The sequence below is a fragment of the Phalangium opilio genome, unplaced genomic scaffold, assembly GCF_054372755.1.
Source record: "Phalangium opilio isolate 3A_F unplaced genomic scaffold, DU_Popi_V2 ptg000082l_1, whole genome shotgun sequence".
NCBI lineage: Eukaryota > Metazoa > Arthropoda > Arachnida > Opiliones > Phalangiidae > Phalangium > Phalangium opilio.
Genome location: NW_028324189.1, coordinates 21,065,110 through 21,137,198, shown reverse-complemented (window position 1 = coordinate 21,137,198; position 72,089 = coordinate 21,065,110). Strand labels below are relative to the sequence as shown.

The 72,089-nt window shown below is 35.9% G+C and overlaps 1 pseudogene; it reads left to right on the top strand.

The window, feature by feature from the left end:
• Nucleotides 1-20,836: 20,836 nt before the first annotated feature.
• LOC149653768 (uncharacterized) lies at nt 20,837-21,457 on the top strand (annotated as a pseudogene).
• Nucleotides 21,458-72,089: the final 50,632 nt, after the last annotated feature.

The following is a 72,089-nucleotide window of genomic DNA, read 5'->3' as shown; positions in this document are numbered from 1 at the left end:
AAATGTACATAAACGTACCTAAACGTACATAAACGTACTTAAATGTACATAAACGTACCTAAATGTACATAAACGTACCTTAATGTACCTAAATGTACATAAATGTACCTAAATGTACATAAACGTACCTAAATGTACCTAAATGAGCATAAATGTACCTTAATGTACATAAATGTACCTAAATGTACCTAAATGAACATAAATGTACATTGATGTACCTAAATGTGCATACATGTACATAAATGTACCTAAATGTACCTAAATTTGCGTAAATGTACCTAAATGTACATAAATGCACCTAAATGTGCATAAATGTACCTAAATGTACTTAAATGTACCTAAATGTACATAAATGTACCTAAATGTACATTAATGTACCTAAATGTACATAAACGTACATTAATGTACCTAAATGTACATAAACGTACCTAAATGTAACTAAATGTACATAAATGTACCTAAATGTACATAAATGTACATAAATGTACCTTAATGTACATAAACGTACCTAAATGTACATAAACGTACCTAAATGTACATAAACGTACCTAAATGTAATCAACGTACCTAAATGTACCTAAATGTGCATAAATGTACCTAAATGAACCTAAATGTACCTAAATGAACATAAATGAACTCAAATGTACATAAATGTACCTAAATGTGCATACATGTACATAAATGTACCTTTATGTACATAAATGTACCTAAATGTGCATAAATGTACCTAAATGTACCTAAATGTACATAAAAGTAGCTAAATGTGCATAATGTACATAAATGTGCATAAATGTACCTAAGTGTACATAAATGTACCTAAATGTACATAAATGTGCCTAATTGTACCTAAATGTACCTAAATGTGCATGCATGTACATAAATGTACCTAAATGCACATAAATGTACATAAATATACATAAACGTACCTAAATGTACATAAATGTAAATGTACCTAAGTGTGCATAAATGTACCTAAGTGTGCATAAATGTACCTAAGTGTGCATAAATGTACCTAAATGTACATACATGTACCTAAATGTACCTAAATGTACATAAATGTACCTAAATGTACATAAATGTACCAAAATGTACATAAACGTACCTAAACGTACATTAACGTACCTAAATGTACATAAACGTACCTAAATGTACATAAACGTACCTAAATGTACCTAAATGTACATAAATGTACCTAAATGTACATAAACGTACCTAAATGTACCTAAATGAGCATAAATGTACCTAATTGTACATAAATGTACATAAACGTACCTAAATGTACATAAACGTACCTAAATGTACCTAAATGTACATTAATGTACCTAAATGTACATAAACGTACCTAATCGTACATAAACGTACCTAAATGTACATAAACGTACCTAAATGTACCTAAATGTGCATAAATGTACCTAAATGTACCTTAATGTACATAAATGTACCTAAATGTACCTAAATGTACCTAAATGAACATAAATGAACTCAAATGTACATAAATGTACCTAAATGTGCATACATGTACATAAATGTACCTAAATGTACATAAATGTACCTAAATGTGCATAAATGTACCTAAATGTACCTAAATGTACCTAAATGTGCATAAATGTACATAAATGTGCCTAAATGTGCATAAATGTACCTAAGTGTACATAAATGTGCCTAATTGTACCTAAATGTGCATAAATGCACCTAAATGTGCCTAAGTGTGCATAAATGTACGTAAGTGTGCATAAATGTACCTAAGTGTGCATAAATGTACCTAAGTGTGCATAAATGTACCTAAATGTACCTAAATGTACATAAATGTACCTAAATGTACATAAATGTACCTAAATGTACATAAATGTACCTAAATGTACATAAATGTACCTAAATGTACATAAACGTACCTAAACGTACATAAACGTACTTAAATGTACATAAACGTACCTAAATGTACATAAACGTACCTTAATGTACCTAAATGTACATAAATGTACCTAAATGTACATAAACGTACCTAAATGTACCTAAATGAGCATAAATGTACCTTAATGTACATAAATGTACCTAAATGTACCTAAATGAACATAAATGAACATAAATGTACATTGATGTACCTAAATGTGCATACATGTACATAAATGTACCTAAATGTACCTAAATTTGCGTAAATGTACCTAAATGTACATAAATGCACCTAAATGTGCATAAATGTACCTAAATGTACTTAAATGTACCTAAATGTACTTAAATGTACCTAAATGTACATTAATGTACCTAAATGTACATAAACGTACATTAATGTACCTAAATGTACATAAACGTACCTAAATGTAACTAAATGTACATAAACGTACCTAAATGTACCTAAATGTACATAAATGTACCTAAATGTACATAAACGTACCTTAATGTACATAAACGTACCTAAATGTACATAAACGTACCTAAATGTACATAAACGTACCTAAATGTACCTAAATGTGCATAAATGTACCTAAATGAACCTAAATGTACCTAAATGAACATAAATGAACTCAAATGTACATAAATGTACCTAAATGTGCATACATGTACATAAATGTACCTTTATGTACATAAATGTACCTAAATGTGCATAAATGTACCTAAATGTACCTAAATGTACATAAAAGTAGCTAAATGTGCATAATGTACATAAATGTGCATAAATGTACCTAAGTGTACATAAATGTACCTAAATGTACATAAATGTGCCTAATTGTACCTAAATGTACCTAAATGTGCATGCATGTACATAAATGTACCTAAATGCACATAAATGTACATAAATATACATAAACGTACCTAAATGTACATAAATGTAAATGTACCTAAGTGTGCATAAATGTACCTAAGTGTGCATAAATGTACCTAAGTGTGCATAAATGTACCTAAATGTACATAAATGTACCTAAATGTACCTAAATGTACATAAATGTACCTAAGTGTACATAAATGTACCTAAATGTACATAAATGTGCCTAATTGTACCTAAATGTACCTAAATGTGCATGCATGTACATAAATGTACCTAAATGCACATAAATGTACATAAATATACATAAACGTACCTAAATGTACATAAATGTAAATGTACCTAAGTGTGCATAAATGTACCTAAGTGTGCATAAATGTACCTAAGTGTGCATAAATGTACCTAAATGTACATAAATGTACCTAAATGTACCTAAATGTACATAAATGTACCTAAATGTACATAAATGTACCTAAATGTACATAAATGTACCTAAATGTGCATAAATGTACCTAAATGTACCTAAATGTACATAAATGTACCTAAATGTGCATAATGTACATAAATGTGCATAAATGTACCTAAGAGTACATAAATGTACCTAAATGTACATAAATGTGCCTAATTGTACCTAAATGTACCTAAATGTGCATGCATGTACATAAATGTACCTAAATGCACATAAATGTACATAAGTGTACATAAATATACATAAACGTACCTAAATGTACATAAATGTAAATGTACCTAAGTGTGCATAAATGTACCTAAGTGTGCATAAATGTACCTAAGTGTGCATAAATGTACCTAAATGTACATAAATGTACCTAAATGTACCTAAATGTACATAAATGTACCAAAATGTACATAAACGTACCTAAACGTACATTAACGTACCTAAATGTACATAAACGTACCTAAATGTACCTAAATGTACATAAATGTACCTAAATGTACATAAACGTACCTAAATGTACCTAAATGAGCATAAATGTACCTAAATGTACATAAATGTACATAAACGTACCTAAATGTACATAAACGTACCTAAATGTACCTAAATGTACATTAATGTACCTAAATGTACATAAACGTACCTAATCGTACATAAACGTACCTAAATGTACATAAACGTACCTAAATGTACCTAAATGTGCATAAATGTACCTAAATGTACCTTAATGTACATAAATGTACCTAAATGTACCTAAATGAACATAAATGAACTCAAATGTACATAAATGTACCTAAATGTGCATACATGTACATAAATGTACCTAAATGTACCTAAATGTACCTAAATGTACATAAATGTACCTAAATGTACATAAATGTACCTAAATGTACATAAATGTACCTAAATGTACATAAACGTACCTAAACGTACATAAACGTACTTAAATGTACATAAACGTACCTAAATGTACATAAACGTACCTTAATGTACCTAAATGTACATAAATGTACCTAAATGTACATAAACATACCTAAATGTACCTAAATGAGCATAAATGTACCTTAATGTACATAAATGTACCTAAATGTACCTAAATGAACATAAATGTACATAAATGTACATAAATGTACCTAAATGTGCATACATGTACATAAATGTACCTAAATGTACCTAAATTTGCGTAAATGTACATAAATGCACCTAAATGTGCATAAATGTACCTAAATGTACTTAAATGTACCTAAATGAACATAAATGAACATAAATGTACATAAATGTACCTAAATGTGCATACATGTACATAAATGTACCTAAATGTACATAAGTGTACCTAAATGTGCATAAATGTACCAAAATGTACCTAAGTGTACATAAATGTACCTAAATGTACATAAATGTACATAAATGTGCCTAATTGTACCTAAATGTGCATAAATGCACCTAAATGTGCCTAAATATACATGAATGTACCTAAATGTTCCTAAATTTGCATCAATGTACCTAAATGTACATAAACGTACCTAAATGTACATAAACGTACCTAAATGTACATAAACGTACCTAAATGTACATAAACGTACCTAAATGTACCTAAATGTACATTAATGTACATAAACGTACCTAAATGTACATAAACGTACCTAAATGTACATAAATGTACCTAATCGTACATAAACGTACTTAAATGTACATAAACGTACCTAAATGTACATAAACGTACCTAAATGTACCTAAATGTACATAAAAGTACCTAAATGTACATAAACTTACCTAAATGTACCTAAATGAGCATAAATGTACCTAAATGTACATAAATGTACCTAAATGTACCTAAATGAACATAAATGAACATAAATGTACATAAATGTACCTAAATGAGCATACATGTACATAAATGTACCTAAATGTACATAAGTGTACCTAAATGTGCGTAAATGTACCAAAATGTACCTAAGTGTACATAAATGTACCTAAATGTACATAAATGTGCCTAATTGTACCTAAATGTGCATAAATGCACCTAAATGTGCCTAAGTGTGCATAAATGTACGTAAGTGTGCATAAATGTACCTAAGTGTGCATAAATGTACCTAAGTGTGCATAAATGTACCTAAATGTACCTAAATGTACCTAAATGTACATAAATGTACCTAAATGTACATAAATGTACCTAAATGTACATAAATGTACCTAAATGTACATAAATGTACCTAAATGTACATAAACGTACCTAAACGTACATAAACGTACTTAAATGTACATAAACGTACCTAAATGTACCTAAATGTACATAAATGTACCTAAATGTACATAAACGTACCTTAATGTACATAAACGTACCTAAATGTACATAAACGTACCTAAATGTACATAAACGTACCTAAATGTACCTAAATGTGCATAAATGTACCTAAATGAACCTAAATGTACCTAAATGAACATAAATGAACTCAAATGTACATAAATGTACCTAAATGTGCATACATGTACATAAATGTACCTTTATGTACATAAATGTACCTAAATGTGCATAAATGTACCTAAATGTACCTAAATGTACATAAAAGTAGCTAAATGTGCATAATGTACATAAATGTGCATAAATGTACCTAAGTGTACATAAATGTACCTAAATGTACATAAATGTGCCTAATTGTACCTAAATGTACCTAAATGTGCATGCATGTACATAAATGTACCTAAATGCACATAAATGTACATAAATATACATAAACGTACCTAAATGTACATAAATGTAAATGTACCTAAGTGTGCATAAATGTACCTAAGTGTGCATAAATGTACCTAAGTGTGCATAAATGTACCTAAATGTACATAAATGTACCTAAATGTACCTAAATGTACATAAATGTACCTAAGTGTACATAAATGTACCTAAATGTACATAAATGTGCCTAATTGTACCTAAATGTACCTAAATGTGCATGCATGTACATAAATGTACCTAAATGCACATAAATGTACATAAATATACATAAACGTACCTAAATGTACATAAATGTAAATGTACCTAAGTGTGCATAAATGTACCTAAGTGTGCATAAATGTACCTAAGTGTGCATAAATGTACCTAAATGTACATAAATGTACCTAAATGTACCTAAATGTACATAAATGTACCTAAATGTACATAAATGTACCTAAATGTACATAAATGTACCTAAATGTGCATAAATGTACCTAAATGTACCTAAATGTACATAAATGTACCTAAATGTGCATAATGTACATAAATGTGCATAAATGTACCTAAGAGTACATAAATGTACCTAAATGTACATAAATGTGCCTAATTGTACCTAAATGTACCTAAATGTGCATGCATGTACATAAATGTACCTAAATGCACATAAATGTACATAAGTGTACATAAATATACATAAACGTACCTAAATGTACATAAATGTAAATGTACCTAAGTGTGCATAAATGTACCTAAGTGTGCATAAATGTACCTAAGTGTGCATAAATGTACCTAAATGTACATAAATGTACCTAAATGTACCTAAATGTACATAAATGTACCAAAATGTACATAAACGTACCTAAACGTACATTAACGTACCTAAATGTACATAAACGTACCTAAATGTACCTAAATGTACATAAATGTACCTAAATGTACATAAACGTACCTAAATGTACCTAAATGAGCATAAATGTACCTAAATGTACATAAATGTACATAAACGTACCTAAATGTACATAAACGTACCTAAATGTACCTAAATGTACATTAATGTACCTAAATGTACATAAACGTACCTAATCGTACATAAACGTACCTAAATGTACATAAACGTACCTAAATGTACCTAAATGTGCATAAATGTACCTAAATGTACCTTAATGTACATAAATGTACCTAAATGTACCTAAATGAACATAAATGAACTCAAATGTACATAAATGTACCTAAATGTGCATACATGTACATAAATGTACCTAAATGTACCTAAATGTACCTAAATGTACATAAATGTACCTAAATGTACATAAATGTACCTAAATGTACATAAATGTACCTAAATGTACATAAACGTACCTAAACGTACATAAACGTACTTAAATGTACATAAACGTACCTAAATGTACATAAACGTACCTTAATGTACCTAAATGTACATAAATGTACCTAAATGTACATAAACATACCTAAATGTACCTAAATGAGCATAAATGTACCTTAATGTACATAAATGTACCTAAATGTACCTAAATGAACATAAATGTACATAAATGTACATAAATGTACCTAAATGTGCATACATGTACATAAATGTACCTAAATGTACCTAAATTTGCGTAAATGTACATAAATGCACCTAAATGTGCATAAATGTACCTAAATGTACTTAAATGTACCTAAATGAACATAAATGAACATAAATGTACATAAATGTACCTAAATGTGCATAAATGTACATAAATGTACCTAAATGTACATAAGTGTACCTAAATGTGCATAAATGTACCAAAATGTACCTAAGTGTACATAAATGTACCTAAATGTACATAAATGTACATAAATGTGCCTAATTGTACCTAAATGTGCATAAATGCACCTAAATGTGCCTAAATATACATGAATGTACATAAACGTACCTAAATGTACATAAACGTACCTAAATGTACATAAACGTACCTAAATGTACCTAAATGTACATTAATGTACATAAACGTACCTAAATGTACATAAACGTACCTAAATGTACATAAATGTACCTAATCGTACATAAACGTACTTAAATGTACATAAACGTACCTAAATGTACATAAACGTACCTAAATGTACCTAAATGTACATAAAAGTACCTAAATGTACATAAACTTACCTAAATGTACCTAAATGAGCATAAATGTACCTAAATGTACATAAATGTACCTAAATGTACCTAAATGAACATAAATGAACATAAATGTACATAAATGTACCTAAATGAGCATACATGTACATAAATGTACCTAAATGTACATAAGTGTACCTAAATGTGCGTAAATGTACCAAAATGTACCTAAGTGTACATAAATGTACCTAAATGTACATAAATGTGCCTAATTGTACCTAAATGTGCATAAATGCACCTAAATGTGCCTAAGTGTGCATAAATGTACGTAAGTGTGCATAAATGTACCTAAGTGTGCATAAATGTACCTAAGTGTGCATAAATGTACCTAAATGTACCTAAATGTACCTAAATGTACATAAATGTACCTAAATGTACATAAATGTACCTAAATGTACATAAATGTACCTAAATGTACATAAATGTACCTAAATGTACATAAACGTACCTAAACGTACATAAACGTACTTAAATGTACATAAACGTACCTAAATGTACATAAACGTACCTTAATGTACCTAAATGTACATAAATGTACCTAAATGTACATAAACGTACCTAAATGTACCTAAATGAGCATAAATGTACCTTAATGTACATAAATGTACCTAAATGTACCTAAATGAACATAAATGAACATAAATGTACATTGATGTACCTAAATGTGCATACATGTACATAAATGTACCTAAATGTACCTAAATTTGCGTAAATGTACCTAAATGTACATAAATGCACCTAAATGTGCATAAATGTACCTAAATGTACTTAAATGTACCTAAATGTACATAAATGTACCTAAATGTACATTAATGTACCTAAATGTACATAAACGTACATTAATGTACCTAAATGTACATAAACGTACCTAAATGTAACTAAATGTACATAAACGTACCTAAATGTACCTAAATGTACATAAATGTACCTTAATGTACATAAACGTACCTAAATGTACATAAACGTACCTAAATGTACATAAACGTACCTAAATGTAATAAACGTACCTAAATGTACCTAAATGTGCATAAATGTACCTAAATGAACCTAAATGTACCTAAATGAACATAAATGAACTCAAATGTACATAAATGTACCTAAATGTGCATACATGTACATAAATGTACCTTTATGTACATAAATGTACCTAAATGTGCATAAATGTACCTAAATGTACCTAAATGTACATAAAAGTAGCTAAATGTGCATAATGTACATAAATGTGCATAAATGTACCTAAGTGTACATAAATGTACCTAAATGTACATAAATGTGCCTAATTGTACCTAAATGTACCTAAATGTGCATGCATGTACATAAATGTACCTAAATGCACATAAATGTACATAAATATACATAAACGTACCTAAATGTACATAAATGTAAATGTACCTAAGTGTGCATAAATGTACCTAAGTGTGCATAAATGTACCTAAGTGTGCATAAATGTACCTAATGTACATAAATGTACCTAAATGTACCTAAATGTACATAAATGTACCTAAATGTACATAAATGTACCAAAATGTACATAAACGTACCTAAACGTACATTAACGTACCTAAATGTACATAAACGTACCTAAATGTACATAAACGTACCTAAATGTACCTAAATGTACATAAATGTACCTAAATGTACATAAACGTACCTAAATGTACCTAAATGAGCATAAATGTACCTAAATGTACATAAATGTACATAAACGTACCTAAATGTACATAAACGTACCTAAATGTACCTAAATGTACATTAATGTACCTAAATGTACATAAACGTACCTAATCGTACATAAACGTACCTAAATGTACATAAACGTACCTAAATGTACCTAAATGTGCATAAATGTACCTAAATGTACCTTAATGTACATAAATGTACCTAAATGTACCTAAATGAACATAAATGAACTCAAATGTACATAAATGTACCTAAATGTGCATACATGTACATAAATGTACCTAAATGTACATAAATGTACCTAAATGTGCATAAATGTACCTAAATGTACCTAAATGTACCTAAATGTGCATAAATGTACATAAATGTGCCTAAATGTGCATAAATGTACCTAAGTGTACATAAATGTACCTCAATGTACCTAAATGTACATAAATGTACCTAAATGTGCATACATGTACATAAATGTACCTAAATGTACATAAATATACATAAACGTACCTAAATGTACAGAAAAGTAAATGTGCCTAAGTGTGCATAAATGTACCTAAGTGTGCATAAATGTACCTAAATGTACATAAATGTACCTAAATGTACATAAATGTACCTAAATGTACATAAATGTACCTAAATGTACATAAACGTACCTAAACGTACATAAACGTACCTAAATGTACATAAACGTACCTAAATGTACCTAAATGTGCATAAATGTACCTAAATGTACATAAACGTACCTAAATGTACCTAAATGTACATAAACGTACCTAAATGTACCTAAATGTACATAAATGTACCTTAATGTACATAAAAGTACCTAAATGTACATAAACGTACCTAAATGTACATAAACGTACCTAAATGTACATAAATGTACCTAATTGTACATAAACGTACTTAAATGTACATAAACGTACCTAAATGTACATAAACGTACCTAAATGTACCTAAATGTACATAAAAGTACCTAAATGTACATAAACTTACCTAAATGTACCTAAATGAGCATAAATGTACCTAAATGTACATAAATGTACCTAAATGTACCTAAATGAACATAAATGAACATAAATGTACATAAATGTACCTAAATGAGCATACATGTACATAAATGTACCTAAATGTACATAAGTGTACCTAAATGTGCATAAATGTACCAAAATGTACCTAAGTGTACATAAATGTACCTAAATGTACATAAATGTGCCTAATTGTACCTAAATGTGCATAAATGCACCTAAATGTGCCTAAGTGTGCATAAATGTACGTAAGTGTGCATAAATGTACCTAAGTGTGCATAAATGTACCTAAGTGTGCATAAATGTACCTAAATGTACCTAAATGTACATAAATGTACCTAAATGTACATAAATGTACCTAAATGTACATAAATGTACCTAAATGTACATAAACGTACCTAAACGTACATAAACGTACTTAAATGTACATAAACGTACCTAAATGTACATAAACGTACCTTAATGTACCTAAATGTACATAAATGTACCTAAATGTACATAAACGTACCTAAATGTACCTAAATGAGCATAAATGTACCTTAATGTACATAAATGTACCTAAATGTACCTAAATGAACATAAATGAACATAAATGTACATTGATGTACCTAAATGTGCATACATGTACATAAATGTACCTAAATGTACCTAAATTTGCGTAAATGTACCTAAATGTACATAAATGCACCTAAATGTGCATAAATGTACCTAAATGTACTTAAATGTACCTAAATGTACATAAATGTACCTAAATGTACATTAATGTACCTAAATGTACATAAACGTACATTAATGTACCTAAATGTACATAAACGTACCTAAATGTACCTAAATGTACATAAATGTACCTTAATGTACATAAACGTACCTAAATGTACATAAACGTACCTAAATGTACATAAACGTACCTAAATGTAATAAACGTACCTAAATGTACCTAAATGTGCATAAATGTACCTAAATGTACATAAATGTAAATGTACCTAAGTGTACATAAATGAACCTAAATGTACCTAAATGAACATAAATGAACCTAAATGTACCTAAATGAACATAAATGAACTCAAATGTACATAAATGTACCTAAATGTGCATACATGTACATAAATGTACCTAAATGTACATAAATGTGCATACATGTACATAAATGTACCTAAATGTACATAAATGTACCTAAATGTGCATAAATGTACCTAAATGTACCTAAATGTACATAAATGTACCTAAATGTGCATAATGTACATAAATGTGCATAAATGTACCTAAGTGTACATAAATGTACCTAAATGTACATAAATGTGCATAAATGTACCTAAATGTACATAAATGTAAATGTACCTAAGTGTACATAAATGAACCTAAATGTACCTAAATGAACATAAATGAACCTAAATGTACCTAAATGAACATAAATGAACTCAAATGTACATAAATGTACCTAAATGTGCATACATGTACATAAATGTACCTAAATGTACATAAATGTGCATACATGTACATAAATGTACCTAAATGTACATAAATGTACCTAAATGTGCATAAATGTACCTAAATGTACCTAAATGTACATAAATGTACCTAAATGTGCATAATGTACATAAATGTGCATAAATGTACCTAAGTGTACATAAATGTACCTAAATGTACATAAATGTGCATAAATGTACCTAAATGTACATAAATGTAAATGTACCTAAGTGTACATAAATGAATCTAAATGTACCTAAATGAACATAAATGAACCTAAATGTACCTAAATGAACATAAATGAACTCAAATGTACATAAATGTACCTAAATGTGCATACATGTACATAAATGTACCTAAATGTACATAAATGTGCATACATGTACATAAATGTACCTAAATGTACATAAATGTACCTAAATGTACATAAACGTACCTAAATGTACATAAACGTACCTAAATGTACCTAAATGTACCTAAATGTACATAAACGTACCTAAATGTACCTAAATGAGCATAAATGTACATAAATGTACATAAACGTACCTAAATGTACATAAACGTACCTAAATGTACATAAACGTACTGCAGCATTGGAAAAAATTACAATTATGTTTTTTGTAAGGGGAATAAACCCCCCCCCCCCTTCGCCTTCAGAGAGGGCAGTCAGTTTTTGTTCTCGACGAGTTCAGTCGTGTTTTGTTTATGCATTAAATAAAGTTTTTCCCGAACTGTCAACTGCGTTATTCTTCTTATGGATCATCTGGTAATTATGATTTTATAGTTAGTCATGGACAATAAGTCCTTAAAACGGGAATCCTGGAACTTCTAGAGTCATTAGTTTATTTAATTATCTTTATGGACCGAGTAAATTAGGCCCCCTTGCCTGCGTTAAAATTTACGGTTACATAAAAGGTTATTAATATTTCATAAATCACTTAACAATGTTACGCCTTTTCCAAAATATTGATGTTTATCTTCATTGACTTCTCAAATAATATGCCTTTTTCAAAAAATTACTGTTAGGTTAGGTTTGGTCAGGAGGACGTCTCTTCCTCTTTGGAGCGGTTATACACTTCAAATATATTAAAACGGCTTAAAGTATTTTCATGATGAATATAACATAAAACGCCACTATTTTGTTAAGCTAGGTTAGTAATATTTTATAATTCACTTGACAATTTTACGCCTTTTCCAAAATATTGATGTTTATCTTCATTGACATCTCAAATAATATGCCTTTTCCAAAAAAAACATTACTGTTAGGTTAGGAAGACTAGGTTAGTAATATTTTATAAATCACTTGATAATGTTACGCCTTTTCCAAAATATTGATGTTTGTCTTTATTCACTTCTCAAATAATATGCCTTTTCCAAAACATTACTGTTAGGTTAGGTTTGGTTAGGAGGACGTCTCTTCCTCATTGGAGCGGTTATACCTAGGAGAATGAATAAGAGGGGAGCCTCGTTCTGGAAATGGGGGAGGTAAAATAAACGAGGCAGATACCGCATACAATTCTGCGCACCTTCGACGCGCTGGCCGTTAGTAAAGGCGCGCGTCACGTGATCGTTGTTTGAAACGAGAGATATTCAATATTATAAATAAGCTCACGAGGCTAGAGCAAGCGTGTGTTAGCTGGCTTACGGCGCTTTAAGCTTTAATGGTGTACCACAAAAAGTGTTGTAATAACAACTGTACCAGCAACAACAGCGCGAAAACAATGTCTAATATTGGAGCTGTATGACATTCTGATAAGGTTCTAGCTCGTCAAATAAACGGAGCAAAAAAAAATACCTAAAGGGATGAAAAGTCGCACCTTTCACAACAGTGGGGTCTAAGTCCCGCGAGTCATTTCGACAGCCACGGTAACAACAGTTCATAGTTCCGACCATTTTATTATCACAGAAATTAAAATTAAAATTGAAATTAAAATTAAAATTAAAATTAAAATACTAAAAGTTCTTAAAAAATTGTCAGAAGTCTTTCCAGAAGCTCGCCAAATTTATGAGACACCGTCACGTACACGGAACGGAACACAATACGCGTATAAACAAATACTAAGCCTTTGCTAAAAAACACCGTAAAAAAAATTAGACCCGACTCCCGAGTCAGAAGAAAGAATTTCTCCTTCAAGTCTCCGCCAGAGGCGCCGCAGGCGCGATCTCCGGGCTTGAACGCATGCGTGACTTTGTACGCTGAGAACGTTTTGGGAACAGGGGGCTACGTGCATTTTGACTGACTCCGAGCCTCCCCTTATACATCCTCCTTCAAATATATTAAAACGGCTTAAAGCCCCAGTAGCACAAGCCTTCCGCATAACAGTCGGTTAAAGGTCGAATAGTCGGTTTACGGTCCAGTCAGCTGTCCCATGCTTATTCCGACACTTTTCTGACTCATGAAGCCGACTACTTCTTTTAGTTGGCAATGCCGACATCTATCTGACAGTTGGAACAGAGATGGTTTAAAGTAGGCTTGCCTACCGTCTAGAAAATTCCAACTTATTTTTTGCCAATTGATTACCGACTCTCTCGCGCTAGTCGGTATTGTGACGTTTAAGAAGAGTAAAATTAAAAGCAAAGTTGTTCTTAGGCAGTTTAGTAACCGACATTTATCCGACAGTTGGAACTGTGGTGGATTGAAGTTGGCTTGCCTACCGTCCAAAACATGTAACCCATTTTTGCCAATTGATTACCAACTCCTTCCCGCTAGTCGGTATGGTCACGTTTTAAAAGAGTAAAATGAAAAACGAAGCTGTTGTATAGGCCTTCTATTTCGGTTGGACGGTTTTTTTGACTTTTGCTATTCCGAAATGCCACCAAATTTTTTTTGTTATATATTTAACTTATACTATATTTCGACCCACAAGCAGAAGTTGATAATACTATATTTTTGGCAACACTAGAAACATAACGTTACAAAAAACTGCAAAGCAAGAAAACACATCTGATTTTCTAGTTTGAATTTTCCCTCCTGTAATTTCTCGGGTCAGGTGACACGCCTCTGTTCTATTATCGTAACTAAGGTAATGCCATGCACGTCATCATCGAAGAGGGCGCTGCTAGTGCGAAAGCAAGTTAGCCTTTCCAGTCTCTGACGCGGCTGGGTCGTTAGAATGTTTAAACGAGATTTTTGTGGTCGAAAATGATTAGTTATAGGCTTGCTAACTTTTAATTTCATCGCTAAGGTTCTTTGTCACACTATATAAACTAGAAACGTCTTCGTTTGTCACGTAAGGTTTGAATTTTGTTATTGAATTATTAATTTATCTACCTCTTAGAGCCAGTTTTATGCATAAGCCTTTGCTTTTTTACCTAGCTTCTCATCTGCTGGGAACCACACCCCTATAAAGTGAAACCAAAACTTGAACGTTTATGTATACCTTCAGTTTCTTTGTTTTAATATAAAAGAAGCAAGTGTTTTGGGGCGCTTTGATTTCAAAAACCTTATAAATTAAGTATTTTAAAGATTTTTGGTTGTGAAAATAATACTGAATTCCAAAATAGATCTCAATTTGTTTTAGTTAGAGGATTTTTATGCGGTTTCAAACATTTTAAGAGAAAATTGTGTCAAGTAATACCCTTTAGAATTGTATGTTTTTCTTTTTCCTTAAAAAATCTGTAAGTGTATATTTTTCAGTAAGATTTTTGTAATTTAAAAGATAGTAACTGGCAACATCGAAGATATTAACAATGAATATTAATAAATGCTTTAATTGATGTAAATATTATACTCGCCCTGAAAAATTTTACTTTTTGTTAAAACCAATTAGCTGGGCAGCTAATATTTCCATTCGACTAGTCGTGTAATATCGAATACATTGTTTAATATTTGAAGTTGTTATAATTGACCTGCATGTTACTTGAAATATTCAAAGTACAAATTCTTAAGTGTTGTTCATTGAAAATGTATTAAAGAAATTTCAATACTAGGTATCAGTATCCTTTACTATAAGCGAATGAAGCCTCGAGTTAAGGCTTGATCGTCGCAAAACCGTCGGGCCTCGAGTTAAGGTTTGATCATCGCAAAAGCGTCGGACTTCTTGCTGACAGGCGGTTAAGTCGACTCTCAAACGTGTTGGATGAGAGTCGCATTTCATTCGTGTCGTGTAAACCAGTGGGCCGTCGTCCCACCGGGCGGACATTTCGATTCTCAAACCCTTACTCTACCTGCCCTTTACCGACGATTTACCGTTCCTATATTATAAAGTCGCGAAATCGTCGGATTGAGCGCGGCTTTTGGTAGGCATGATGACGCCGACATATAGTCGGCCAACAGTCGTTTTATAGTCGCCTCATAACAGTCGGAAAACCGGCGGGCCGTCGTCCCGCGGGGCGGACATTTCGACTCTCAAACCCTTACTCTACCAGCCCTTTACCGACGATTTACCGTTCCTATACTAAAAAGCCGCGAAATCGTCTGATTGAGCGCGGCTTTAGGTAGGCATAATGACGCCGACATATAGTCGGCCAACAGTCGTTTTATAGTAGCCTCAAAACAGAAGGAAAACCGGCGGGCCGTCGTCCCTCCAGGCGGACATTTCGACTTTCAAACTATTACTCTCCCGACTTATTAGTGACTTTTTACCAACTCGTTGGTAACACACAAAGCCGGCCATGTAGGCCCTACGTCGGCAGTGCTACTAGGGAGTATTTGCATGATGAATATGACATAAAACGCCACTATTTGGTTAAGTTAGGTTAGTAATATTTTATAAATCACTGGACGCCTTTTCCAAAATACTGATGTTTATCTTCATTGACTTCTCAAATAATATGCCTTTTCCAAAAATACTTTTAAGTTAGGTTTGGTTAGGAGGACGTCTCTTCCTCTTTTGAGAGTGTTGGAATTGGCAAAAAGTAAACATCCTTGTTTTAGACTAAAGTGTTAACTGTACATAAAAAACGGGTTTTTTTATTATTGACGACATATTTTTTATCTTGATAAGAGTTTACTTTTAACATTATTGAAAACCGTTTGGTTCAGTCTTTCCTTGCACTTCAATAAATGTAGTCGTATTTATATTTAAACTCTGTTCAGTGTTTTTATTAATAAACAACAGGTTATGGGCACAGCTCGTTTTACTGCGCTTGTATAGTGTAAATAGTTAAGTTCGTTAGGACCGCTACGGAAAGAAAATATCGAAGAAGAGATCGCAAGAATCATGGCATCAAATCACAACGTGCGGATTGAAACCTTAACGAAAGAAAACTATGACACTTGGAAATTGCAAGTAGAAGCACTACTGGTTAAAAACGACTATTGGGAATACGTCGATGGAAGCAAACCAAGACCAATACTAATCACTGGAACCGGAGGAAACTCTCAAGAAGTAGCAAAACGGGACAGAACGGACAAGAAGGCGAAATCCGATTTAATCCTGGCAATCAGTCCATCTGAATTGAAGCAAGTTAAAAGTTGCGTAATTTCGCATGAAGTCTGGAAAAAATTAGAGTCCATCTACCAATCCAAGGGGCCAGCACGAAAAGCCACACTGCTTAAGAGACTCACTATGAATAAGATGAGAGAAGGCGACAACGTTCGGGAACACGTCGACCAATTTTTTGACGCAGTGGACAAATTGGAGGAGATGGAACTTGAGATCAACAAAGACCTACTGGCAATCATGCTCCTGTACAGCCTACCCGAAAGTTTTGAAAACTTCAGATGCGCCATTGAATCCAGGGATTCTCTACCAGATCGAGAAGCCTTGAAGATTAAAATCTTGGAAGAGTCCGATGCCAGAAAGTCGAAAGAAGAAGACACGGTGCCAAACGCGATGGTGGCTTGCAGCTCAAATACACGGAAGAAAACGGAAAAACGCAAAGACAGCCACTGGAAGAGTCATGAAAAACCTTACGAGAAATCGGAATTCAGATTCAAATGTCATCGGTGTCGAAAACCTGGCCACAAGGCAAGGGAATGTCGAACAAAGATTCAAAATTCTGCAAACGTTGCTGAAGAGAAGGCACATATAGTTACCGAATCGGAAGCTAGTTCCGACGAGTATGCGTTCCACATTCAAAGAAGCACTGATACCTGGTGCATTGATAGCGGTGCAACATCACATATGACATCAAAAAGGGAAAATTTCGTGGACTTGGAAAAGACGGACAAGTAATTAAATTTGGCAAATGAGGAATCGACAAAAGTCATTGGAATTAGTGAAATTAAAGTTTCAGCGACAAACGGAAAAACCGGCAAAGTCTTAAAACTACAAAATTCCCTACACGTACCTGATCTCCGCACAAATTTGATGTCAGTTTCCAAGATCACGGATAAAAATCACGATGTCCTGTTCAAGAAAACCAACGCGTTTATAATGAAAGACAACGGTGAAGTAATAGCGGTAGCAGACCGCATTGGAGACCTCTACTTCTTACGAAAGAACAAGGAAGAAGCTAACATCGCGGAACCAGAATTCCCAGCAAAATCGAACCTCGAAGATTGGCACTTCCGGTTGGGACACCTTAATGAAAAAAGCGTAAAAGACATGTATCGAAACGATTTAGTCATTGGAATGAATTTGGACAAAGACGGAACTCTCGGCGTATGCGAAACTTGTGTAATGGGAAAACAGACCCGTACACCTTTGCCGAAGTCGAGACCTGAAAGAACTTCGAACCTGTTGGAAATCGTACACACCGACGTCTGCGGCCCAATGCGAGTAGCCTCGATGGGTGGAGCCAAATACTTTGCTGTCTTCACCGACGACAAGTCCAGATGGAGTGAAGTTGCATTCCTGAAAAAGAAAAACGAAGTCTTGGAAGCCTTTAAGGACTACAAGAAACGAGTTGAAACACAAACTGGAAAGAAAATTAAAAATCTACAATCAGACAACGGCACAGAATTCTGCAATACAGAATTTGACGATTTCTTACGAGACAACGGCATTAAACGAAGACTAACGGTACCTTACACACCGGAACAGAACGGAATTTCGGAACGAAAAAACCGGACTTTAGTTGAGATGGCCAGGTGCATGATGATACATGCGAAACTTCCACCCTCATTTTGGGCTGAAGCAATAACAACTGCAAACCACGTCCGAAATCGATGTCCTTCCAGAAGTATACAAGGAGAAATCCCGTTTACAAGATGGACGAAAAAACGACCAACCCTACACTATCTCAGGATCAGAAAGCGCTGATGCTTGAACAAAGTCAACACAAAGGAAAATTCGAACCTCGAAGGCAAGAATGCATATTTATTGGTTACTCGGAAGAATCGAAGGCATATCGAATTTGGCTGCCAAAGGACAGGAAGATTGTTAGGAGTAGAAACGTGAAATTTCTTTACAAATTCGAGCCAAATCCAAATTATGAGGACTTCATAAGTATCGAAGTCTATACAAAATACGGATTGAAAACCGAACAACGCAAAATTACTTTGGAAACCAAATCCGAAGGATATCCAGAAGATACAAAAATCCCCATTGAACCACCAGAAATGAAGATAGGTCCTGGCAGACCAAAGTTAATCAAGTCGGGAAACCCAGGGAGACCAAGAAAACTCTACAATATGATTCCAACTGAAGCCAACATTGAAGGCGAAAGCGACATCGTCAAAAACCTAGATGAAACTGCGAATCTAATCAGTTTACCAGATCCTAACAATATGAAAGAAGCGTTGGCCACTGCAGATGCCGAAAAATGGAAGGAAGCCATGCTAAGCGAATACAAATCACAAATCAAATGTAAAACCTGGAAAATCGTTGATCGTCCTGAAAAACACAAAGTCATCGGTAACCGACTGATATTTCGGTCCAAGTACGACGCGGATGGACTCATAGAAAGAAGAAAAGTCAGACTCGTTGCAAAGGGATACGCCCAACAACAAGGAATCGACTTTCAAGAGACCTTCGCTCCAGTAGTGAGAGCAAAGTCAATCAGAGTTGTAATGGCACTAGCAGCAGAGCTTGACTTGACAGTCCACCAAATGGACGTCGTAACGGCGTATCTAAATGGAGAAGTAGATGAAGAAATATATATGGATGTACCAGAGGGACTAGAAGAAGCTCTAGTTGACATCGCAAAAGCAGAAAACATGAGCGAAGATATCACGCAAACCTCATTAGAATGGTTAAACAACCTGAAAGGCGGAAATAAAGCGTGCTTAATAAAGAAATCACTTTACGGATTACGTCAATCTGGCAGGCAGTGGTATAAAAAGTTGGATAAGAGACTCCTAGAGATGGAATTGAAGCCATCAAAAGTCGACCCATGCATTTATACCAAGAGAGACGGAAAAGATATGATGATCATAGCCATTTATGTCGACGATATTATAATTGCATCCGGAAACTGGATGAACAAGATCAAGAGGGAGCTCAAAGCGGCCTTCGAAATGAAGGACCTGGGTCAAATCCACTACTGCCTCGGTATAGAATTCAACCAGAACCACACAACGGGATCTATCTCGATGTCACAACGAAAATACACGGAAGCCATTCTTGAACGTTTCGGGATGCAGAATTCAAGACCGACCTCAACGCCTTTAGACGCGAACAGTAAATTGAAAAGTCCTGAACACTTCGATTCAGAGAAAATGGAAAGCATTCCCTACCAAAACTTGATGGGATCGTGAATGTATCTGGCTGTCTACACGCGATCTGATATCACTTATGCGGTCAGCGCCTTAAGCCAATTTAATTCGAACTTCAACGACGAGCATTGGATGGCTGGAAAAAGGGTTCTGCGCTATTTAAAAGGAACCATTTCAAATGGGCTAATCTACAAGAAAAACGGCGAAGGACCAAAATGTCTCGTAGACTCCGAATGGGGCGGTTGCATCAATGATAGACGATCCTATACGGGATACGTATTCACGCTCGCAAGCTCATCAGTAACCTGGGAAGCACGAAAACAAAGAACCGTAGCCTTATCAAGTACTGAGGCCGAATATATGGCTATGACCGAAGCCACCAAGGAAGCGATATACCTGAAAGCATTTCTAAAGGAAATCGGACTTCCTCTGGACAAAATAGAAATCTTCAACGACAACCAAGGAGGGCAAAAGCTAGTTAGGAACCCGATCTTCCATTCGAGAACAAAGCATATAGACATATACGAAAGCGGCACCATCGAGCTGAAATACTTGCCGACTGATCAAATGCCAGCAGACGTGTTAACTAAGGGATTGTTTGGACCTAAACAAAAATCTTGCACCATAGCACTTGGGATCTTACCTGTTAACGAAACCACTTAGTCTGAAAATAAAGGGTTTTTTTTTGAGAGGGACTGTTGGAATTGGCAAAAAATAAACATCCTTGTTTTAGACTAAAGTATTAACTGTACATAAAAAAACGGGGTTTTTTATTATTGACGACATATTTTTTATCTTGATAAGAGTTTACTTTGAACATTATTGAAAACCGTTTAGTTTAGTCTTTTCTTGCACTTCAATAAATGTAGTCGCATTTATACTTAAACTCTGTTCAGTGTTATTATTATCAAACAACAAAGAGCAAGTCCAGAAGCCATCATGTAACGTGAATCCAACGAAGCATGTTATCGTTAATGGTACAAAGCAAGTCCAGAACATCGGAAGTCGTCGGGAATGATACGTCTCGGAAACAAAACTCTCGGAATGACAAGCAGCAGAAAAATCCAAAAATATCAGCCGCATCTACAAATTAAAACATATTAATAGCACATCTATAAATTAAAACATATTAATAACACATCTATAAATTAAAACATATTAATAACACATCTATAAATTAAAACATATTAATAACACATCTATAAATTAAAACATATTAATAACACATCTATAAATTAAAACATATTAATAACGCATCTTTAACTATTGCCTATTTTTGGGTAGAACGAAATAATCTTAGATTTAAATAATTTCAGAGAAACGGGTCCTTATTTAAAAAAAATCTCTAAATTAATTTAAATTACCCCCTTGACAAATTTTCTGAAAACCTGCTTTTATTTTAAAATTATTCCCACAGACAGATCCCATAAATAACTAGGGTTAAATGGGACAAGGCTTAAACTTAGGCTTAGGGCAACCCCTTGTCTTAAAATTATCTCAGCATGATTTGATTTCTGAAAATCTGTCGCGTTAATTCTAACCTCGTGTCTTAAAATTATCTCAGCAGGACTTGATTTCCGAAAATCTGTCGCGTTATCTCTAACCTAGTGTCTTAAAATGATCTCTGCGGGAATCGATTTTCGAAAATCGGTTGCTTTCTCTCTAAATTTATTAATAATAGCCCCTAAACTAATTTTAGGAAAACTTTAAAACTATTCCCACAGACAGAATCCGTAAATAACTAGAATTTAAATGTGACAAGGCTTAATTAGGCTTAGGGCAACGGTCCTCGTGTTCGGCAGGACTTGATTTCTGAAAATCTGTCGCGATATCTCAAAATATATTAATAATAGCTCCTAAACTAATTTTAGTTAAACCTGCTTCTTATCTATTTTAAAACTATTCCCACAGAAAGACCCCGAAAATAACAAGAGTTTAAATGAGACAAGACTTTATTAGGCTAAGGGCAACGGTCGTCGTGTTCGGCGAGACTTTATTTTCGAAAATCTGTCGTGATATCTCTAAATTCATTACGTACCCCGTTTAATATCTTTATATAATAGCCCCTAAACTAATTATTAAGGGATTCTCTCTTGTTTATTATCTCGTTGTAAAATTTTATTTATGGGACTTGATTTTTAATAAATGAATATAAATAAAATTCACTAACATTTAACACTACCTAATTAATTTAAATACTTGAAATTAAATAAATAAATTAAGGGGGCTAGATGAGTTTGGATTATTGTAAAGGTTAGGCCTACGGACTGTTAAAGCACCACGAGGCTAAGCAATGGCCGCCAAGTAAGTTGAAGAGCTTCGGATTCATCTTGCTTCCTCGGGAAAAACGATCAGCGAAAGAGCGGATCTATCAAGCATCGACCTCAAAAGCCGGGATCTATCAAGCATCGACCTCAAAAGCCGGGATCTTGATCAGTTGGGAGGGAAAGGTATTTCCAAGCGACCTTCTTCGACCGCTTCCAGGCAACGACCCGTAACTTTCAACTAAGTAAATTTCCTACGTTGAAGAGCTTCGAATTCAGCTTGCGTCCTCGGCAAAAACGATCAGCGAAATGGCAGAACGATCACGATCAGCGAAATGGCGGAACGATCACGATCAGCGTACACTCTTAGAAATAAACGATAAAACTTGGACGAATAATTGTGCAATGGCCTGCCACTGAGGCAGCACGTTTCTTTGACCAAATTTGCACGAATATTAATCGTCCAATATTGGACCCTACAGAATGTCCATATATGAACCCTACAGAATGTCCATATATGAACAATAAATCATTCAAATCCATTACTGAACAAGTTTTAATCCAAAAAAGCTCAATATTTTCATGACGCGTTCAATTATGGCTCTCTTACTGTTGAATTTTGGTACATTTTGCGCTCAGTTATGGAACTATAAGCGTTCAACATTGGGTCTTTTAGCGTTCAACATTGGGTCTTTTAGCGTTCAACATTGGGTCTTTTAGCGTTCAACATTGGGTCTTTTAGCGTTCAGCATTGGGTCTTTTAGCGTTCAACAATGGGTCTTTTAGCGTTCAACATTGGGTCTTTTAGCGTTCAACATTGGGTCTTTTAGCGTTCAGCATTGGGTCTTTTAGCGTTCAACAATGGGTCTTTTAGCGTTCAACATTGGGTCTTTTAGCGTTCAACATTGGGTCTTTTAGCGTTCAGCATTGGGTCTTTTAGCGTTCAACATCGGGTCTTTTAGCGTTCAACATTGGGTCTTTTAGCGTTCAACGTTGGGGCTAAAATCGTTCAACGTTGGGGCTAATATCGTTCAACGTTGGGGCTAATATCGTTCAATTGCGGGGCTAATATCGTTCAATTGCGGGGCTAATATCATTCAATTGCGGGGCTAATATCGTTCAATTGCGGGGCTAATATCGTTCAATTGCGGGGCTAATATCGTTCAACATTGGGGCTAATATCGTTCAATTGTAAACTTTTTATGGTTCAACATTGGAGCTTCTAGAATTTAGGTATGGGGCCTTTATCGTTCAATTTCGGGATCTTAAGTACTCAATTTCGGGTCCTTTAGCGTTCCATTTCAGGGCTAGATAAAGTGTAAATAGTCTTAATTGGTTAGAAAGATAAACTTTTTCTTCTGTTAAAAGAAAATTTTATTATAGTTTTACAATGTAAGTTGATTAATCACGTTTAAAACACTATTGGAAATATTTTCAGCGTTAATCTTAAAAACCACTTTTTGTAAGTACCCCATTGTTTTCAATAAACTTTTCGGATATTGCATGTTGAAAGCGTAAAAGCCAGCGAAAACTGACACTACACAATCTTCAGTACAGCCCACTTCAAAAACCTCTGATTCAAAGTGTATTTCGGCTGGCGACTCAAGAACGTTTATATCCCGAAAGACAATTATAGGGGTGGCTTCTACGGGCTTCTGTAAAGAGTGGTAAAAACTTTTAAGACCAAACCACTCATAATACTGAAAATGTATTTCTTACACCTGACGTGAAGAACTGTTTAAGAGACTCCCCGAAAACGCATGGCAGTTAAAGTAGAGATGCTCGCAGTTCTAATTCTATTAAATTTAAAGTAGTTACATTAATTTGCACAAGAAAATTGGTTCTTCGTTATCTTAGTTTACCTTTGAAAGCATCTTCAGATAATGTTTCCTGTTTTAATTTTACGATAGTTAGAATATCTTTCGCGTTTTTTTTTCTTCTTGACCAAATCTAGAATTTTGGTCGCGATTGTTTGAAAGTGAAGATTGATTACTTTCTCAGCAGATGGGTGAATATTGAACAACATATTGAATTCTTTTATTAGCTACAATATTAACAAAATGTATTAAAATAGCAACGCTTGACATCGGCTGCTCTTAGTTTGGGATCGCTTTTAGAACTCACCTTGTTCCTTCTAGTCAAAACAGGAAATTTCTCAACAACTTCGGGCACATTATGGTCGAAGGAAAACTGTTGTCTGTATGCAAGCGTACGTTTCATTTTTTCTTCAATCAGAAGCTCGTTGGGCTTAAGTTCTTTATTCATCACCAATAAATGAGCCTGAATGCTTTCATTGTCTTCGGCGGCCGTAGAAACGTCCTGAAAAATTGGGAGCATAAAATTAAAATGGAAGTTTCAGTTTATATTAAAAATTAACATCTTACCAGTTGTGTTAATCTTTTGATTTTCGTCATTTTTGGCTTATCAATATTTTGACCAAATTCTTCAGTGCTTACGAGACCCGCCTCAGTTACCTTACGCTTTTTGGAGTATTTTCTCTTCATTTCATCGACTAATGCTGAACTAGTGGTTTTTGCTCTTTCGTGGAGGTATTTGGTTTTCAAGCTTTCAAGCCAAGTGTTCTAAAAATGTTTAAAATTTAGCAACAACCACGTCAAATGAAAGAGTCACCTTACATATCCATTGTTGTTTGGGCGCTTCAGTCTATCTTCCAAAAATGGGTATTTCTCCACAAGAGCGCTACAAACTCTCATGCGTTCTTGCTTAGTTGGATACCTTTAAAAAAGGCATTTTATTTATCTAGTTGTAATAACGAATAATTTTAGAAATCTATTAATTACTCTTTGTAGCGGCTCGTATCTTCATACAATATTCGAACTATTAGGGTCTTGTTTACCCTCAGAAAAACATGAGGATTCTTGTTTTCAATTAGTTTTGTAATGGAATTCGGGAATTTAGGAAGAATATAGGGGTTTGGAATGGACGTTTCTCCTACTGCTCTAGATGATGGCTCGGAAGTTTCCTCCCCCACAGAGCTTAAATTTGGCCCAGAAAAGGTTGTGCTCATAGAACTATATAATAAAAAGGCTCAAAATGAAATAAACATTTATTTTCCCAAATTTAGAAAATTACCTATTAACCGAGGAGCTACCATATTCTATTTGCCCCATTGGCAAATGACTTTGATTTAAAACTACATTTAATTTTGATTTATTTTCGGGTAGCCCGGTTTCGAAACTGTGGTTCACAAAGTCTTCAAAGTCCTTGTCAAAAACCTGAACACATTTAATCCCATGTTGGACGTTAAAAAGTGTTTCTAGTCTTAGAATAAATTCCGATTTGGTGATATCACCACATTGAAAAGTTAATTTATCCTCTTTGCACGTGACATGATATTTAAATAGGTTTGTTGCCATCTAAAGTAAATAAAATTCAAAGTATTAATTTTAAACTCTTGCATGGGTGAATAAAAATTATCGCTTAAGACCTTTCCACCCATTTCCATATTTAAACCTATAGAGTTTAGACGTGTTCACTACCCTGAATAATACCTTTTATTATATACACTTTTGATTTGGTGAATTTAAAATTAGGGTCAAGGTCGTGGAATATTCTTTCCGAAACTTTTATTAATTAATCTAACATCATAAAAACAAAGTTCAAATGTATAAAATGACTTAAAAGTAAAATCGGAAAACGAAGTGCTTTAGCTCCGGCTACAGAACTTGTGATTCAAAGGTACAACAGTTTTATTATCAATTTTATAATTATCAGTTCTAAGGGAAAGCTGTCGATTTCTTCACCCGGTGAGAAAAAACACCAATCTTTAGTTTCTTCCACGCAATAACAATGGTAATGTGTAATGAAATCTGTTATAAGTAATGGTCTACAACATATATACCACTTTATGCCAATTTCTACTATATAGTATATTTTAGCAAATGCTGGGAGGTCATCGCTGTTTACGTGCAGGCAAAATATATATCCTGCTTTGTACGTAACTGACTTAGTACGTATGGCAGAAGCAATTTGGCTTTCTTTGGGGTCAAATAAACATCCCATAAAAATGCTTAATTGTGTTTTTAAGCCACTTGGGAGGTTGGAAAGTTGGAGCTTAATGGGCGTAACAAAAGAGTCATCTTCAAATCCTAGATCTCCGCTTCTTTCCCAGCACTGAAGTAATTGGTGACGTTTGGAAACAGTAGAACATATATTCCTGAAATTTCTCGAAATTGAAGCTATTTCCTTAAAATATTGGTGCTTGGCTTCAAAGCGCATACACCAAAGCCGAATTAGGGGCCCAAATTCGTACATTAAACGCGGGTAATGGATGAAATAATGTCCTTTTGGGGTAAAACGAGAATTTGGAATTTCCTTAAACATATGGTTAAAATCATATATTAAATCATACAAATATGGAAGCCATTCTCTTTTAACTACAGGGGCTAAGATAATTTCTCCAATTTCGACTAACGTCAGTAATAAAATCCAATGTTTGTCGTAACTTGGAATGTAAGAACCGAACATAAGCGGGAAAAATGTTAAAAGACATTTTTTTTTTCGAAGCTGTGCCAACAAGGGTTCCTTTTCCGGAAAGAACGGCCCTTGTTATAAGAGTGCTTCGATTTTTAACGTTTAGTTTTCCCAAAGGAAAACTTTCTAGTTTTGAATTTATATCATCCAAAGTAATATAATTTTCATTTATCATGTGTCTTATACATAATTTTAAAACTCTTGGCACGACACCCTCATAGAAATCGTGCATTATATCTGGGGACAGGGATTTTGTTACTTGCAAATAGGGAAGAGCTTTTCACACCGTACGTTGAAATGTTGTCCGTATTTTCGCAGTTGTCTCCCGAAATGGTAGCCAGTGCCCCTTTAATTGTTCTATTTCTTGTTTGAAAGCCTTGAGTTTGCAAGGTCTCCAGATCTTCCCGTAAAGGCTTTAAACATTTGCTATAACCATATTTGTTCAAGATTGGGTATTTAATAACCATGGCTAAATTTATACTGCTTAATTTGCTTCGGTAAGAGGGGCCAAAATTTCCAATTGCGTAGTAAATCAAACAAATTTTGTGCTTCCCTCTCTTAGACCCAAGTGGGTTAACAACTTCCACCTCATCCAAAAACAAATGTATTCTCAATATATTTTCGTCCGATCCAAACAATGGGTGACTTTGACAAATAGAACCGTCGTGATAATCCACCATATATTTTTCGTTCTTATCTGTCGCCTTCAAATACTCATTCCAGACGTCATCATGAGCTATTAGATGCTTAAGAATTTCTATAACAGGAACATAGCTGAGGGTATCCCTAAAAATCATATTATTGACTTTTCTAGTTCCAAGGGTGTAATCGACAGGTTCTGCAAGATTCAGTTTATCTCTGCAATATGCGTTTAATCTGTATTCCGTCTTAATGATGGACGTTACTCCAGTAGAAATATTTTTCACGTGAAAATTTCGACTAGTTTCACTGTTTTCACCATCCTTTGGTAATAAGTTAAAAGAAACCTCAAGTGATTGCTCTAATAAGCTGGTGAAACTATTTGATATGCTAGCGGCAACTGAATTTGGAATTTTATGTTTCTCGCGCATTCCTAGCATCAATAAAGCAGCACTCCTTTCAAGGGCATGTATTTTCAAATCATTTTTAACTAATTCTTCACTATCCTGTTGCTCATGGGCCTGTAATTCTAAATAAAGAGGGCTAGAATTGTCATTGTTCACTAAACATTCTTTTATTATTTCGCTATTTTTCCCAATATGGTTTCGATAAACGTGGCTTCTTAGTGACACATATTTTTTAAATACGCAAGTGCACGAAGCAAATGCGCATTTAAAATATCGATTAGGTTCGTGTGCGTGAAGCACTAACAAATGCTTAAGCCATGATTAATAGGATAACTTCTTAACTTCAGGGTTAACACAAATGGAACACGAGAATAGCATAGTCAAAGAAGTTCCAAATCCAAAATCACGCCTTAAAAAAAACCGTACACTATTATAACTTAATATACCAACTGTTATATAATAAAAGACGAAAAATTAAGAGCTTAACTCCTATATACCATTTTAAAATTACTTGCGGACAAACAAACACATTCTCCCTTTCAAAAAGAAGCCCCCGCTAGAGGCAGTGGGAGTTGGATCATTCCCATGCTTAATGAACTAGGGCTCCATCAGGCGTTGCATTAAGGCGTGAGGAATATCCCAATTTCGGCCTCCGCCCAGTATGTTGGTTTCTCTCTATGTGATTTCAGAAATGGTCTATTCGGTCTGTATAGTAATGGCAGTTCTACGTATGCCAACGTCATATCCTTCTATCTCTAAAGTCAATGTCATCCCCCAACCGAGCGCGAACAGTATTCCCTCTTACAAAAGCGTGCCAAGAGGGAGGGGTGCACGGTCTACTCCCTTTTGAACCACCACTAGCCTATAGAGCTATTTCAACTCGCGGGGGAATTGATAGTTTTGGAGCGGGATTTCACTAGCTCTCGCACTGGCGCCATTTTGCCGGGGAAATTTAACTTTGTGTTCTTCTACGGCCCTCGGGGAGGGAGGGTGAAAGTGGGTACTGTTTATACACCCTTTCGACGAGTCTAAGAGGGAAAGGCGCGGGGGTAAAACTCTGCCTTCCATCTCGCTTTTTAGCGCCACCGCTGCAGGTGTTTTGGATCTGAGAGTGCGCAAACACGGCACTGTATCTCCCGATACTAAGGGTTACTAACGGGGGGAACTTTTCCCGTCGAAAGGGTGTATTGGAGGCAAACCCGTGACGTTCCCTCCCTCATCAACTGAAATAGCTCCATAACGTCGACAAACTAGACGTAGTACGTCACGCAGTCATAGGTCGTACCACGGTTTCGGCACTCATAATGGTGGGTTCCAGTTTCCTCCTGCACTCAACCCACCAGTATGGCCGTGTAAACTATCCCAAGAATCTTAGCTCCTCCCCCAACTGAAAGTTCTCTATAAAAATTATAAACTATATTTAGGATAGTAGGCGAAGGATCGGACGCCACGTGTGCTTCTAACAAGCTTTGCCATAAAATGCCAATTTTTAAAGAAAATAAGATAAGACGATAAGATAACCGAGGTGCAAGCAAGTTAACACCGAGTTTTATGAATTATATAATGCATACAGGTGTTTGTTGTGCAGCCCTGCTATGAAAGAATGCATACAGGGTGCAAATATAGAAAAAGTATATTTAAAATTAGACAAAATTACATTAGAATTAATGTAGGGTGTTAACTATGCACAAAAATAGAGAATAATGTGTACAGGGTGTTTGTGATAAGGCCCATTTAAGGAACAATGTGTACAGAGTTCTTATATATGAATGTAAAATGTGTCACCCCACTTCCAACCACGGTAACCGGGTGTTTAAGATAGAGTTCAGCTATCGAAGAAAGTTAAAGATGCAGTAAAGTTATAGAAGAATGCGTACGTGGTGTTTGTGTTGCAGCCCAGGCTGAAAGACTGTATACATTGTGGTAATGATATAGATAGCTTTCACACGTGGAGAATTATACCTTTTACACCAGGAGGACAAAAATGCAGGCTATTTTGTCCTCCAGATAGCCTCACCTCCTGGTGTAAAAGGTATAATCCTCCACGTGTGAAAACTATCTATAGCCAAAAAATAGAAGAACATGTATTCAAACTATAGTTTGATAATTTCAAGTAGTCTTAGGCGCTAAAATATACTTGCATACTACATTTAAAACGCTCTCTAAGCCGCTTAAACACTACCCCAATCGTATTTGCCTATTTTAATCTTTCCTAACTGCTCAAACGGTATTCATAAGAATTTCAGGTACTTCTTGGCGGTAAAATGCAAGATAAACTGTACTTACTACATTTAAAATTTGACACACTCTAAGCCACTAAAACGCTACCGCAACCGTATTTGTGTATTTTAGTCTTTCCTAACTACTCAAACGGTATTCAAACTTCACACTAAGAATTGTACACCCCGTACAGTAAACTTTTATGTTTTTAAGAGGCGGAAATATTTTAATTTACATTACCTTACCCTATTGAGACACTTCTTCAATATTAATAGGCAGCAAAATTAGAGAAGAACATATACAGTTTGTGTGATGTACCCAAACCGTCCAGTTATACAGGGTGTTTTTGATAAAGCCCAGTTAAGAAAGAATCTATACAGTGTTCTTATGATATAGCCCAATTGCATAAGAATGTAAGAATTCCCCACAACACTTCCAACCACGGTAATATATACCCGACGTTTATGATATGCCCATTTATAGAAGAATAATGAGGGAGCCTAAGATGCAGAAAAGTTATAGAAGAATGCATATAAGGTGCTAGTGACAGTCTGAAAGAATGTATACAGGGTGATAATGATATAGCCAAATTTGAGAAGAATGTGTAGTGTACGTTAGCTCTAAGATGCAACAGAAACTGTTCTTAACATTTAAAAATCACGCAATCCAAACCGCAACACCTTTATGTATTTTAAGCTTTGCTAAGTATATCCAATATACAGGGTGTTTCGGAGAAGTCTGGCACAAATTAACAGGCGTGTTCTTCGGGTCAAAAGAAGTCAAAAATGTTCTATGAACTTTTGGGTGAAAGCCCCCCGTTTCAGAGTTATGTACTCTCCAAAGTTGGCCTTAAAACAATGGAATTTTGCCGATATGTGGAACTGGTATTATGCCTTTGGACAAATTGTTTTCTAATTTACCATAAGCTTATGTACGAAGAAATTAACAGCTAGTGAAGTGGTTTAAAGGGCCGCTAACATTATTCGTTCTCGTATTAATAACGTTTTTACAAAAATATTAATCCCAAACAAATTTATTGCACCTTAAACGCCAGTTACTTGTTTAATTAGACTTTTTGTTTTATGTTCCTTCGGTTACAAAACATCAGCATTTACAAAAATTGTTCAAAATGACCTCCTTCAACGTTTAAGCAAACTTGCGCGCGTCTTTTAAACGACTCGCGAACACGTTCGAAGATTCCTGGCGTGTTGCGGATGTTATCACACCCATCAATTATTCTTTGTCTTAAGTCCTGGACATCTCGAACTTCACTACGGTACACCAAGTCTTTCAAATGGCCCCACAGGAAAAAATCACATGGGTTGAGATCCGGCGATCTTGCTGGCCAATCAATAGCTCCGCCTCGACCTATCCACCTCAAAGGGAATTCGACATCAAGATGCTGTCTTACTCGAAGGCTAAAGTGTGGCGGTGCCCCATCGTGCATGAACCACATTCTTTGTCGGAGGTCCAACGGTACGTCTTCGAGAAGGTCTGGTAAATTGTCCTGCAAAAATCTCAAGTATGCCTCCCCATTTAACCTTGGTTGCATAAAAAAGGGTCCAATTAACCAATCGCCTACAATTCCGCACCACACGTTCAAACTAAACTGCACCTGATGTGCCCTTACGCGTGTCGCGTGTGGGGTTCTTTGGCTCCACTCGTGCTGGTTGTGCAAATTAATTACACCGCCACGCGAAAAATTGGCTTCGTCAGAGACCAGCAAAATACGTGGAAAGTCCAAGTCTATTACTTGTGCCAAAAACCACTGGCAGAAAGCTACTCTTCTTGGACAGTCACCTTCGTTTAAAGCTTGTACTTTTTGTAAATGGTATGGGTGGAACTGGTGTCCACGAAGGATTTTCCAAACGAGTACATGATTTACACCTAATTGGCGGCCAATGATCCTGGTGCTGGTTGTAGGATCTTCCTCAAAAATAGTTAGTACATTGTCTTCAATGTCCTCGGGTACAATCTGCGGGCGAACTTCAGGGCCTGACGGTTGTAGCTTACCGGTTTCTCTCAAACGTCTGTCAACAGCACTAAACGTTTGCCGATTCGGAACTTGTCGTTCAGGAAAGTGCTCCTGGTACAAGCGCCGAGCTTCAACCCCATTGCCTTGAGCCAATCCGTACATCAGATGCATATCTGAATACTCTGCATTCGTGAAGTAGACCATTATTTGTTTTAGAGAAGCTACCAAATTCGCATTTAAAAAGTAAAGCACATTAAATTCGATTGACCTTTACTCAAGCTTAAGTAGTGAAATTAAAAAACAAATTACGCTGCGTTGGATAAAACAATCGGAATGTTTTTTTAAGAATCACAACTACTTAAGCTTGAGTAAAGGAAAATCGAATTTAATGTGCTTTACTTTTTAAATGCGAATTTGGTAGCTTCTCTAAAACAAATAATGGTCTACTTCACGAATGCAGAGTATTCAGATATGCATCTGATGTACGGATTGGCTCAAGGCAATGGGGTTGAAGCTCGGCGCTTGTACCAGGAGCACTTTCCTGAACGACAAGTTCCGAATCGGCAAACGTTTAGTGCTGTTGACAGACGTTTGAGAGAAACCGGTAAGCTACAACCGTCAGGCCCTGAAGTTCGCCCGCAGATTGTACCCGAGGACATTGAAGACAATGTACTAACTATTTTTGAGGAAGATCCTACAACCAGCACCAGGATCATTGGCCGCCAATTAGGTGTAAATCATGTACTCGTTTGGAAAATCCTTCGTGGACACCAGTTCCACCCATACCATTTACAAAAAGTACAAGCTTTAAACGAAGGTGACTGTCCAAGAAGAGTAGCTTTCTGCCAGTGGTTTTTGGCACAAGTAATAGACTTGGACTTTCCACGTATTTTGCTGGTCTCTGACGAAGCCAATTTTTCGCGTGGCGGTGTAATTAATTTGCACAACCAGCACGAGTGGAGCCAAAGAACCCCACACGCGACACGCGTAAGGGCACATCAGGTGCAGTTTAGTTTGAACGTGTGGTGCGGAATTGTAGGCGATTGGTTAATTGGACCCTTTTTTATGCAACCAAGGTTAAATGGGGAGGCATACTTGAGATTTTTGCAGGACAATTTACCAGACCTTCTCGAAGACGTACCGTTGGACCTCCGACAAAGAATGTGGTTCATGCACGATGGGGCACCGCCACACTTTAGCCTTCGAGTAAGACAGCATCTTGATGTCGAATTCCCTTTGAGGTGGATAGGTCGAGGCGGAGCTATTGATTGGCCAGCAAGATCGCCGGATCTCAACCCATGTGATTTTTTCCTGTGGGGCCATTTGAAAGACTTGGTGTACCGTAGTGAAGTTCGAGATGTCCAGGACTTAAGACCAAGAATAATTGATGGGTGTGATAACATCCGCAACACGCCAGGAATCTTCGAACGTGTTCGCGAGTCGTTTAAAAGACGCGCGCAAGTTTGCTTAAACGTTGAAGGAGGTCATTTTGAACAATTTTTGTAAATGCTGATGTTTTGTAACCGAAGGAACATAAAACAAAAAGTCTAATTAAACAAGTAACTGGCGTTTAAGGTGCAATAAATTTGTTTGGGATTAATATTTTTGTAAAAACGTTATTAATACGAGAACGAATAATGTTAGCGGCCCTTTAAACCACTTCACTAGCTGTTAATTTCTTCGTACATAAGCTTATGGTAAATTAGAAAACAATTTGTCCAAAGGCATAATACCAGTTCCACATATCGGCAAAATTCCATTGTTTTAAGGCCAACTTTGGAGAGTACATAACTCTGAAACGGGGGGCTTTCACCCAAAAGTTCATAGAACATTTTTGACTTCTTTTGACCCGAAGAACACGCCTGTTAATTTGTGCCAGACTTCTCCGAAACACCCTGTATATAACGGTATCCAAACTGTACTTTAAGAATTTTAGGTACTCCAAGAACGTCCCACGCCATTTACTACCCCCTTTCCACGCAAGCACCCCCACTTCCACATAGGCTGGCAGTTAACATCATGAGCGCTGAAAATGTAAGCCAGATTCGAGCTATGCGAAGGCAAAATCAATCCATAACCTTTCATAACATTTTTTTTTAGTTTTTTTCCTTACAATAGTTTCATAAAATAACGGTATTCAATGTTTATACATTTTTAATAACCTTTCCGCTCATTTTTTCATTTCTTACTTCTCACATAACATAACCTTTTTTTCGATTTTTGAGCATTATATACTTTTGCTTTAAATATCCTCAAACAGCTGGGAGAGATTTTTCCTCATACGTTCCTTTTTTCTTTTTTTTATTATTGGCTCAGTTTCTTCGGGATTTTCATCCTTGTATGTTTTCGGATCTGCACAAGATGTTCACATTTGTTAGTATACTCAAACTTCAAACGGCAGATCAGTGTATGAAAGCTGAAGATCTTTTCTCTCTATAGTGTTCTTCCAAGGAAGATTAAGGGCACCACCAGAGGCGTTGCGGACCCCTAGGCTTGCACGCACAAACGGCGGACTTTCATTTACTTCCTGCGAAGCTAACGCGCCTCAAAGCCTCCGGTGGCGCCCTTTAATAATGGAATCGAAATAAGGCGCTTTTTACGTCCAGAAGCTTGATCCATGTCCACGCGCAAAAGAAAAATGTTTTCCTTTTTCCCCATCTGGCAGGGCATGTGCTCGCCATGTGGGTGACTATGTGCTTTCCACGTGCTTAGAAACTTATCAAAACTGAAAATGAACCAGCCAGAAAACAAATATTTTCACCTACGTGGAAAGCACATGGGCACCCATATCGTGAGCAAATGGCCTTCCACATGGCTAAAAAGGAAAATATTTCATGGGTCAAACTTCTGGACGTAAAAAGCGTTTATTTAGATTCCATTATTGATCTCCCTTGGTTCTGCTGCGATCCCCATCGATTAACTTTTTGATATTAGTCTATTGGTAGATTACCTTCGGAAGTTTGGTACGTTTCGTCTATTAGAACTTCTTCAACTAAAACAGATAAAAATATTAATACGTACCTTTGAAACTTAAAATATCCCCGTTTCACGACAACTAATAAATCTGTAAATCGGTAACTTACAGGAAATGGACATTACCGCTTCATTCACAATATCTCTTCTTGGTGTTTCTTCACTCCCCTCCAAGATAATATCTTGTTCATTTCCGTCTTGATTTGAAGAAACTCCATCCTGGTTTGAAGAAGCTCCGTCTGGGTTTGAAGAATCTCCGTTTGGGTTTGTAGATCCTTTTTTCTGGGTTTGTAGATGTTTCTTGTGGGTTTGGAGAAACTAGGTCTGGGTTTGAAGATGGTTCTTCTGGGTTTGGAGAAACTAAGTCTGGGTTTGAAGATGCTTCTTCTGTGTTTGGAGAAACTAAGTCTGGGTCTGAAAAATTCCCCTGGCCCATGGTTGATCCAGTCTGCAACTCCGATTCGCCTTCCTGGTCTTTGCTTTTTGTTTCAGTTCTAGAAAAATGTAAATTCCAGTCTCTAATGCATATAGGTTTTCTTCACAATGAGGATGAATTTTAACTTACCAACGCTCGCGAAAACTATTTGCAATGCTTCTTCATACGTTCGAACATTCAGTTTTTCTTTGAGATGGTTTAGCAAAGGGACTGATTTGCACAGTTCTTTAACGTTAGAACTGAAGTTTTCGTGAATGGTCCCTCTCATTATATCGCTGCATTTTCATTATCTTTTTTAATTTGAATTGACATTTCCATGTTATTGATTTCCTCTTTCATTTTTTCAATATCTATCTGGTTCTTTTCGAGGTCTTTTAATAATAATAGCCTTTGGGCTTCTAAAGACTGAAGATTATGTACTTAACTTGGCCCGCTTACACTCTATAGTTCAAGTAACTACTTTTATTTTCATTTTTTTGGCTTCTAGTCTCTCTTCTAAAGGGCCGAGAGCCTCATGAATTATAAAAAAACGTCTTGATTTGGACCAAGGCCGAAAAAACAAACGATATGTGTGAGGTTAATCATTTGACTGAAGTTCAGATATTGCAATTTTTTTTAATTATTTTTATTCCTTTAATCCTTAATATTTAATTCAATCAACTGATTTTACTGTTAATCGATCTATTCCCTCTAAATTAATTTAAAAAATCACATATCTACGCTTTTTCAAGAATAATTCCATTTTCCGAAAACATTTTATCATGAAATTAATTATTTTGAAGGGAGTACGTGTAGGAGGATTAATATTGAATGATCTACAGATTGTCTAAAAAGAGCAAGCGAACTTTAACATAATTCGAAAGGAAAATGTGAATATTTAATAGTGGATGCCATACCAGGTTGTTGCGCGAATTTATACATATAATTTCGTATATCAAAATGCTACACTTCTTTTGTCACCTCTATGAAGGAAAAATTGCACTGCAATTTCACTCTCCGTACTTCTGAGCTTCTTGGTCAATCTACATTTGAAATGTCATTACCCCTTACTACATTGCTGGCGCTACTTGTGGACTGGTTACGTGTTACGCGTAATCATTTTATAAGACGTAGCGACCATTTCGGAAAGCACACAGAGGCTAGTCCACCATTGGGGTCATCGCCAGACGGTGTCAAAGTTCACTACAGGCGGGCCGCGGGAGGCCAGCCAACTCGCACTGCCTATAGCAGTGCTTCTAGGCGAGAGAGTGAAGACCCCAGTTAAGTTTCTCTGTATGTAATTTCCAAATGGTGTACATACTAACAAATGTACACCGATTACACTAAGTGATCGGTCCTTCGGCGCTAGCAAGTGTCAAGCCATAGTTAACCTTGTTGGGTGCTGTATTTTTTAGCTCCGACACGGCGACACCTAAGCCTAGGCTTAACGACAAGTCGGTATTTTTAATTTAGCATTGATTTAAACCCTAAATGTATTACTATTTACAAGGTTATTACTACCGCTAATTATTTTTATTATCATTATGACGAAGCACTGCTTAAGTGAGTGTAAATTTAACGGCAATGGGGAAAAGTATGGTGACATGATTCACTGTGGCTTCTGTGACAAATGGTTTCATTTTAAATGTATTGGGTTGGCTAAAACCATCGCTGGATCATTTTGGATATGTACCTCCTGTTTGGAAACACTTATTGACGTAAAGACTTTATTACCGGAACTAAAAACATTAACAGAATCTGAATCAAACTGGCAGGATGAACGGCAGACTGTAATGGCAACGATTGATACTCTTACAAGTGACAACAAAGCTATGAAGAAGACATTAAAGGAAAACATGAAAGTTACTTCGGAACTATCCGCTGCCTTAAAGCAACATGCGGAGGAACTTAAGAACGCTACAATAGAAGTTAATACACTAAAAGAAGAACTACAGGTCCTTAAGAACACTTGCGAGGAAAAACTTAATCAAACTGCTCCCAAGCAAATAGCATACCCTTACCCGGGGGCCGTGGCAATCCCCGCTGAAACCCCATTCATGCATCCAAGTTATAAACCTACCATAGGGGGAATGGAAACCGATAAAATACCTAGGATCAATAACACCTTTGTAAAAAGGTCATATACGGAAGTGGCAGTAAATTCTAAATCGAATCAACTTATCGACAGGAATCAACTTATCGATAGGAATCGTAACGATTTTGATAAACCCCAAGATACACATAAACAAACTAAAAAACCCTCGGCCTATAAAAATAGAATGGGTAAAATGATGGGTAACCAGCTGGAGATGTGCCCTCTTAAAGTGGCATGTACGAGTCATGATTTCTTTATTGGAAACTGTCTATCTACAACTACGGTCGAACTACTACAGAATTACCTAGATGGAGCCGGTATAGATACTTCGGCAATAAGACCTACATGGAAATCACTCAATACAGAGAAACTGACTAAATGCTTCATCCTTCGCACAACTACACCAAGTGAGAAAGTGTTAACAGCTTCACTATGGCCATGCGGAATGTCATGCCATAAACTAGAATATGTGCATCAGGGTCCACCAAACAAAGTGTGGGGGGAAAATACTGATGAAAATGCGAGACCCCTATGCAACCAAATTAAGTTTAAATATTTTCTATCAAATTGTCCTACTGAAATAAGCTCTAATCAAGTAATAGACTATCTAAAAACTCTGGGTATTTCACACTGTAATGTTGCTTTGTATCCACAAGAAAATACATGGTCTCAAGCCTATGTAATTGAATGTACGAAACGACAGGATGACATTATCCTTAAACTGGAAAACTGGCCTGTACCATACCGAATACAGAGATTCCATGACAAAAAACGTAGTGCTCAAACTGGGCCCCGTTTCGATGAAGTTTGACTCCCAAACTACATGGCAGTGGTGGATGATGGTCCACAAACTATATGTGATAATCACAGGCAAGAGGCAGACAATCCAGCACTTAATATATCATTACTTAAAGGGCTCAAAATAGCCCATTTAAATATCAGAAGCCTATCTCTCCACATTATTGATGTAGTATTTCTCCTGAAAGAATTCTCCTTGGACATACTTGGACTATCCGAGACCTGGTTGAAAGAAAATATTCCCGATAAAGTTACTGAGATTCCCGGCTACATATTTGTTAGAAAGGACAGGACAAATAAACGAGGCGGGGGTGTTGGCATATATATTAAAGAAGGACTAAATATATCTGTAGAAAATATTGCAACTGATGATGAAACCGTAGACTCAAACCTGGAGGCTCTATGGATAACCCTTGAGGAAAGAAACTGTAAGCGACTCTTAATAGGCGTTTGCTATCTTCCCCCGTGTGGAAACCATAAGGCATCCTACCAGGATCTAAAGGCACAACTACAGATGCTATCGCAAGACAATCGAAATCGGGAAATTATCTTTCTCGGTGATTTTAATACAAACCTACTCACACCAAATACCACGAACTGCCGAAACCTCAAGACCTCTACCTTTGGCTTTCAACAACTAGTTGTACACCCAACAAGAATAACACTAACAAGCAGCACGCTGGTTGATCATATATATACGAATGATCCACTGAAAATATCACTAGTAACAAATATTCCACTGGGCATTTCTGACCATGACATGACTCTGCTTGTGAGGAAAAGAAGATGTCCAAAGGTTGAGAAGCGAATCTGCAGTGTGCGAAATTATCGCAAAATGAATATAGACTTATTCATAGAAGATATCAGACATAGCCTTAGGACCGAAACATGGGATGCTGCTGATATAGACACTGATGTGGCCCTGCTTAATTCTACAATTGTCAATGCACTGAATATACATGCTCCGAAAGTAATGAGAAGGATTAGCACATCCGACCCACCCTGGTTGACTAAAGAAGCAAAATATCTTATGCATCAACGCGACGTATATCTCCGGAAGAGTCGAATCCCGGGACAAAGATATTACTTTACTCAATATAAAGCATATAGGAACTTGGTAAACGAGAAGATCCGACTAGGAAAACGATACTACTTCCAGAATAATATAAATATTAACGAAACTGGGACAGCACAAGCATGGAAAACTTTAAAACCCTTCCTAAAAACTAAACTGCGAAAGATTGATGGAATTCGGAAAAAAGGACAAATGATTACGAACCCGAAGGATATCGCCTCTGAATTTAATGCATTTTTCACCACAATACCTACAACGACTCGGCTCACTCCTGTCACACCAGTAAAAAAAGTCAGTAATGAGTGTTTTTCATTCCATAACATAACTGAAGAATCAGTCTTTCACTACCTAAGAAAACTTGATCCAAACAAGGCTACCGGCGTAGACCTTATACCATCTAAGCTAATCAGAGCACTGGCCGGGATAATCGCACCGTTTCTGACAAAGATAATTAACTCCTCTTTTGCGACCTCCAAGTTTCCTGAGTCGTGGAAGAAAGCCAAAGTGGTTCCTATATATAAAAAAGGAGACCACACTGATATGGGGAACTATAGGCCTGTGTCTGTACTACCATGTCTCTCGAAATGTATTGAACATTTTGCACTGGTACAACTATATGACTTCTATACGAGAAATAACCTACTATATAAACTTCAATCTGGATTTCGCCCAGGCCATTCAACGATAACTAGCATCTTTTATTTATTAGAAACCATAATCTATCGGCTTAGTAATGGACACTACGTGGGAGTAGTTTTTGCCGACCTTAGTAAAGCGTTTGACACGGTGGACCATAATGTCCTTTTATATATTCTTAAAAGTAAAAACTTATCGGAGGAGTCTCTGCGATGGTTTCAGTCGTATCTTTCCGATAGGAGTCAAGTAGTTACCATCAATGGAGAAAATTCTGAGCCGTGTAATGTAACCAAAGGAGTCCCCCAAGGTAGCATTCTCGGTCCAATGCTTTTCAACACGTACACTAGTGACGTAAATCAAAAACTTGAGCACAGCATATCAAATGAATATGCAGATGACGCGGCCCTCATAAACTCGGCAACAAGCATAGCTGTACTGATGTCTATCATGAGCAAAGAAGTGAAGCTACTAAAAGAAGCGCTTAATAGTAGAAACCTTACTCTTAATGAAAATAAGACTGAATTTATGATATTCTGTCCCAATGGAAGATCCTTGGATTCAGGGTGCTGTAAAATATTGTCAAATACACTCATCAAACGAGTCTCTCAATATAAATATTTGGGTATCTTAATAGATGATACTCTTTCATGGAGCCCAAACATTGATTACATAATCAAAAAAGTAAATGGAAGGATGGGAGTCTTACGTCCTCTTCATACGTCACTGGATACAGACACTCTCAATTTACTATACAAGGCCCTGATCCAGCCGATAATGACATACGGTGACATTTTTTATAACTCAGCAAATTTGACTAAATTAAACCAACTACAAGTTGTACAAAACAATGGCTCTCGCTTTACGGCAAAAAAGAAAAAGCGCTCCTCCGCAACAGAATCCCGCAATGAATTGGGTTGGTCATCACTAACAGAAATCTATAAAACTAATCTCCTGAAATTAATGTATCAGATCAATAAGGGGAAAACTCCGGCCTATATGAACGACTTCTTTACTAAACAAACGGAAATGCATAACCATTCAACTAGATCCAGCAACAATAATTTCCACGTAGAAGACCTTCAAACAACATTAAGAAAAAAAAGTGCAAAATTTCGCGGTATAACCTTATGGAACAAGCTGCCCCAATATCTAAAAAACATTGAATCGATAACCCTATTTAAAAAAGAGTTAACTAAATTTTTAAAAACTTAAATGTATTTTTATTCTATTTTAGTTTTGAGTTAATTTAAATTATAAGGACACCTTTGTAAACCAGATTTTATCTGAAAGGATTTCTCCGAAATAAAAGCCGTTATTATTATTATTATTAACCATAAACATTTATGTACATGAATTTTTTATAGTGTTAGGTTATTAAGGTTAGGTCTGGAAAGTCATGTACCGTTTACTAATGTGAAAAGGTTTCGACACTGGAACCTCTGGTGATTGCAAAATTTAATATATATTGGGAAAATTGAGGAAGGGGGGGGGTCGGAGTGAAGTGTTACTTGGCAATAGTGGTAAGGTATGATGTGTTTAACCACATTATTTCCGCAGGAAATGAATATAACAAGTCATTGGTACTGAGAAGTATTTATTTTTATGTAATTTTTACACGAACCTATGGTTATATCAGCCGATATCATATTTTTCCAGTGCTACAGGGAGGCACCTACTAAAAGAAACGACACCGGATAAACGTTGTTGCTTTGTCTTAACAAGACGACATTAGTTTATAAATTAATTTTAGCAAAATAAGTCATTTATCATATTTTCTTGAACATCAGTCTTCTCAGCAACTTACAAATTTGTCAAGCCAGCAACAATTAAGACTATGTCCGTCAAGGTGCTTACAAGTTAGTGATCATTGACACGAAATCCCTTCAAAATAATTAATTTCATGATAAAATGTTTTCGGAAATTGGGATTATTCTTGAAAAAGCGTAGATATGTAATTTTTTAAATTAATTTAGAGGGAATAGATCGATTAACAGTAAAATCAGTTGATTGAATTAAATATTGATTAAGGATTAAAGGAATAAAAATAATTTAAAAAAAATTGCAATATCTGAATTTCAGTCAATTGATAAACCTCGCACATATCGTTTGTTTTTTCGGCCTTGGTCCAAATCAAGACGTTTTTTATAATATCTGTCCCTTCAGTCTTAATTTATTTAAAATCTGAAAATTTTAAAGTTTTTTTTACCGTCGTTAATTAGGGGTTGATCTATTTCTAATAGATTAAAGAGGTACTGGAGTATCGTTAATTATATTTAACTTATATCCAATAAAAAAGATTTCGATAAGCATATAATGTTGTACTTTATTTATGAAGTAAGTTTAAAAATGACAGTATTTGAAACGAGGGTCTAGTCATCCGACAAAATATTTACACCTGACTACTGATTTTTTAATTTTATGTGAATTCTGATGATTGCCGATAGAATTCCTTGATTTCTGTGATTACGATTATTTTCGGTTACTTCCATAATCTTTACAATGATTTCCCGTAATTGCCGCTGATTACTCGCGATTCCTGTTTGAATTCCAATGAATCCCGTTGATATTTTTGTGAATGCCGTGAATACCGCTGGGTTCTTCATGAATTTCGATTAATGCAGTGATTATTTCTATTTCAACTGATTATGATTTTTCTTTTGGATTTTCGAATTCCTCGATTGATTATCTGTGATTATTTCACCAAAGGTGTGATTACCGAGTTGGTTACAAAATATTACTAGTAAATCATGTAATGGTTTCTGATTTTCTCAAGGTTTCACGAGATTTCCAGTGATTATAGGAGATTTCTGATTACCTTTGATTACACACAAAAATTAATGTGATTACTAATGATTTTCTAAGAATTCTAGTAATCAAGTAATCGATTTCTTCGGTTCTGTACACCTTATTATTCAAGTGACCCCTCGATTTGAAATGTAGGATAAAAATGTTTATTTCTCTTGTACACTCTATACATATATCAATGAGAATTATTGAGGAAATTCTTCATGAGTAGGAAAGCTGGAAGATGTCTTTATATTTTTGAGCACGTGTTAAATGAGCTTCAAGAGAGAGGAAAAGGAGATAGAAGCGGTCAGAAGGAGAGTTTTGTATAGGAAGAAGTGTTTCGAAGATTATAGCCATAGTATCGTTTTAACGGATATGAAGAAGTATGGCCTTAAACACGTGTTATTCACGTTGTCTCAAAGGCAAAGGAAATAACCCCCCCCCCTCAAAATCATCGGAAAACTAGAGGATATTCCAGTAGAAGAAAATTGATTGAATCAGGGGAAGTGGGAATCGCAAGCGATGTTACTTAATTACGGGCTCGATCCTCTAAATTATATGAAATTATAATGAAGTTTCTACTTTGCATTTGAAAGGAGATTTTGAATGATAATTTATTTATGTACTTTTCGTTTATTTTGCAACAATTACTTGCTATTTTTCCCCCTTCAATTTCCTCCTAGTTTTTTCCCCCTACAATTTCTTCTAGTTTTTTCCCCCTACAATTTCTTCCAATTTTTTTTACCCACAATTTCTTCCAAGTTTTTTCCGTGCAATTTAATTTTTTGCCGCTTACATTTTACACCAATATCCCCGTATATTTAAGGGCAAATTTCCTGTTTCCTTAATTTACCATTTTTTAGTGATCACCCTTAACAACGCTAGTTAGGCTGGGTTCTCTTTAAAAAGGACAGACTTTCTCCAGAAGGATGATTGAGACATCAGTCAAGTTACTGACGAATCTGTCACGATTGGTGATTTTTGTATCACTAATGTCGTACCAGCTGTTATCTTTTCGAATAAAATTCAGATAGTGACCTTGGTTTAAAGATGTACCTTTGTGAATGATAACGCCCCTAGTTTTGTAAACGCTGTGGTTTAAAACCACTATCTGATTTTCGAATCCCGATATTTTGGTTAAAATCTTAATAGGGTGACCATTTACTACAGTATCTCTTGGAAACCACAGAAATACGTACTTACTGGCAGAAATCCATACATCACGTTCATTAATTTCACTGTATTTACAAGTTCCGCATGCCATCATTGCTGGTCTCATCCTTTCGATTAATAGTTTCCAATCAATTGTAGCGAGGTTTGGGGCAAAGGAAGAGTGAATATGCAGCTTTGGATAATGTTTCCAGAACGAAGGTGACAGTTCGGGCATTTGGTAACGATATGCGACTTTGTCCATAATAGTTCTTGAAGAGCGTTAGAGTCACAAGTTTCCATTTCTTCGCATAGTTTTGGCAAGAGAACCCATAAGAATTCACTAGCATCTTGTTATTGTTTGTGGGTAAAAGGCAGACCAACAGCCGTTCGCAAATTGAAACCATCGTCGCCGGAACTCGAATTTGAATTTTCAACATGCTCAATCAGAGATGGGCAAACTTTATAACTACTTAATAGATACAAATACAGTTCTCCAAATAAAGTAACGTTTGATATGATGAAATAATTTCTTTCCATTTGTATCGTTTAATCACGAATATACCTTAACATCAGGCTTCATTTGAAATTATTCGCCAGGAAGAGATAATTTGTCGTTAACTACTAATTCATCTAAATGGATTAGATATTGCTTTTAACTGACGGTACATTATCTTAAACTTTAGTTCATTTTATTTAATTATACTAAACGCTCAAAACGTTGGTGGAAATCACCAAAACAACTCCGTTATTTATAATTGATTTTCAATCGGCTGATAATATTCCTAAATTATCCAAAATTAATTCAATCATTTGTTTCTTGTTGTAATTGAACATCTGCCAGCACTAACATTGGCCGTTATTAAGTCCAACAAATAGTGGATTAGGTGAACTTTGCCTTTCCGAAAACGAGAGGAATTTTGGGTAAAAGGTCCAATAGCAGCTCACTTGAGCAGTTCAATTCTATCAGCATCGGATCATACCAAAATTACTAGCGCAGCCGCTAAACATAACCTCTAGAAGACTTTATATCCTAATAATCCAACACCCGCCGCGGAATGCGTGACGTTTATCTGGTTAATATGCACGTGCGCGGGGACTTTTTAAACAAGATGCCCCTTGCCTTTTAGGAAAAGCCTATTCATAAACGGCGAAGGAAACGCAATTTAGTACATATAAAGTCATAAATTGTGCGCACAACGACCAACTTTTGCCTGTATTAACGTGCGTGTTCCACGTCAAACTACCTTTCGATGCGCTCAAAATATAAACGAGAGCGTGTAATAAACCAATATGTATATTATACAAAAATGTCTTGGTTTGAACCAAGGCCGAAAAACAAACGATATGAGTGAGGTTTATCAATTGACTGAAGTTCAGATATTGCAATTTTTCTTTAATTATTATTATTATTAATTTAATCCTTAATCACAATTTATTTCCATCAACTGATTTTACTGTTAATCGATTTATTCCCTCTAAATTTATTCAAAAAATTGCATATCTACGCTTTTTCAAGAACAATTCCATTTTCCGAAAACATTATATCATGAAATTAATTATTTTGAAGGCAATACGTATTGAGGGATCAATAATGAATATTTGAAATATTCTGCTGACTCCCTAAAAAGAGCAAACAATTTGTAATCATAGATTATTAAGGTTGGCAGGAAAGTCCAGAGAGTCACGTACCGTTTACATTGTGGAAAGATTTGGATCTGACCGCGTGTTTTGAGCGGGCTCTGATGACCCATACACTGGAAGCACTGATAATTGCAAGATTTTATATACTAAGAAAATTTTGGAAGGGGCGAGCTTTAGTGTGCCCTCCTTCGCATAACTCGTTTAGAATGGAGTGGTTTATGTATTAATTCCGAAGGAAAAGAATATAAATATCATTGGTACTGAGACGTTTTCCTTTTTATAGAATAACCTTGGTTATGCCTATATAATATTTTTCCAGTCCATGAAAGAAGCGCTACCTACTAAAAGAAACCACAAGGGACAAACGTTGTTCCTATGTCTTAAGTAAACGGCATTATTTTATTAATTAGTCCGTGCAAAATAAATTCTCTTTATCACATTTTATCGAATATCCGTCTTCTCAGCAAATTGTAACCGTTGAAAAGACTACTAGTGGTGCAAACTTGAAGGATAATTGTCAAGCCACTAACATTTAAAACTATGTCCGTCAAGGTGCTTACATGTTAGTGAACACCGATACGAAATCCCTTCAAACATTTTTCATGGTAAAATGTTTTCGGAAAATGGAATTGTTCTTGAAAAAGCGTAGATATGCAATTTTTTGAATAAATTTAGAGGGAATAAATCGATTAACAGTAAAATCAGTTGATAGAAATAAATTGTGATTAAGGATTAAATTAATAATAATAATAATTAAAGAAAAATTGCAATATCTGAAACTTCAGTTAATTGATAAACCTCACTCATATCGTTTGTTTTTCGGCCTTGGTTCAAACCAAGACATTTTTGTATAATATCTGTCACTTCAGTCTTAAGGCGGTAGTTAACTCTTAACAGGCTGAAATGTTTGGTGTCGTTTTTGATTCTTGCCGAACTTTATCTATTTTACCCTAAACTTTTGGATTTCACGCCTAATAAAGTACTTTAATTAAAATTTAAATTAAATTAAAATTTAAATTAATTTAAGCGTGAAATAGAAAATATTTGGCTTTACCAACGGCTTGGGTAGTTTTAATCTTATTTAAATAGTTTATTTAAAAGTTATTTCAGTTTCTATCCGGAAAAATGTATATTTTTGGTTTAATTTCACTTTAATTATACTTATTTAAGTTTAAATTAAAGCTGGATTGTGTTTCAACAGCGTTCATTTAGGTTATAAAAAGAGTTTGAATAAATAATTGACCTTTATTGTAATGTTTAGAGGAGATTTTGATTATTCCAACACATTGCGTTCAATTTTTATCATACCCTTGCTAAACTTGCGGTAGCGGAAAGAACATCTAGTACAGTCATTTTAGCCCAAAAATAGAGGGAACCCGCAACAAATTGAAACAAAGCTGAAAATTTCAGATCTTATAGATTTTTGGCCGCTCTTTAACGTGGTGTGGTCTCCCACACTCTCCCATTGGAGGAATTTCCGCCATATTGGAAAATGGCGGACAAAATCGAGAAAACGTTTAATAACTCCGGTTCTACTTCACCGATCAACACGTAATTAGGCTTCAAATATATATCACCTTGAAACACATAATTCATGTCTTAAGATATTTTGTCCTACAACTAACCGGAAGTTCACAATCTGACTCTGAAGATTAGCCTCATATAAAAATGGAAATTTAAAGCATTTTATGGTTTCTATATTCAGAATACATTTCCAAAATCGAGAAAAAGTTTAATAACTCTGGTTCTACTAACCCGATTAACAAGTTATTAGGCTTCAATTGTAGATTTCTTTCCAACACATAATTCATCCTAAAGATATGTTGTCCTACAACTAACCGGAAGTTCACAATCCAGCCCGGAAGGTAAGGAAAATCAAATTTTTGAGTATTTCGAAACGGTTTCAAGCGAAATAAATGCAAAGCGGGTTTTAAACCTAAAATATATTATTGCCATTATATTTTTACCTCTTTAAGTGACGATGACGTGATGATACTGGACGTGAATGGGGGGGTGTCTGTCTGTGTGTGTCGGTCACCGCGTTCGCAGTTGGCAAATCGGAGCAAACGTGTTCGCAGTATAATATTTCCCAACGTTAGGATCAAGAAGTGCGTGGCGATCGGCTAGGGTTACGAGAAACTTCTAGCCTCCCAATTGCAGGGCTTCAACCAAAGGTTCATGCAATTGCGGATTTCTTATCATTTATTGTGAATCAATCGCCTTATATAGTTACCCTAAATTTCCAAAAATTGTTAAAGAGGCATACGCTAGAATTCAAACGTCAACAAGAGCTATGTTTAAAATTATTTTAGGAATTAAGTTTCTTAAAACGACCTCAGTAGAATTACGTTAAACTACTGACGACTAAAGTAATTAATATCAATTATATTTTCTTAATTATTTAAGAATAACCTCTTAATTGCGTCTCGTATCGGAGAGGTTTATTTTGGTTTACCAACTTGTATATTAGTATATTTATCAATATTGGTTAAGCTAAAGTTTAATCTTAGTCCTCTACTTGAGGTTGAGCCTCAAAATCTCTATGTTTATTTGAACAAGATACTCCCTTGCATTGTCTACAAATTGAAGAACAGATTGGACCAGTTTTACCGCATTCACATTTCAAATCACAGACTTCCTTGCATTTACGAGGGATCATCTGCAGAAGCTCAGCTGGAGCAGGTTGTAGAGTGGTAACGATTGGTTTGAGTTCAGATCCTAGCTGTCTCCAACCCCATTCTCTAGCATTTAGGCTGCTTCCAAGCCACGTTTGAACTTGGTGATAAACTCTATTTGAATGCTGCTTTGCTGCCGCACTTGTTGGTGGAAGAGAAGCTAATTCAAAAGCTCAATTCCATAATCTTCATTTAAAGTATACACTTGGTTATGTTAACTTTGTTTCACACGCTTTAACTCAACTTTAGCCGTATTTACAAGTGTGGGCGAACAATGGTATATATTAAAACATTAAGTTTTATGATGGTACAAAGGCTGTTTTACCCTATCCCGTACTATACATTATAGCTCTTGTCAGAAAAGAAACAAAATTTATCAGTAATAGGAACTATATGTTTAATTTTGGAAACCTATTCTGAAAATAGAAACCATAAATGCTTTAAATCCCCATTTTTTTATATGAGGCTAATCTTCAGGGTCTGATTGTGAACTTCCGGTTAGATGTAGGGTAAAACATCATAAGACATGAATTATGTGTTCGACGGTGATCGACAATTTAAGCTTAACTACGTGTTAATCGGTTAAGTAGAACCGGAGTTATTAAACGTTTTCTCGATTTTGTCCGCCATTTTCCAATATGGCGGAAATTCCTCCAATGGGAGAGCGTGGGAGACCACACCACGTTAAAGAGCGCCCAAAAGTCTATAAGATCTGAAATTTTCAGCTTTGTTTCAATTTGTTGCGGGTTAAAACCTATTTTTCCTGTACTAATCTATGAAATAAGTTAACGAATGATGCTATTCTATAGTTTGGCTTTTATGTCAGTAATTACATCAAATGCGTAAATAATTCACAGCAATTTAGACAAATAAACAAACGGCAATGTGGACTGTGGAAATAGCGTGTAACCGATTGGCGAACAGCGTAACACTTTGACTCCCACGTGGTTACGTTGGAAAAATCTCCGCTGGTGTAAACATGAAAATTATTTCACTAATAAAATTACATAACGACTCTGTCCTCCTGGATTAATCAGCACCACTGTTACTTCTATTTATGGATTAAACAATCCACTGTTGGTAACAAATAGTTTAAAAAATGATTACGTAACATCATTTGGATTAAAAATTGTTTTAACGAATGATGATGCGTTGGTTGAGTTTCAGGAATTATATCACACACCTTCAAATTAGTAGCATTTTAGTGAGATTAACAAATAATGAAACCCTGTACACCTCATATGGGAATGTTGAATTAACTGAGCTAACGTAAACACCACTCGTTTAACTTCCCTAGCGAAAACACATTAAACTTTTTGTCATCATTCCAGTAGTATTTTGAAGTTTTCTAACTTTTCACAAGGTGAAAACACTCTATTTCAAGTATAAACACGTTAAGAAATTGAATAGATATAACATTTTTACTTCAAATTGGAAGGGCCCCGTAAATCCGGTAAAATCTAGGCTATGTTTCTAGCAGGAAACGAAGCAGACTACAGATAACAGAATTCCAAAAAGGAGCTGGAAATTAGCTTTTTTAATAATCTTTAAAGAGGAATGACACTATAAAGACTATATTACAGTCTTTACAGAGGCTTACTAAGCCTTGGCCGTAAAGAACGTCGAAAAACGTATTTCAAACGATATAAAAACATCTATTAACTGTAATTATTTACCTGAATTACTTTTTTAGACGAAAATACGACCTGATAACAAAGTATTTGTTTCTAAGGGTGTTATAGTTAGTTAGAAGATCCAAATAAAGTTCTTCAAGCTCGGAAAATACTAAACAAGCGTCGACTGCTCAAAAACAAGTTCTTAAGATCATAGCCTCCTGGATCACGCGACTCGCGGACGCAGGCTGCTCGCGCTATAGGTTCAACTTCCACAGAATGAAGCAAACTGAAAATGTCAACTTAACTTGTTATCAGGCACAAAGCTAGGCCCTCCCTTGTTCTCAATCTGGTTGAAAATTGAAGAAATGGGTATCAGCGCGCTAACAGGTTAACCTGACGTTTAACTCAAGAGCCGTACTTCCGTAATTAACTAAAATTAACATACTTAGACTTAATTTTTTCTGATTAGACTAGCCGATCGCACACCCTGAATACTTAATTGTTAAATTAAGAGTATTCCGAAAAGTAACTTCGCTCTAGTTTCTCAGTTAGAAGTGGTTAAATATCACGAAAAACCCCATGTTAATCTCCATAGGAAAATTTGTAAAAGCATGTGAATTTTGCTTTTACGTTACAAAAGAGTATCAAGTCATATCTACAAGGGCCTACCGGCCCTGTAGAATTACATGAAGAACACACACACTTCCAGGGGTAAGTCTCCATACGCAAGAGTTTCCCTCACTCCAGGAGACACAAACTAGAGGCACGACTTAGTTGGCTAGCCTCTCACTCTTTTTCAGCTTGGGCTGCCTCTAATGATGTCTCTTGGCGTGAGGGACATTAACTAGTATGGAGGCGAGCCCCTGGAAGTGTGTTTCGCTTGGTCTGGCCGGTGACAATTTGTTGGGACATTATGCCTATATGTGTTTGATTTTAAAGACGGATCATCTACGCCTATTATCGGCAACTTTGATGATAAATTAATAATAACAGGAATGCTTCGTTATGCTTTTTCGTGAGTACTTTATTATTCTTACAGAAATGAAATTAGTTTGGTTGAACTTTGCAATGGCCCTTCGAAAGAAAAAGCAACGAATGCCCAGAAAATACATCCTTTCGTGCTTGGAAAGAACTTATTAAGATAATCCATAGAACATGTTTAGATAATTCATCGAAGACATATTGATAATCATAAAACAATTTAGATAAATCATAGAACATATTTATACTTGAGAGAACATATATCACGGATGATGTGACATTTACACATAACAATTACACTAGACTTCACTTGTGAAGCGCTTTTCCATAAATCCTCACAACAAAAACAAGCATCAAAGATTTTGACCCTGTGAACATAGTTGGAGAAGTATATACAAAAATAATAACAAAACATTAAACATTTTAGTAATCAGAATATTTAAGGTTTGCTTTCAATAAAACCTTTTTCTCAAACATTTCATCTCCCAGTCGATTACTTTTTGGGGTGTTAACTATTGAAGCGAAGGAAAATAGTCTTTCGACAGAAGCGGACGATGGAAGAGGAGTGTTATATTTTAGGAACACTTTCCGTATTTCTGGGTATGCCTGAAGACTTGTAATGTCAGTGCTTATATCCTGAAAATAATTTAGAACCTAAAACATAACATTGTTCTTCATCAGTAATGCCATAAAAATACGACACCTTAATTCGATTTTGAAAAACGATTTACCTACACATGAATCATAATTTCGTGGGACCTTGTGGTACTGAGGACCACAGTTTAAGAACCGCTCAAACCCCAATTAAGGGCCGAGTTCCAACGAAAATGGTTCTAGCAAACTGAAAACCGAGCATTGGGATTCTAGTTAACTGAAAACTGTGCAATGCGGGTTTTAGCGAACTGAAAATAAACATTAGTGTCTCTTAATTGTTTTCCCTTTCGAACATTGATAGTGTCCAAGCTCGGCTTTCAGTTCCTAGAACTCTTTTTGCAGGAATTCGGAGTTTATGATGCATTGCACGACAAAACTTGAAACGTTCAAACCGATGAGCATTGACCGTAATACCAGAAGTAAAATAACCCATACGAAGTGATTTTCTATAATAGTTTCATTAAGGGCCTTCTGTTGTGTAGAGATTTACGTTAAAGGGGTGATATTGTCTACCCCCTTTTAAACCTATTTTTCTCTCTACCTCGAGTCGAGAGAAAAAATATTGAAGTAGGGGGGATTGGGGGATTTGTAGGCGCTTATACTCAGTACTTGTTTCGGGTTTTTCTCGCCAGGCGGTAACCCTAAAAACGTATCGGATCTGTCGATAGGTGGCTCGCGATCGGAGAGCTTCGTATATTTTTACACCTCACACGGGTTAGGCGAAGGGCTTAGCAAATCACTTCCTATTGGTTATTTTACTTCTGGTAATACCGAAAGTAAATACGAAGAAATGCCCATTTGTCAACGGTTTTTGCCCATTTGACGATGTTGGGTAATCGCGAATTTAAGTTCATAAAATATATAATTGCCTGAATCACTGCTTGCGATTTAGTGGGCTCGGCGGCTGGTAGGTCTCCAAAATCAAAGAAGTCGTCTTTGCTAGATGTGGCGTTAAAGTTGGTTGGTACTATCTCATTCGCAACGGTATCCTGAAATAATTTACCGAGCCTCTGTTTATGGTAGTCTTCCACGCACGCCAACCATTTGCTTTTAAACTTTGGTAAGGAAAACGCCGCTAATGCAGCGTTAACGTCTTCTTCATTGGTAAAGTTTAAAAAGTCGTGGTATCTGGATTCCAGGCTTGCTTTTAGAGCTTCAACGTGGGGCTTGCAAAACTCCAAGTTTTCGGATGAAAAGAGCCCTAGTTTTCTTCTGAGAACCAGTAGGGTTGGAAGAAGCATTCCGTAGAAAATGTCTTTTTCTCCTTGAAGAATATCAATTGCTTCTGCGAATGGAGCTGTACATTTTAAATGTTCTTCAATGTAAATGAAATCGGAGGCTGTCAAGGGCGTTTTAATTCCTAAGGCTCTTCCCAATTCACCCGACTTTTCCTTGATTCTAGCTATCTGTCTTAAGGAGTCATATAAAGAGTTCCAGCGTGTTTCGCCGGGCCTAATTAAAGTATGCCCAAGTATATTTTCAACAATTTCGGCAGACTTAGGGCGACTTGCCGCTTTCCATAGCAAATTACATTTCGCTAAAACATCACAATGCATCTTCCAAGTACTCGGGACTTGTTTCAGTTTGGTTATTAAATCAGAAGAGACGCATAAACTCAGGGTGTGAGCGCAACATCTAAGATGTCGTGGCAATTTCCAATTGGATATTTCATTGATTGCATCATCAGCTTCGTCGTCACTTGAAGCTCCTGAAGTGACATCATGGTCATCTAAGTTTTCATCCGCTTGTATTTGATGGACGCCGAATACCTTAAATGCTTTAACGAAATTGCTAGCATTGTCCGTTATGGTGGCTACTATTTTCTTATAATCTAAGGCGAATTCAGAATAAATACATTGCAACAAATCCTTAATTCGGTCATAACAATGGGTTCCCTTGAATCGGCGACATGCGATTGCAGCGGACTTTCGCTCAAAATTAGGGGTAATCCAATGAATAGTTACACCGAGAAAGGAACGCCTCCTTCCAGACCATATATCTGCTGTTGAAGAAACGTACGACACCGACGTTAATTCGTGCTTAATGTCATTCATATTTCGTTCAAACATAAGATCTATAACTCGGGACACACTTCGTCGACTGACCATTTTAATCTTACGTTCAAGACCAAGATTTTTGAACATTTGTCGAAAATATTTATTCTCGACTGAACGAAGGGGAATCATAGCGCTGAACATGTATTTAGATAAATCTTCCTCGAATAACTTTTGACTGGCTTGTATTTCACCGCCAATTTCGTTTGATCCATGAGTTGACTGATGTCCTTTAGACCGGTTCGTGGTTTCTACTTCGCTAAGGTATTCGCTGAATGTGGATTCATGTTTTCTCTTTAAATGGGACCGAAAGTTTGACGTGGAGGTGAAATGCCCCTTTATTTCACAATATTTTGGACGACAGCTTATGCATTGGGCCACTACAGATTTTGAATTCGATTTTTGATAGATACCGTCGTAATACTTTCCTTTTAGAATATGTGGTAACGTTAAGCTATCTGTCGTTTTAACGGAAGCAGAACCATGGGGGAACATACTTTGGTCTTCCATATTACGTGGGGAGACTTAATCGATTCGAATACAATCCTATACCATTTTCTACAATGTTAACGTGGTAACTGACCCTTATTTCATATCTGTTATCGTGCAATTAGACCATGATATTTTTTACAAGGACGTAAGCTTCAATCACATTTTAATTTTTCTATGACCTTAAGCATTTACAATTTTTATTCGACGTTAAAGTTGAAGAATAGACCATATTTATTTATTACCGAGAAATAATAGATGAATACGACAAAAACTCTTTTAACTAAAAAAACGGATTGCAATAATAAAAACTTAGAATCATTTCTTATCTATGTATCTTTTAATAATTAATCTCACCCATAACGTCACATACGTTTGTACCCAAGAGAAACGTTGCATACACTAACAAGATAGATTTTTAAACGTCGTTAAATAATGTCTGTCTAAGATACATTTTTTGTGGTGAATTCATTATTCGTAAGTTTTATTTAGTTATTAATTGTGCCCATCTCTGTGCTCAATAGTGTTACGAAGGCAAGTCAAAATAGGCTTATCGCTCAACGATCTTTTATGCCCTGTAACCATGTTTCTTAATTCCGGAATCAGTAAGAGCAATTGCAAAACGCTATTTGCGTAGCACGTTACTCCATCTCCATTTTCAAATCCTTTCAAGGGAAAAATGTCTACACTCTGAAGACCTAGTCTAATCTTTTTATTTGGTCTTCCTTTTGCCGTTTCATCAGATCTCTCTCCTTCACCTTCTAAAATACTCTTCGACGTTGGCCTTTTTGTACCTCTCTTTGCTTCCGACCCCACTATTTCTATAAGTGGAAGATCAGGTCTGTGTTTTTGACGCAGCCTGTTATACTCCGCAATGGCTCGTCCATCTGCCGTAATTTTATTCGGGTCTAACTGCAAGAGATGGAGACCGGCCAAGGAAGTCACTCGCGATAGAGCAACGTATGCCATGCCGGTTCCAAATAAACTTGATCCCAAATCCATAATTGCGCATTTTAAACTCATTCCCTGGCTTTTGTGAATAGTAATGGCGTATGCCAAAATTAAGGGGAACTGCGTTCGTTTCACGTATAAATTGGTCATTAGCAAGAACTTGACGCTCATTTTCTCGACTACAAAGTCGGGCTTATTGTTCTCGTCGTTTGGTTCCCGATCTACTCTGACCCGGATACCAATGATGTTTCCACGCTCGTTCTTTTGGAATTCCGTTATAACGGCCATGGTGCCGTTAATAACACCTTCTTCGAAATTGATGTTTCTCCTAACCAGTACTCGAGATCCAACGCAGAGATACAGCTTGCTCTCAAGACCTCCAGTTTTTGACGGCTCATTGTCTAACATTTTGAGTCTCCTGACAATGTTTTTGGTAATTTTTTTGTCGTAATCAACGAGTTTGTCTTCGCATTCAACGCATTCAACTTTCTGTCGGCTTTCTTCGAGCATTTTTATGTTGAATTTATCGCACATGGCCAATTTCGACATCAAACAGATGGGATGAAATCCTTCTTTTACCAGCTTAACGTAAAGATTCATAGCCACCTCAATATTGTTCCCTCCCGGAACTAGTCTACTTTCTAAGGTTGAAACGTCATCTTTCGTAAGTTTTCCGATTCTAATTCGGTTTAGTAGGTCGCCATAAGGTCGGTCGTCTGCCTGTCGTACGTTTTGCGTTAGTTCATCGTATTGGAAATACTTCCAAAGATCAGTGCCTCCAATGCTATTAAATCTTAGTCTCGCTTCCTGGGAAGTGACTTTTAAAAACGCGTTATTACCCTGTACAGGCGGCAATTGGAGGAAATCTCCAAAAACGAGAATGCAAACGACACCGCCGAAAGGCTTGTTCATTTCCCAAAATTCATTTAGCCTCAAATGAACGTAAGTTAGTAGTACCGAAGACACCATAGAGATCTCATCGACTATCAAGAGTTTCAATTTTCCCAGAGTTTGTTTCATAAGGGAAATATTTTCGGAATTGAGGGAATGGTATTCCGCGGTACGCCCATGTTCTACTGGCAACATAAGTAATCTATGCAACGTTACGCCGTTTACATTTAGAGCAGCCAAGCGCGTGGGAGCGGCGATCGCGACGCTACCGGCATTTTTAAAGTGGCGTCTAACGGCGTTGGCGATAGTGGCAATAAGAAAGGACTTTCCAGTGCCACCCGGACCAGACACAAAATGGCAAAAATTTTCATTTTGCCCTCCCTCTTGGGTGAAGTGATCCATGACTTTGTCGTACACCCTTTTTTGATCAGTGTTGAGTAGCGCAACTTGGGGTGCGATTCATCTGCACAGTGATAAATTTTTTGTATCACGCGTTATGATTTTTCAGCGTTACGCTCGTAACGCAAATCTCATAACGCAAATTTTAAATATCACTTCGAAATGCGATTCAACGACATTTGCGCTAACTAGCGGGGATAACTTAAAGCGTTAATAAAGAAAATAGTTTTTGGCGCCAAAAATTTGAACTTTATCGTCTGCTCGCGAAAATTTCAACAATATTGAGGGAATAACAACATTTAAATATGCCAACAATGCCTAGAAAAAGTGGGAAAAAGGTTTATGAAGAGGAACTGAATATGTTGCTAAGTTTTAGGGAAGAAAATAAAGACGTACTAATAGGAACTTTTAAATTCTCGAAAATTAATTATGATTAAAGATGGAATCAGCTAGTCGCAACGCGAGTGGCTAAAAGTGCGCCTCTTTTTAGTGTAAAAAGGAACTAAAATAGCAATATTGTGGAAAGTGAAGCAATAAATGAGCTAATTAGCATTAATTTGGAAAAAGTAGCGACATTAAAGGGTAAAAACTTATCCAATTTAGTATTACATTGGAAAAGGGGAAATTTATTCAGTTGATAAAACTTGAACAAAAACAAACGCACATTTAGCCGCTTATGCAGCAACGAAACTCGCGGCACGAAGGTAGTGCAGCAGTGGGAAAAAAGTAAGCCATTAACCAATACCATAAATTCATAAAATATGTTCTATAAGTTTGTCACTGGTTACTGAGAGTTTGTCATGAAGTGACGTAGGGGAAACGTCATAGATTCTCGTAAAGCGACGCCTGGTGAAGGGCTGTCAAAGGCATCAATGAGACAGACTAAAAAGGAAGATTGACTGCTAAACCGCGTGTAGTCAATTCTCACGTTGTTCTCGAACTACCTCTCAGTAAGCCTCTAGCATTACGAAGTATAGGCAGTGTCATACTTATTCAACATATCTTATAAACCGATGCCAATACTAATATTACGTGCAGAGAAACAAACTTTCAAGGACACGCCTCCATGCTGTGCAATATTCCTCACGCCACGAGACACCACTAGAGGAAGCCCAAACTCACTGCATGTGAGAGAGGCTAGCAAACTCTAGCGGCGTCTCTCTAGGCGTGAGGGTAATTATCCAGTATGGAGGCTCGCCCCTGGTAGTTTGTTTCCCTGCATGTAATATGCGCATTCAGTACTATAATAAATAGCTTCTTATAATAAAATAGCCACATTTTAAATCTATTATAAGTATTGAACTTACACTTCAATAAAAGCAGAAAACAAATGCTTACTTTATTATCGATTGAAATAATTGTGGGCCCTTGGCCCAGTAAGACTCTCGCAGAGCCTCAATTAAACTATGGTCAGTGGTAGTTAACCGAAAATATTTTTCCGGCAGTTTAAACGCTTGGTTATCATCTCTGAAAAACTCTCTCTCTATTTAAATTTTTTTTCCTCAATTTAATAAATGAACAAGCATCACGGAGGGCAGTCATTTTGAATTTTTGCTGGTAAAATATCGGGAAAACGTTTTATAACGTTTGTGATAAACCTATAACGCCAGCAAACGGATGGCGATACCAAAAGTAAATAGATATCAAAAAGTTAATAGCTTTAAGTCAATCATACCTTCCCGCCTGCATGCTATGTAAAATGAGTATCAAGTATCACGTGGCTTGCTTGTAACCAATAGGATGTTCGCATGACGTCATAGAAGCGACAAGAGATATTGGAAAGCAGTACAAATTACTGAGCATCATGCTAGTAAATTTAGGGCAATATCATTGGTAGCCGCGCTTACGTGATGGAAAATGGCGCCGTAGTAGTGCGGGTAATTGCTGAATTATGGTAAATTATATTAAAATACTAAAGTCTAAAACTGTAATTAGTTTCATAATGCCGCGTAAAAAACGATTTTAGTTTCGCCTTCGGTATCGACCCAGTGCAATTTTTATCTGAAACCTACAAATAATACCTCATACTCTTCCATCATGTTGCAAACAAAAGTTTTCAAACGTCCTTGGCTCTCCCAACATTGTAGTATTGTTTTACGTTCATCTTTTAGTTTCACGAATTCGTCATAATCATATTCCTTATCCATTTTTCATATTACTATTTTATCACATTCATAGGCAATCACATGTAGTCTTCACAGATTTTGTACTAGGCCTAGGCTATACTGTCACAGTCTCACAGCAGACAGCTGATTGAAATTACCTTTAGAACGCATGCGCGTCGATTAAACCTTCAACAACCCGCACTACTTTGTCTGAGCGGCGCGACACTAGATACGTTAGATACATGTCAAGTGGTTCGCTAGGTGCTACGCCATTTGTGCGCTGCCGCGGAATAGGAGCGGGAATCTCAACTTTCATAACGCGCTCATGCCGGGGAGATATTAACTTCTTGTTTATAATCTATTTTCTTCTGGCGATACGATATCCCCGACATTTGGCGTTATGATAACGCGTGATATCGGAACACCGACACGTGAATCGCATTTTTTGAAATTTAACGCAAAGTGATATCATAACGCAAGTTTTCTTGCGTTTAAGCCATAACGCATGGCTGCTGAATCGCACTTGGTCTAGTGTCATGCCCTCGAAATCAATTTCCATAGCGGCTTCGACATCGTGCATCGCATTTTCCGTTTCAACGACGATTTCTTTCCCTTGAAGGGCATTTTCATCGTCATAGCTTTCTGTGTCCGAAATAGCTGAAGTCTCTTTAGCTTTTTCGGAGGCTTTGCGCTTCTTTTCAACTTCTTTGGAAACCGAAAATTTCTCATGGTATTCTCTCATGGGTTTTAGCGTCGATAATGAGCTTTTGAAAGCTTCAGCGAAGGTTGAAAATTCGCCCAATAATTCAGTTTCGTTTCGCCATGGTTTGAATAGAATAAGTAGAGCGTGGCAGTACTTTTCTGGTTCCTCTATTGGGTCGTGAACGTAATGTTCTACTATGTAGGGCTTAATCCTCTTTCTCATCAAACCGAGATTATTTTTCAACTCGATTACATTTTCAGATTTTTTCGCTGCCTCCGAGCACTTGACGTAATCGTAAAATCGGCCAAACTCGCGCAAGCTTAAATCTTCCAAGCTATCGTGTCTGTTGGGATACTTATCGTCCACAAACCCTTTTTGGCAAATGTCTTCGCTTTCAGGATCAATTTCCCTCAAGCGCGCAAGATCCTTGTAACATTTCAAAACTTCGGATCGGTTTTCCTTCACGTTTGTGTTAATAAATTTGGTGCTGTCTGACTTTTGAAACAATTTCTGACCCAACATCATGTCCAAGGCTTCGTAAATATCGACCGATTTATTTGTGAAAGATTTCAGTCCATAAGCGAACAGTCTTTTAGACAAGCTTTCGTGTGCCAACTCTGCGAAACACTGATCCATTTCAGCCCGATCTCCCTTTGTCACGTAAGACGTGACGTATATCGCCACTTGTTCCGAGGAATCAGCGACAAACTGCAAATACATATTGGCTTTCAATGCCAAAAGTAATGCCGGATTGTAGTCATTGATAAAAACTTCGCTCTCATTTCTGGGCAAATCATACAGGCGTTTTTGGCTTCGTTTCATTTTACGATGACGCGTAACTGATTCAGCAGAGTTCAATGTCGCAACGTTTGTTACGTTTCGAGGAAAACCGTAACGACACACTTTGAGCTCCTTATTTCCTCTCTTAACCTTTCGGTAGCAACTTCTGCAACATTTATGTGTTTGAAATTTTTTTACTAGCCGGTAAAGTTCTGGACTTTCAGCAGCTTTTGGGATTGAACACGTGACATACTTCTGCACGTATTCCGAAATAGCTATTGCCGAAGAAGAACCAATCACGGGAGCTTCCTCGGCCCACAACAAGCAATGGTAATGGGCTAAGCGACGCGCACAAAATGATGCGCTATCGGTCCTAGAACCGGATTCTCTTTACAAAGCACAAAGTTGCTTAGGAGAGACCTCACTTTGTTGTGAAAATGTAAACTAACGCTAAGAGGATCCAAATTTAATAGTTCAGCCACCGACATAGATTCGATCCCTGGCACGTCAGCATTCACTCGTCGTAGGTGGTCGTGAAGTTCAATGTCATCGTATTCGGCCGGATTAAAAGTTAAAAGCCAAGTAGGGGGCCATACTCCCTAATCACAAGTGCACGAATGACATGTATTCTAGATTTTTGTCCCAATTACTGATGGGCTCGGCTTCGACACGCTTCATTTGGTAAGAAGCCAACAAATCTTTTGGCGGCTGAACATTCACCGGGTGAATTGTATAGTGATCGTACAGCTCATTCACTTCATCTTTTGAGAGTTTTCGCAACAGTGCCTCAGGTTGAGTTAAAATTTTATAACGGTCGTCTGGCGAAAGATTAGATTCGATCACACCATCATTGATAATATCGATATCGATTTGGTGCGATTCCGCTTGCGGATTTTTTGCAACTGTACTGAAGCCGTTTGTATTGACCTCGTCGCGGTTGTCTAACAGCGCTAGAGGATCCGTTTTCGCCAATAATTCATCGGGAGTTAATGAATTTTCGTCTTCAATAGTTCCGTTAATCTCTTCGGTGCCATAAATGTAATCCTCATTGATAAGAGTAATATCAATGTCTTTTCTAGAGGGCCGGTAGGCCTTCTAGATAAGATCCCACACCCTCCCGTAATGTTAAATGAAAATTCGCAGATTTTCGCCGATTTTCCCATAGGAATAACATGAGGTTATTGGTGCTCCTGTACATAGAATCATTTAAAAACTACATGGAAGTTAGCTTTCGGAATACTTTTAAATTAACAAGTAACTATTCAAGGTGTGCCTTTTTCAAGTTTCATCAAAATTAATTAAGTCTAAGTATGTTAATTTAATTAAAAATGTAAGTACCTCAAAAGATTATGCTACAGCAGACGACGCTAATTGTTCATTACTCTACAGTAGACGACGCTAATTTGCCATTTCACCGCCTTGAAACTTTAACTTGATATTTTTCAATAAATATAACACTATATTTATTAAAAATGTCTCTGGCGGGTCTAATTTTCGTTTAATTATGTGTCTCGGTTGAAATTCTATACTTAAGATACCTTTTTAATTTATATTTTAGATGCTAGTTTCGACCAAGGCTTAAGTTGCCTTACTTAGGCCATGGATTTATAATGGAAGCTTACGCTTCATGGATATTTCACTGTAGCCTTCAGTAAGGCACTTTGATTTTAAACACATTTATGTCATAAAAATTCGCGCGGGTGGGGACTGGGGGGCTGATGACGTAGAAATTGAGGCAAACTTTTTTATTTCGGCGAGCGAGCGCGCGCGCTTTTCTAAAAATAATTTCGCGCGCGCTATTAAAAATTATAACTCGATCACGTGAAAAACTTCAACTCCCCTCTGAATTTGCCTCAAATTCTACATCACAAACGCGCGTGCCAGGCTGGTACTATTTCAGACGAGGAATAAATGTTGCGCGCTTTTTTGGTGAGTGAAATATCAAGGAAGCGTAAGCTTCTATTAAAAATCCATGCTTAGGCAGACTATTGAGTGAGTCTATGCAATGGGTGATTGTAAAAGCTTGAAGGATAGATGGATCAGTGTTGGAAATAAGGATTTTTTTTCAAACTGGACCTGTGGCCTAGGTATTTTAATTAAAATAACTAGCCACGGTGCCATTCACTGTAAACGTACAAGGGCAGTGAACGCAATGTCATGGATAATTGCAATCGTAAAGTGGACTGTAAAAGATACGGCTTTGTTAGTTTAAAAATCGTGGCAGGAGGTTGGATAAGGATTTGAATTTGACTATAAAGCTCGGGTTCTAAAACGAATTGTGAGCCGTATCTTATAAGAATTAGTAGAAGTGTAGAACCATTTTTAACCTCGTCCTAGAAGTGAAAAATTTCGCGTTTCAGGCAAAAAATTGTTTTATAATAGATTAATACAAATGCAGACTGAAGGAACAGATATTATATAAAAAAGGACTTGGTTTGCCCAAGCCTAAAAAACAAAACGATAAGAGTTTTTTCCAGTTGACTGAAGCGCGGATATTTTATTTTTCTATATAATTTTAAAGACAATCTGTATTTTACTACTCTTTAATTCAATCTCCTGATTTTCCTTTTAATGGATTTATTTCCTATAAATTAATTGAAATAAAATATTACTTATCTCAGATTTTTCATGATAAAATTTTTACGAAAATGGAATTGTTGTTGAAAAATCTGAGATAAGTAATATTTTATTTCAATTAATTCATAGGAGATAAATCAATTACCAGTAAAATCAGGAGATTGAATTAAAGAGTAGTAAAATACAGATTGTCTTTAAAATTATATAGAAAATTAAAATATCCGCGCTTCAGTCAACTGGAAAAAACTCTTATCGTTTTGTTTTTTAGGCTTGGGCAAACCAAGTCCTTTTTTATATCTTAAATGGTAACGTTGAAAGAACTGCGCTAAGGTAAACAGCACTGCCATGTTCAAAACTTAATGAACTTTGTTGCAATTTTTCCGTAGATTTCCGTTGTTGAATTTTTGGTACAGTGAGAACTTTCTTGCAGTTTTTCCGTAGATATCCGGCGTTGTTGAATTTTTGATACGGTGAAACACCATCGTTGCGTTGATTTAGCTTATAAAATTAGTCTGAGTAAATAATATTATTTCCGACTCGTTGCATTCAATCAATTTTTATCATATTCTGTGCTAAATTTCAGTAACATAAAATATGTTAATTAAATGATGTGATTCTATAGTTTGGCTTGAATACTAGTAATTAATCAAGTACCTAAACAATTCATAGCAATTTAGACGAATTAACAAACGGCAATGTGGAGTGTGGAACTAGCAAACAAAGTAATCCTCTGTATCCCCTGAGGTGACGTTGGTAAAATTTAACGCTGATGTAAACTTGGAAATTATTTGACTAATTAAATTACATAACGACCCTGTTAAGTGAATCGGTTACAAACTAACACCACTGTTACTTATATTTATGTTAACCTCATAAGGGAATGTTGAACCAACTGCGCTAACGCAAATTAGCAAACACCACTCTTTTACTGCCGCAGGGTAAACACACATTTTGTCACCTTTCCAGTAGTATTTTGAAGTTCTCGAAAACTTCACAGGGTGAAAAGAACTATCTTTACTTCAACACGTTAATAATTTGAATAGGTATGCCATTTTTTACATCAAATTGGAAGCGCACACGGTAAATACAGCATAATAAACAACCTAGGGTAAACCCGGTTAGGCAGCTTAGGCTATGTTTCTAGCATAAAATTGAGCAGACTATACGTATACAGGATTCCACAACAAATGAGAGGTAAACCCGGTTAGGCAGCTTAGGCTATGTTTCTAGCATAAAATTGAGCAGACTATACGTATACAGGATTCCAAAACAAATGAGAGCCGGAAATCAGCCTTTTTAATAATCTTCAAAGAAAGAGGAAAGACACTATAGAGCTATTTCAGTGGGGGAAAAATTTCGTCTGCTACGAAAATTGGGCCTGCCTTTGAGTGTAGAGGGCGGCCATTTTATGAGGGTTTCTCTATGGGCAAATAGCATTGGTGACGTAGCCATTACCCCCTCTGAAATAGCTCTATATGAGACTATAATTACATAGAGTAACTAAAATAGGGTAATGGCAGCCCTCTGCCTTCGACTGTATTAAGCTCCATGGGGAAATAACTTGGGGTGCCATTAGTCTATACAACTTAAGCCTTGGCCGTAAACAACGTCGAAAAGCTTACTTTAAATGATATAAAAACCTCTATTAACTGTAATTATTTACCTGAATTACTTTTCTAGACGAAAATTCGACCTGATAACGACGTATTTCTTATTAAGGGTGCTACAGTTAATTAGAAAATACATATAAAGGTGCTCAAGCTCGGATGAAATACCAAAGTAATTTGTTAGCGTCTACTGCTAAGAAATTAGTAAAAATCAGCAAGAAAGCCAACATTTGCAATTTGTCAACGTAACTTGTTAGCACCCACAAACCTAGGCCCTTCTAGTTGTCAACGAGAACAAAATGAAGCATTAGGTTTAAGCATGGTTTAAGCGCGCTATAAGGTTAGGCTGGCTTCTGGCCCAAAAGTAATTTTTTGACGTACTATCTTAATTAGTTAAATTACAAAAATTAGAATTCATTAATTACAAATCGAAACACGTAAGTTTCCCATTTAATAAATGCTTGTTAATTTAGAAGTATTCCGAAAACTAACTTCGCTATAGTTTTTCCGTATGGCCTGCCACAATTGCCTTAAAAAACAGAAATTTTTTCAATGCTTTTTCTATGGGACGCTAACCCTAAAATCTGTGAATTTTCCTTTAACATTACGGAAGGGTGTCAAGTCATATCTACAAGGGCCTACCGGCCCTGTAGAATTAGGGCTAAAATGCGTGTCTCTAACAGTGGTAAAACGCCGTAATTCCAATACCCAAAACAACGTAAGTCAAAGTATGTGTTAATAATGATAAAAATCAATACTTAAACTTAATTTATCTTAATGAAACTAAGAAAAGGCACATCTATGGACTGTTATCTTTCATTTAAGATGGTTCCCAAACGTAACGAATGAATAGTTTTCTTTATACACGATCGCAATTAAGGTAATTTTTCAAAAAAATCCCATGTTATCTCTATGGAACAATATAGTATTTTTCACCAAATGTCGGATTCATTTTATGGATTCTAAAACCACCCTTTACAACTTTTTTCTTTATAGAATTAACTATTAGTTGGATCTCTTTGAAATTTTAACCCCAAATTAGGGCCCAAATTTTAGTTCACTGGCAAAATTTCAAAGCAGCAAACACAATACGAAAAACGTTACGGCCAATCAAAGAACCCTCCTTTAGCATTAGAGGCAGTATCAAGTCTTATCTAAGAGAGCGACCGCTCTCCTAGAATTTAGGAATTGTAGGTTGAAACTACGTTGATTAATATGAATAATCTCAGAAGATCAAAATTTCAAAATGCCTGTAGAATTGTTTGACATCTATGGCACCTATTATTGAAGAGGCAATTCGAACTGTGGGACAAAAGATGATGTTCCTCGTGGAGCTAACCATAGCAGGTTGGTAAAAAAGATAACTGGCTTATACACTTTATGGAAGATACCTTACATCTCTTGTTTTCGCTGATATTCACGAAAATCTACAATTTTTGAATTGAAATATCGCACGCAATATTATTGATTTGATAATAATGGAAACATCAATGTTTAAATACTTCTTGCTTACTCCTACGGGTCTTACTTTGAGTTTCAACTTGAGCAAAATATTTCTGCAAACAATTATTTTCAAGCGTTCACACGTTTTTGCAGCACTGGATTTCGACGCATTAGATGCATCGCGCCGTTTTAACTTAAATAGACCTTGGCTATGTTTTGGTGATTTTTTAGCCGAACATGGTAAATGCATATGAACTTTATGAGCCTACTGTCTCTGTCAATTAACTTTGACATTCCAATTTCATAGGAATACAAACCATGCAAAGTTTATTTATTCTTGGCTATTACGACACCGAATGGAAACATGTCTGAAACGTCTCACCTTGCCTATCGTCAGAGGTTTTTAGAGCCTTTTGCGAAAAAATTTTAGTATCGGAGGATGCGGTTTCAGTCTTGGTTGATTCCTGGATAAAGTTCCTTCAAATTGCTGAAAAATGGGCCAAAACGCTCTTGACCAAGATTCAGGAAATGAGTTGGAGGAGACTAGCTGCTCCCTTTTTGAAGGCTTGGAAAGCCCACGATAAATGTTCTCTATTTCATCTTCAGAAAAAAACCTTCGATGAATATTTAAAAGAGCACCTATAGTGTCCACTAAAGAATCGCAACAAAACAACAACTTAGCTGTAGACTACTGGAGGGGCAAAGAACGATTCCCAGAGTTAGGAAATATTGCTTGGAAAGTTTTTTCAAGAAATTTTTCATCTGGGCTTGAAAAATTGCCAATAGACAGGGCTACGACAATCAAGAAATTTTTGAATTCGGGTTACAAAATAATCGACATGGTCTCACTTTTGACCCTAAAAGTTCAATTACAATAGCATGATTCTGTTAATAATTTCACCACTAAAATGACTTAAGGTGGGTTTCCAAATGCGCTTGAAAGGCGAAAAGATTGAGCTTAAGCGTAAAAATTTCAAGTTTTTGCTCAAGCGCGAAACTGAATTCGTTTCCAATCACGATTTTCGGGTAGCTTGAGATTGAAATATCACCAGATTAAGCTTGAAATGCTCGTCAAGCTCATATCTGTATTAGGTAGATATTTGCTTGAGCGCGAAGAGTTCAAGCTTGACGTCATAGTAGCTCTAGCCAATCAGGAGTGGAGGAACGTTATTGACCTTTATTTTCCCGCCATTCGACGTTCTAGACTACTTGTCAGTTGTTATTTTTTCCTAAGATGCCTACCCAGCGAGAACTAAAAGAATTAATTAAAAAACAAGCAGAAGAGAAAAGAAAAGAAGGAATTGCCATCAAAGAAAAACTAATTGGTGCAGTTCATGCTAAACCAGCCATTTGGGATAGGAGGTTAAAGGAGTATAGAAACAAAGATACCGTGGAATGCTACTGGCAAGAAATATCAACCGAATTAAATTTACCAAGTAGGCCTCTTAATTTTATTAAAGTCGAATTTTAATTATTTGACACTTCCAGAGGAAAAGTGCAAATCTCATTGGAAGTCTCTAGTTGATTCATTTCGCACACATTTTAACACAATTACTTATTCCAAAAGCGGACAAGAATTAGACGACAGCATTTTTGATTCCATTCAATGGATTTTTTTAAGCAGCTCCTTTTCTTAAAGGATGTGTTTATGAGACGAGAGTATGTACAACGTACCTTAATTATTTAAAAGCTAGGGGCACATTTTTTGATAACCAACCAAACCCAAACCAACATAAACAAACTGAACCCAATACAACCTACCCTATCTAAACCTGTCTTCTTTTTTGGGGAGTGGGTTAATGGAATAATCCCTGCTAGGAGGTCAAAATTTAAATTTAATTTTAGGACTAGTTCGAATTTTCCTTCAGCCATCAACTCCGAAAGTGAGCAATCGAGTGACAAAGAAGTCTACAGCGATGCGTCAACTTCAAAAGAGAAAGAGTTTTTATTCAATGGCCAATCATTTACTTACTTTCAATGAAGAAATTTTGGAAGAAGTTGACTGTGATACTGAACAACCAAATAAGTGTGATAAAGGAGAGGAATCAAAATCAGCAGGGAAAGGCAAAAGGAAAGCCACTCCTAAAAAGTGTGTTCAAAAAAGTAAACATCTGAAATCTGATAATAGTTCCAAAATATTGGATGCTATAGAGGCCACTAATAGGTATGTTTGCCTAATTAAATTGTTTATTCCATATTAAAAATCTGGTGTTTTAAATTAGTGTGTTAACTAAACCCGGAACATCATCGGAACGTTTTGGAGAATATGTAGTTAGGTTACACGAAGCTATACCAGATAACTTAAAATTAAAGTGCGAAATGGAAGTCATACAGTTAATGTATCAATACTCATCTACTGTTGATTCAAACCCAAAATTTTAATTCACGAATAAAATTGACAAAGTTGTGCATATTTGCTGTTTCAAATAAATGATTTTTCGCTGTTTCAAATAAATTATTTATCGTCGCACACCTGGTAGATTCCATTGCCATGGTACTTCACCGCTTTCGCTCGAAAAGTAGGAAGTGAAAGCTTTTCGGACATCACTAGCTTCAAAACTATAGTTTCTTGCATTTGTGGGTTCAAAATTCTTCAAAGCATTTGCGGGGAGACTATTAAGAATCGTGCGCCATTGTCCATTTTGAATGTTTTTTAAATGATCTCTACGATCACAGAAATCAGGAGGGCAATATAGTTTTGATTTCTCCTTTTCTTCCTCAGTTAGTAAATAATTGTGTAATACTACACATGCTTTTACTACCGCATCAGTATTTGACGGCTTTAATAAAATCGGATTCCGGAAAATTCTCCACCTGGCTGCTAAAATGCCAAACGCATTCTCACTGCATCGCATTGAGGGGAGAATGTACTCATTATTTAAATTTAGTATTGTTAAATGTATTAATTACCTAGCACGGCTTAAACGGTAGTTAAATATCCTTTTAGACGAATCTAACTCATTCCCAGGATATGGCCGCATAAAATTTGGTAGGAGCTGAAATGCTTCATCCCCGAGAAGAACATACGGTACCATTAGGTCACTATTAGTGAGACGTTGTGGTTTTGGAAATCCGGCTTTCCCAGTTTGCACAGCTTGACCAAATGACGAAGATTTAAAATTCCCACCATCGGAATGGGATCCATAGCTCCCAATATCGACAACAACAAATTGGTACTTTGCGTCTACAACGGCCATGAGTACTACAGAATTAAAGCCCTGAGAGAAATAATACTATTACTATGGGTATTTCAATGAATTAAACATTTTTAGTTTTTTACTTTGTAATTGTGATATAGTGTTCCACTTTTCCCTGGCTGCTGTATCATTATGTGCTTCCCATCTACAGCACCGCAGCACATCGGATAATCCCATAGTATTTCATATTCGTTAGAAATTTTCATCCACATTTTCTCATCAGGTACCTACAGTAAAATAAATTATCAAATTATCCTTATATTCAAAGAGGTGTAGACATTTTTCCAATACAGGTAAATATAATGGTAACAAAGTTTCCCAGATTGCTGCACAAGTTTTCTTTATGATTCGATGTGCTGTAGTTTTCCCAAGACGGAATGCATAGGTCATATTAACCATGCTGGGCCCAGATGCCAAAAATCTTACGGGAAAATTAGCATACGTTCTCGTCAAAAATTAAAGTAATTTTTAAAGAAAAATAAAGTTGTTTACCTTAAAATCAGTGCTAGTCTTTCTCCGGGTGAAATAGGGGAGCGACCAGGAGGATACTTTTTGAATTTTTCCACAATTAATTTCAAAAGTTTGTCAAATAGGTTTGGATTCATTCTTGGGAAATTTTTGAATTTGTTTTCATCATTTTTCCTCATACTTTTTACCTTAATTAATAATTTATCACAAAATTCAAAATTGTGCTAAAACATAAACCAAGGCTTAGCTTATCGATACTTACTAGTGTTTCATAAAATCCTTCGGTCTTCCTATTTCTCCATATAGGATGAACCCACCAACGTCTACGCGAATAATACCTTTTTTGGACAGAGAAGTTTGGTAATAGAGCTGAATTAATAATAATTGTCGTCTTAATAACAAACGGCGTTTCCTTCGATTGATAATCGCCATTTTTGCGTTTGTGGTTTTTTGCCCGGCTGACCCGACAGATTGGCCAAAGCCACGCTAGTTTGGAAACCGATGAAAAAATTGCCGCAAAATGTCGCTGCGCGATTTTAGCGATCGCTTGACAAAAATTTCAAGCGCGCGCGTTTTGAAATTTATCAAGCTCAATCTTTCCAAATTTCAAGCGCGTTTGGAAACCCACCTTAAGATGGGATCGCCACCAAAGGTTTTCGCAATTGCGCTTTTTCCTTACTATTATAATGGAAACGAATCGTATATATACCCCAAAATTTGAAGAAAGCGGGCAAGAGGGGTACCCTTCACTTTAAACGTCAATATTAGCAAAGTTTGAGATGATAATAGGTATAACTTTATTTTAAACGATTTAACTATTATTAATGTTAATTATTGAAGATTAAAATAATTAAAAACAATTATATTTATTTAAATATTAAAGATAATCTTGTTTCTCAACTCAAAATTAATACGGAAAGAGTTAAAAAGCAGTCTATGTTTTTGTCTGTGTGTGTCCGTCCATTGTTACACTAGTGCGTCGCGTTAGCAGTTAGCCTTGTGTTGATGTGTTAAGAAATCATACAGAACCTTAATATTCCCTTTTTCCATAATATAAAGTGAATATGTGGAAGTATTTTTCGTAATTATGATGCATTTAATACTTTTGTAGCTTTAAAGCTCTGTTTCATTTTGATATTCCAAAGATTTTTTTTAATATTGTTATTTAAAATAAAACTAACATGTCTCTTAAAATTCTCGCGTGATCAACTGGTTTGACGCCAATTAAATAGCTATAGTACCATCAGAATCAGCAAGAACTATTTGTATTAACTCCTCCATGTTTTTTTCGCCAAGCTGAGAACTACGCGTTTTACGTCACGTTATCCAAAAACCCGACTTTTTTCTTTGAAGACCGCAGTGGCTCAGTGCTGACCCCGTGATGTCACAATTCAAAAACGAAATCCCGTTCTGTAGGGCACTGCTAACAGCGCTGAGCTCTGATGAAGGCGGCCCAGATTTCCACCATGATTACAAAATCTAAGCCTAACTATTTAAAAGTGTATTTAACTTTCGGCTCACTCTGAACCGTTAATGTCTCTGCATTACAGAAACGAAGACCAAACCCAAGCGTTTACTTTTTGGTTCAACTAAGCCTATTGACAAATAAAAGTTCATTTGACCAATAAAGTAGCGTTCTACTTGTAATCACTTTAGAAAGGATTATCCCATAAACAGATGTTGTATAGCTTAAGTAATATATAAACATCCATTTTAAATTATTATATTAAAATACATCCTTGGAATATCAAAATGAAACAGAATTTTAAAGCTACAAAAGTACTAAATGCATCGTAATTACGAAAAAGATTTCCACATATTCACTTTATATTATGGAAAAAGTGAATATTAAGGTTCTGTAGGATTTCTTAAAACATCAAAACAAAGCGAACAGCTAACTCGGCGCACTAGTGTGACAACGGACAGACACACACAGACAAAAAAATAGACTGCTTTTCAACTCTTTCCGTATTAATTTTGAGTTGAGAAACAAGATTATCTTTAATATTTAAATAAATATAATTAATATTTAATATTTTCTTCGTTAGTTGTTCGCCTTATTGAGCGCTACATCGTCTTAAAAAAGAATAATTAAACAAACTTGAGAGACTTGACTAATATTGACGTTTGAATT